This window comes from Numenius arquata, chromosome 14 (genome assembly GCF_964106895.1).
Source record: "Numenius arquata chromosome 14, bNumArq3.hap1.1, whole genome shotgun sequence".
Taxonomy (NCBI): Eukaryota; Metazoa; Chordata; class Aves; order Charadriiformes; family Scolopacidae; genus Numenius; species Numenius arquata.
The window spans coordinates 2,341,694-2,411,140 of record NC_133589.1 but is presented as its reverse complement, the minus strand read 5'-3'; the positions used below and the strand labels follow the sequence as shown (position 1 = coordinate 2,411,140).

General features: G+C 51.7%; 3 protein-coding genes across 4 annotated transcripts; 2 read left to right on the top strand and 1 right to left on the bottom strand.

Moving 5' to 3' along the window:
- Window positions 1-42,489: 42,489 nt before the first annotated feature.
- On the top strand, window positions 42,490-45,842 carry PSMG3 (proteasome assembly chaperone 3). Its single transcript, XM_074158666.1, has 3 exons — window positions 42,490-42,556; window positions 43,042-43,259; window positions 45,292-45,842. Exons 2-3 carry the CDS (start codon window positions 43,044-43,046, stop codon window positions 45,442-45,444), a joined length of 369 nt encoding a protein of 122 aa, XP_074014767.1. The 5' UTR covers window positions 42,490-42,556; window positions 43,042-43,043; the 3' UTR covers window positions 45,445-45,842.
- Window positions 45,843-50,715: 4,873 nt separating this feature from the next.
- TMEM184A (transmembrane protein 184A) lies at window positions 50,716-56,384 on the top strand. The gene is made up of 8 exons (XM_074158501.1): window positions 50,716-50,949; window positions 51,400-51,565; window positions 52,456-52,546; window positions 52,638-52,713; window positions 53,312-53,403; window positions 53,795-53,964; window positions 54,064-54,261; window positions 54,704-56,384. Exons 1-8 carry the CDS (start codon window positions 50,725-50,727, stop codon window positions 54,952-54,954), a joined length of 1,269 nt encoding a protein of 422 aa, XP_074014602.1. The 5' UTR covers window positions 50,716-50,724; the 3' UTR covers window positions 54,955-56,384.
- A 6,285-nt stretch (window positions 56,385-62,669) lies between these two features.
- MAFK (MAF bZIP transcription factor K) lies at window positions 62,670-68,800 on the bottom strand. Of its 2 annotated transcripts, none has more exons than XM_074158351.1 (3): window positions 68,467-68,800; window positions 66,278-66,357; window positions 62,670-64,766 (listed from the first exon to the last, which is right to left on the bottom strand). In XM_074158351.1, exons 2-3 carry the CDS (start codon window positions 66,311-66,313, stop codon window positions 64,332-64,334), a joined length of 471 nt encoding a protein of 156 aa, XP_074014452.1. In that variant the 5' UTR covers window positions 66,314-66,357; window positions 68,467-68,800; the 3' UTR covers window positions 62,670-64,331. The 2 variants fall into 2 exon arrangements, with proteins under 2 accessions (XP_074014452.1, XP_074014453.1); XM_074158352.1 differs by lacking the exon at window positions 68,467-68,800 and adding an exon at window positions 67,324-67,543.
- Between the last annotated feature and the right edge of the window lie 647 nt (window positions 68,801-69,447).

The window sequence follows — 69,447 nt, the reverse complement described above, 5'->3', positions numbered from 1 at the left end:
CGGCTCCGCCGACGGGCGAGCGCCCCGGTCCTCCGGGCTCAGCCCCAATTCGGGACTTTACAGCAACATCTGCCGTTATAATTAAAACTGCAACGCACCCACCCGGCAGGAGCGCGCTCCCCTCCGGCCCCCCCCCCCCCCCCCCCCACCTTGTTTGTTTGTTTGTTTGTTTTCTTTTTTTAAATAACAAACGAAAGCGGCTCAAACTCATAGACGGGCACTTGTCGTCCCGTCCGTCCGTCCGTCCGTCCCCCCCCCCCTCGCCTCCCCCGGCCATCAGCGCGACGGCAGCCCCCCGCCCGCCCGCCCGGCCCCGCCGCCGCACCGGGGGGGGGGGGGGGATGCGGGGCCGGCGCCGTCCCGGGGACCGGCCCCCGGCTGGATGCGGTGTGTTCCCCCACCACCACCACCACCGGAGCACGGGCAACCCCCCCGCCCCAGCCACCGCTGCCCTCCTCCACTAATTTGCTTTAATTAAAGCTCTGTGTGCGGCGCGTTTCGCGAGGACAGAAATAGCGGCGGCAGGAGCGCATGTGGGGAGGCAGGTCCAAACCGCCGGCGTGGGAATGCCGGAGGGACCGGGAGGGGGGGGGGAGCGGGGGGAGCAAAGCCGGGGGGGCGGCTCTACCACAGCCCCCACCCCAAGGCCCGGGGCCACCGGGGTTATTTGAGGTGGTGGGTGAGAGCCTCCCCCTACCCTCCCCCCCGCTCCGAGCGCTGCGTGCAGCGGGGGGGGGATGCGGGTGGAAGCCCCCCGCCCCCGGGGGGGACGCTGCTGCCCGCGGCACCGGCTCTTCCCTCGGAGCGCGGGGGGCTTCCCGCAGGCAACAGCTGGAGCGGCGGCACCCCCAGGGATGCTCCGGCTCGGGCGCACCCCGCAAGCGGTGGGGAGACCCCGAAATGGGGATCCCCCATGGCCGGGGGGGGGGGACGACGGGACACCGGCGGGGCTCCCTCGGCTCCGCGCCCCCCATCCGGCTCAGGGCCCGACCCCCCCTCGCACCCGGGGGAAGAGGGGAGCGGGAGCGGCTCCGGCCGAGCCTGGGGACCCCACGCCCGCGGAGGGGAGGGCACCCCGCGGTGTCGTGTCGTCCCCCCCCCCCCGCCTCCATCCTCCGAAGTCCCAACCTGCGTTGCGGCCGCGAAAAGTTTGGCGACACGGCGCGGCCGCCGGGGGCTGCGCGGGGGCTCGCCGGGTACCGGGGGCTCCCCGGGCAGCGCCGCGGCGGGGAGACACGGGGCGGGGGCCGGGGTGAACTGCCACCGGGCGGGGGGGGCTCAGCCTGGGGCCGGGGGAGGGGGGAGGAGGGTCGGTGGGGGGGGGCTGCGGCGGGGGCTGCGGGCGCACTTACCTGCTCCGGCGGCGTCTCCCGGCGCTCGGCGGCGCGCCCGGCCCCGAGGCGCGGTGATGGGCGGCGGGCGCACCCCGCGGCTGCGGCTCCCCGCGCCCCTCCAGGCGGGCGGGCCGGGGGCAGGAGGCGGGCAGGGGAAACGCAGCCCGGCAGCCGAGCAAATCCCAGCGCTGGAGCCGGCCTCCGAGAAGAGAAGGGCTGCAGCTCCTCACTGCGTCAGGCGGAGAGCCCTGCCCGTGCGGGCGGCGCCGGGCAGCGCTGCCAGGCCCGGGGGGCTCCCATCCGCCCGGCGGGGCGGGGGGTGCGGGGCGGCTGGGCCGAGCGGGGTCCGGGTGGGCTCGGTACGGCGCGGTCGGGGTCGGTGCGGCTGGGCTGAGCCGGGCTCGGTGCGACCCGGCTGGGTCCGGCCCCGCTGCCACGGCTCGGAGGGATAAGCGGCTTGGCCGGGAGAGCCGGGCTGGCACCGGGGGGAGCGGGGGGGGATGTGTGTGACAACGTGTGTGTGTGTGTGTGACACTGCATATGTGTGCGTGTGACACTGGGTGTGTGGCACCATGTGTCTGTGACACTGTGTCTGTGACACTGTGTGTGTGACACTGTATATGTGTGCGTGACACTGCGTGTGTGTGTGACACTGCGTGTGTGTATGTGGCACCGTGTGTCTGTGACACTGTGTGTGTGGCACTGCGTGTGTGTTACACTGCATGTGTGTGTGTGACACTGTGTCTGTGACAGTGTGGCACCATGTGTATGTGAAACTGTGTCTATGACACTGTGTGTGTTGCACTGTGTGTGACACAGTGTATGTGCGTGTGACACTGTGACACTGTATGTGTGCATGACAGCGTGTGTGACACTGCATGTGTGCGTGGCACCGTGTGTCTGTGACACTGTGTGTGTGGCACTGCGTGTGTGTGACACTGCATGTGTGTGTGTGACACTGTGTCTGTGACAGTGTGGCACCATGTGTATGTGAAACTGTGTGTCTATGACACTGTGTGTGTCGCACTGTGTGTGTGACACAGTGTATGTGTGTGTGACACTGTGACACTGTATGTGCGCGTGACAGTGTGTGTGACACTGCATGTGTGTGTGGCACTGTGTGTCTGTGACACTGTGTATGTGTGCGTGACACCGTGTGCGTGACAGTGTGTGTGTGACACCGCATGTGCATGTGGCACCGTGTGTGTGTGACACCGCGTGTGTGATACTGTGTGTGCGACACCACATGTGACACTGTGCATGTGAGACACTGTGACAGTGTGTGTGTGACACTGTGTGTGTGGCACCTGGTGAGAGTGGTGTGGGGAGAGGATCAGTGTTTGTGAAGGTGTCTGTGCATGTCGGGGGTACCTGCCTACGTGTGTGTGTGACACTGTGCAGGGGGGATGAACACCTTGGGGGGTACAAGGGGCTGATGCGGTGAGTGCATTGGGGGGCGCGTGTGTGTGTTGGGGGTACCTGTGTGTGTGACAGGCTGGGGGGGGTGCAGGACCCTGGGTGTGTCTGTATTTACACACGTGTCTGTATCTCTGTGAGCCCAGGGGAACCTCTCTGTGTGTCCCCATGTGTGCGTGACAGCCCCCCACCCCAAACCTCCGTGGGCCAAACTGGGCCCAGCTGGGCAGCTCCAGGTGACACTGGGACATGGGGGATGGAGTGAGCCGGCTGTGAGAGCGGGGACAGCGATGGAGCCGGGGCCAGGACCCCTGCCCACAGCCCCCCGGCATCCCCAGCCCCTGTGCTCAGCCCTTCCCAGGCACCCTCCTGCCCCAGACCACCCCTCGCCCCCCCCCCCCCGAGACTGCCATCCCCCCTCCCCATTTTTGGGTGTTTTTTTTAATGCTGTGTTAGCACCACAACGCACAGCTCCAGGATGATTAAAGCGAGGCTGGCACTGAGCCGGCCCTCGGAATAAAAGTGCTCTTTCTCTCTCCCCAGGCGCTGTCACTCGAGGTAAGGACCGGCCAGGGCGGTTTTTGTGCTGGCCCAAGGTGTCTCAAGCCACCTCCAAAACCATCTCCGAGCACGCGAGTCCCCTTCGCAGCCCCGCGAGGAGGTGGGAGGGGAGACAGAGAAGGTGGGGTGCGGGAGAGAAATTTCACTCCTTTCGGTTTAATAGCAACACCACCATGTAGCCAAAAAAAAAAACCTGGAGCGTGGAGTAATCGAGCTGGGAGACAGCCTGGGAAGAGCCAAGCCGTGGCCCCTCTCCGAACGGCAGCTGGCAACCTGGCGCGGGGCTCGGTGGCGTTAGACACACAGCCCCGGGGAAGTGCAGGAGACACCCCTGCATGATGGGGAGGACGGGGCAGGGAGAAGGACTCCGGCATCCCACGGTCTGAAGCCCTGGCCTGGACCCCGGCCCGCTGGGGAGGCTGTGGGGCTCAGGCTCTGTGTCTGCTGGTTGCTCTGGTGTTCCTCCCTTCCCCTTCCCCTTCCCCTTCCCTTTCTCCTTCCCCTTCTCCTTCCCCTTCTCCTTCTCCTTCTCCTTCTCCTTCTCCTTCTCCTTCTCCTTCTCCTTCTCCTTCTCCTTCTCCTTCTCCTTCTCCTTCTCCTTCTCTTCTCCTTCTCCTTCTCCTTCTCCTTCTCCTTCTCCTTCTCCTTCTCCTTCTCTTCTCCTTCTCCTTCTCCTTCTCCTTCTCCTCCTTCTCCTTCCCCTTCCCCTTCCCCTTCCCCTTCCCCTTCCCCTTCCCCTTCCCCTTCCCCTTCCCCTTCCCCTTCTTCTTCCCCTTCCCTTTCTCCTTCTCCTTCTTTCTCCTTCTCCTTCTTTCTCCTTCTCCTTCTTTCTCCTTCTCCTTCTCCTTCTCCTTCTCCTTCTCCTTCTCCTTCTCCTTCTCCTTCTCCTTCTCCTTCTCCTTCTCCTTCTCCTTCTTTCTCCTTCTCCTTCTCCTTCTCCTTCTCCTTCTCCTTCTCCTTCTCCTTCTCCTTCTCCTTCTCCTTCTCCTTCTCCTTCCCCTTCCCCTTCCCCTTCCCCTTCCCCTTCCCCTTCCCCTTCCCCTTCTCCACCACCACCTGAAGCATGGGAGACCCCTCCATCCCTGGAGGAGGGACATCCCATTTCTCCCACGTCCCATGGGATGCCCTGAAGTCGAGGAGTTCCCGCTGAAGTTGCTTGGGACCCATAAATGTGCAGGTGGCGATGTGAGATAGGCAGGAGGCCACCACGAGGGTGGCTCTGGGGTCAATGTCTTCCTGGGGAGGAGGCTGGAGATGAGCAGCATCGTTCCTACCAGCTGCCAGGCCAACGGAGGAGGGGGGAGGAGGGGGGCATGGAAAGACTTGGCGCAATCAAACAACTTTGCAAACCGGGATAAATGAATAAAAGAAGTAAGTGCTTCTGAGCGAGCTGTTCCAGTTCGTCTGGGAGGAAGTGACGCCAGCCCGGCCTCTGGGCCTATATTTAGTAAAAATCTAAACCAGACATTGATAATATTATTAAAGAGAGGAAGGAGTAAAAGAAGACGTCGCCCTCGCTGGGATGACTGATCTATTTACGCGAGACGGCGGGAGGAGGGCTGTGAGAAAGGTGTCTCGGGTCAGGAGAGCCTCTGTGGGCCCTTCCCCTCGACCAGCAGCAGAAGACGCCTGACACAGCAGGTTCCAGCAGCCCTAACCCAGTTTAACGAGCCGTACGGGAGGGAGAGGTGGTTAATAAAACATCGGCTGCTTCTCCCAGCGATGTGGAGGTGGGATGGGAACGAGAGCTCTTCTGCTGCCTTTTGTAGCATCACCTGGAAGGGAAATGCCGGCCAAGGGACAGAGCGTTGGCCGGGCAGCACTCCATTCGTCCATGCAGAACGGGGAGGTGCTAAATTAGATAAAGGACATCGGTGGCTCTGAAATGTGGTGTGACCTTGGCTGAGCGACGTTCCTCCTGGCCTTGCTCGGGACCCGAGTTGTCCCCCGTGCGGTGCCCACAGCAGCAGGGCTCGACTCTGGGTTCTCGTCACAGTGACCGTGACAACCGGGTGTCCCCCAAGAGGTGAAAGTGCTCCCCAAAATATGGGAGTGACGGAGGGAAAGGTGACAATGTGACAGCCTGGGGGAGAGTCGGATGTTCCCACCCTACCTTCATGGGGGGCTCGGGATGGAGGTCTGGGGTCTTTTGCTCAGTTACACCATTCCTCCCCCCTCAAAAGCAATAGCTTTAAGTGTCTTAAAAATCACAAGTGCCTGAACCCCCCCAGCGTGACCCGTAACAACGACCCACCATGCAGAGAGGGCGAAACTCCAACCAGCCTCACTCCACCAGGGTCCCACAAGGGATGCGCCCTCAAGTACCACCAAAACGCACCGTGACAGGGAGCCCTGGCCAGCAAAAAGGGAGAACGACCCTCACGGGGAGAGCATGATCCCCCCCCTTCACGTCCCTACGTGACCTGCTGGTGTCCCCCAGCCCGGAGGGTGGGTGGACCTGCCCCACCACCGAGTCACCCTCTAGCAACGTGAGGGGACGTGGTGCCACCGGAACCATCATCCACTCGCCATCCAAGGGATAATTTTTTGCAGCCTGAGATGCTCCGTAGCCGTTGTTGTCAAATCCTCTCTAAAAATCATCAGACTAATTAGAAAACAAAAAAATGACATTTTACGGGCTGTTAGTGCTGCAAGTGGACTAAGGCCTTATGGTATTTAAAGAATGCTCGGAAAACAACGGCGATATTTACATCTGGGAAAGTTCCCGGGCTCGGGCAGAAGCTGCATTTCAGGATGTTTCTGTTTAACACACTCAGCCTGGGTGACGACAGCCAGTACTGCACATCACTACCCCAATTTTTCAGGGCGCTAATGCCTCATCCATTGCAAATCAGATCTGCCGTAGACTTGGCAGCTTGGACACATTTTTATAGACTCCCATTGGTTCTGATTTTTGGGTTTTGTCTTTGAAACTCCGAAGAAGTCAATTTTGTGTCAGTGGTGGGGACAGGGGACTTGTGCCAGCCCACAGCCCAGGTGCAGACTGGTTGTGCATTATGAATTGCTCTCCGCAGGGCTGGTGGAGACATCCAGGACTGCTTTGGTCTCTAGATCTACCTCTACTTGCTGGGCCTGGCAGCTAAGGTGGTCTCCATGAGGATGGTGGAGCTGCCATGCAGATCCTCAACCACTTCTCACAGCAGAGACCCTTCCCAACATGAGGTGCTGCTTGCATTGGCCCCCAAAATCTGAAAACGGGCTTGATTTGGTCCTATTCCTCCTCCTTGATGCTGATTACTACCTCCCTACCCCGTTTACATCCCTGTTGAGTATAAGGGATCTTATGGCTATGACTTTGGATTCAGTGCAGCAAAGGTTGAGTGTCCTTCACGATGGCCCCAGGGGACTCATCCCACTGTTGATGGTTTCTTTTGGCCCCCGCAATACCCTGACGCGCTATTGTAGTGCAGATTACACCGCGCCTCCCACCTGAGGCCCTCCAAGTGAGTAAACAGAGTGAATAATTCACAATGAGTTATTTCTTTAAAGATTTTTGTCTTTTTTTTTTTTTTCCTCCCTCTCATTGTCCATGAAAAGCATGAGAAATTCTCCAGTGCACTTACTCGGTGTTATTCCCAAGTCTCTTTGGTGAATAACTCTTCGCTGGAGGGTGCTTTCAAACCACAACTCTGGAGTCTCTCATCAAATCTTCAAGTTGCAATTTGGGTCATGGCCCAACAAAACACACATTTCAAACCATGTGTCCCAGGTCAAGGTCCAAAATCCACCCTGCTTGTTTAGTCACCTCCAGACATTTAGTCCTCTCCAGTGAATGGAGAGAAAAGACTTCTCCCTGCCCTTCTTGGTGCTGCCGAGACCCAAACATAGACATTATGACCCCTGTTTTCACAAATGGTCACTGATTTGGGAGCCTCATCTAAGACAATAAAGGCACGTTGCTAGTACCCAAGGTTTAGTCGCCTTTGGGGTGGTGACGGAGGCAAGTCAGCCTGGGTCTGAAGGTCTTCAGAGCAAAACCTTTCCTTTGGTGCTGTGCCTTCTGTTCTTCTCCACTCCTGGTGTCCATCTGAGGACATCTCCAGTGACCCTTTGCTCAAGGAGTCTTACCTTGTCACACATGAGGGACCTCATCTGTCCCTCAGAAGGCAGAATCACACAGAGTCACAGAATGCTATGGGGTTGGAAGGGACCTCTGGAGATCATCTAGTTCAACCCCCCTGCCTGAGCAGGTCCACCCAGAGCAGGTCGCACAGGAACGTGTCCAGGCAGGTTTTGAACGTCTCCGGAGAAGGACACTCCACCACCTCTCTGGGCAGCCTGTTCCAGGGCTCTGCCACCCTCACAGGAAAGAAGTTCCTCCTCATGTTGAGATGGAGCTTCTTATGTTCTAGTTTGTGCTCGTTACCTCTTATCCTGTCACTGGGCACCACTGAGAAAAGACTGGCCCCATCCTCTTGACACCCACCTTTTAAGTATCTATAAGCATTGATCAGGTCCCCCCTCAGTCTTCTCTTCTCCAGACTAAAAAGACCCAAGCCCCTCAGCCTTTCCTCATAAGTCCCCTAATCACCTTTGTAGCCCTCTGCTGTACCCTCTCCAGCAGTTCCCTGTCCTTCTTGAACTGGGGAGCCCAGATGCACCAGTGCTCCAGATGTGGCCTCACCAGGGCAGAGCAGAGGGGCAGGATGACCTCTCTCAACCTGCTACCCACACTCTTCTTGATGCACCCCAGGATGCCATTGGCCTTCTTGGCCACAAGGGCACATTGCTGGCTCGTGGTCATCCTGTTGTCCACCAGCTGGTTCAAGGCTTGTTGGTGGCAGTGGCCAAACCAAGAGATGCAGTTCCAGGGCTGTCACTGAGATGAAGCTACTCGGCCTTGCCAGAGCCATCCCTGAAGCCAACCCCAGCAAGAAAGGTTGTGAGGGAGCACACACCTGCCTGGGAGACATGGAGATGCAGGATGGCTTTCTTTTTATTTACAGAGCATCAGATTGCACATTCCCTCAGAGCTCTGATTCATCCCTCCCAAACCCTAGAACAAATACTCCAAAATCAGCCTACAGCATGGGGACAGGCTTTGTTCAGCGCTATGAAAGAGAGCAGGTAAAGTCATTACCCTCACTTTGCATAGCAAAAATGATATGCATAAAAGCTGCATAGAACAACCCTGCAAAGCTCAAAGGAAACAAATGGGCGACTTGCACCATGAATTTCAATGGGACTTTGTGCCGCCAGGATAATAGCCAGCCAGACAGTGAAATATGGCAGAGAGAGACACTGGGCAGTAAAAACCAGTTTGACTTGCTAATGCGGTGGAATATCCCGCAATATCGCACAGGGTGGGGGGGGGGGGGGAGATTGCAGAGCAATTGAGCCGGGGCACGGGTGAGCAGGCTGAGAGATAATGGAGCACGCTCAGGCACAGGACAGGAATAATTCAGGATGGTGGCCAGGGGAGGTGTTTTAAACACAGGGAATTACCCTGCAGCTTCTCACTGGAGCTGCCCCCCCCAAACCCTGGCTCAAAGAGCTATTTATCCAGCTTGTCTTGCAGGCAGCATCTGGTTTGCAGGGAGGTCTCCAGCCAATTTTTCACATGGGTTAGCTCCAGCCCTTGGAGCACCCAACCTGCTGGAGGCCAGCAGTGGCTGTGGGATGGAGATCTGTAACCAAGTTTCTTATTATTATTCCCAGCAACTGCTTTCACACCGATCCCTGGCTGCCAAACACAGCCCCACCTCGGGTTCCCGGACCCAGGGAACCCCTTGGCCAGGGTGGCACCATCCCTGGCAGCATCCCGACTCCGTGGGGACGGTGCCCCAAAGCTTCTCTGCCTCCTGTGGGCTCCCTGCTCCCCTCGCCAGCCTCAGCAAGATGCCCTGCAGGCCACGGGCTCAGCAAAGTCTCTAAATATTGACCGAGAAAAACCATCCTCCCATTTGACACCCGGAGACAAGGAGGCTTCCACATAGCTGGATAACTCACCCGAGGCTGGAGCTGAGTGAATTAGCATGCTTTAAATTAAAGAGCTTTAAACAGCGTCTTCTCCCCAAACTGCCACTATATCCATTCCAGTAGTTACAGCAAACACTTTGCAAGTAGCCCCAGAGGAAGAGGAAGGAGGAGGGAGAAAGCCAAGATGGGCGATGCTCCGCCGCAGCCAGGAGACGCCCGCTCGCACCAGGAGCGGCCGCTCAGATACCGAGGCAAAGACGTTAAAGCGAGCGATTCCCTAAGGCCACCTAAGCTTTTATAGATTGCTGATGGTGGAAGCAGTAAATGAAAGGACACCTTTTGAGCGAGCGCTCGTGTATTAAACAGTCTCGGAGCTTGTCCCCATGCAAAACAGAGAGCGTCTTTCAAGGCTGTGTGACTCCACAGCAGATGCAACACATGAGGTGCTAAATCTAGACAGGGAGAGCTCAACAGGACCTCCAAGCTGCATATTCAAGGTGTCCAAAACAAGGGGAAATGGCAGTCCAACAGTCTGACTGACACCACGGAGATTGGCTACTGGTTCCTGCATGTGGCCACCTGGCTACTTAAGCGTCAATTGTGTTTTGGGCCAAAGGGAGATGGGAAGAAAGGAGAGAACAGCCGGGATGTGCAGGTGAAGCTACACCACAGGGTTAGGTCACAGCTGTGACCACTTAAATTCTGAAAAGCAGAGAAAAACTAAGCTGGGTGAAAGCAGTGGGCAAGCTAGAAATTCAGATGGGAATCCAGGTATCCAATACGCCAAGTCTGGGATTGGTGCCACCGGATCAGCTTCCTCTCTTATTTTAAGGCTGTCCGAAGATCCACGCAAACACGAGCGTCTTCTGGCAGAGATTTGGGAGCGGGTTCAGAATGAGTCGGGCGGTGCTTCTTCCCTTCCCCACGATCCCAGAAGCGGAGACCTCCGAGTCCTTCATCTCCTTTTCTGCCTGGAAATCCAAATGTGGGGAGCAGCTCTCCTCCATCCACACCAATCCCAGGGCTCCAAAGGCAGCGCTTGGGTAATTTCCCTTTTATTGACACGGCGTTCAAAATAGCACAGCACCGCGGGGCCGCTGACTCAGAGGTTCCCAGGTAAAGGACGGAGCCGCCGGGGAGGCTGCAAAACCGCAAGCAGATCCCACAAGGAGACCCGGCCTCGGTGACTACAGCCATCCGAAATAGCATTTGTCTCCGCTGAGACTCACAAACCCCTCGGGAAGGGAAGGACCTGCTATTCAGCAATGCCGTCAGCTCCCGGGGGAAATGTTTTGCGCGGAGAATGGGAGTTTGGAGGATTTCTGCGGTTTCTCCTCCCAATCTCAATTTACCTCACCGAATTAAAAGCAGTGTGGGCTGGAAACGACGTTAAAAGGAAAAAGGAGACAGAAAAATCACGCTGAGCGCATTGTTCTGGATAAATAAGACATAGGCGTGTTGCGGAAGGTAGTTAAACCCATCCCACAAACGGTCTTCTCCTGCCAGGAAGATGTGACAAAAATAATTACTTGGGCTATACATAATTATTGTGCTGCTTTGAGCAGCCGCTTGCCCTTGGCACAGTTAAGGGAGCCTTCGCCTAATACTGGTTAATGACATTAACCATTGGCCTGTTAATGTCCTGACCCACTAAACGGGCTTGGATGTGGCCAGTGATGTGGCCGGACACCCATCTCTGTGTCTGGTCCCCCCAAGGGGGGAGCACCATGGGCCTGTTGCAGGAGAAATGCTCCCAGTTGCCCTTCCCAGTTGCACCAGTGCCTGGAGATGGATGGACCCCAGCACAATCCTGCATCAAGATCTCCACTCCGGAGATTCTCGTTGCCACTGGCAGGGCCAGGTTGGCCCCACTGATGCCAGCGGTGGTTTGTGGTCCTCAGGGGAGATAGGACCAATGCTGGAAAACACAGAATTGGTTTGATGATGAAAAAAGAAAGGGAAGAAGTAATGAAATCACATTTTTTTTCTCCCCCATGTGGAGAAAGCTCCAAATTCGTCCAGTTTTGGTCCAGCTACCACAAAGGGACCTGTTCCACGGGTCACTTGGGGAAACCTCCGTGGGATAAATTAAATGTTCTTCATTTAATTCTTTTAAAGGAGGAAATAAAAGCTTTACAACCAGCTGTCAAATGCTCTGCAGCTAAAATATCAACAAAGTATGACAGACGCAAGATGGAAAAAGCCTCTGAGGTTTCCTTTTATTGACTGGGAAGTCTCTGTTTCTTATCTTATCATCTTTCAAGCTAAACCGATAGGAGCTGAACAATCAGGAAATTGAGTAGCATCATTGGTAAAGCCCATCCTCTCCCCAAATAGCTGACAGTGATGAATACCTGAGAAGACCCATCGCTTCAGCACGGTGGGCTCTAACAAAACAGAGCGCTTGGTCTCATCCCATACAAGCCATTCGGACGGAGGTGACGTAGATCCAAATGTCCTGCATCTCCTATAGGTTTATCTGGCAATAATCTAACGTTTTGGTCACATGGAGCCGGGTCGCAGATTGATAATCGCATACTTGAAGATCACAGGCTATGAAAATTATTGCTGTGCTGGCTGGAATAAATTATGCAAAGCAATGCGTTATCTGGAAGCCTGCAACACACACACACACACACACACACACTTCGGTGATCTATCGTTCTCCATGCAGATGTTCTGCTGCAAAGACATTTTAATTAATACATTGAAAATATGTTTCCTGCCTTGTCTGAGCCGGAGATGAGCAGGGAAATGACGCCGAGTGGGGGAAAAGCCCCCACTGCAAAAGAAATGCTGAAGGGAAATGCAGTGACTTAAAACCAGTCGGAGCTAAGGGGTGTCTGAACTGGGACCCAGTTGTGCATTGTGCTGGCAGTGGTGGGAGGGCGAGCGGCGGGGAGGGAAGGTGCTCTCTTGAAGGAACTACAGGGCTATAGCTACAACTCCTCAATGCTCCCTACACCTATTCCTCCTGCTGAGGACATCCCTGCACTCACCCTCCATCCCTGGCATCCCCACTGCCTCCATGGGGAGGACCCAGTGAAGGTTCAATGAATCCCTGTTCAAAGCAGAAACCAAATCCTCTCACATGGGAATGTGGCTCTTTCAGAAGGGCCACCAACATGAAAAGCCCAGCTGTCACACCTGGATATCAACGCCTCCCTTCCAGCCAAGAAAAACGATTTGAGAAAGCCATTTCCATCCCTCAATGCAAACTCAAAGGGTGGGACACCTGGCTTAAGTAGGAAAAGTATTTGCCTTTTATGCTTTTCTCCTTTTCTATTTTGTTTTTACTGACCTTCCTGTCTCGCCCATGAGACTGTCCCTCCCCTGTGTCGCTGTGGACCTTAGTGGTGGTCTCACCCATCACAAAAATGCACCTTAAAATGTCCCCACCAGAAAGTGGGTGAAGAGACCCACAAAAGGATGGGAGAGGAGATGGGGATGGAATGGGGTTGTCACAACCATCCAATGCATCCTCCTTGTACCCATCCTGGGTGGAAAAGTGGGAACCCGGAGCTGTTTTCCCCTGGGCAGGGGGACATGGCCGCAAAGGTACCTCGTGCCAGCAGCTGAGCAGGGTCCGATGAAAGGAGACAAGTTCTCACCCCAGGGTCTGTCCTCACCGAGGGGATGCGCAGGCGGGTCGGCAGGTGGGATGCAGCCCAGCTGGACACCCCCGTCACGCTCCCTCAGGACTCAGGGAGAACGATAACGAAAACTCCCAGCGGAATCTAATCAGCACGGAGGGCTCCGGCCTCAAGCAGAGAGAAACCCAGATATATTCCCTGGAGAAAACGAGATGTGAAATTAGCCTTGCCAGGCTGGGGAGTGCTTTTAAATTGCAGCAGAAGTGTTTGAGAGATAGCTCTGCTCTCCACAGGAGCTTCTCCCCATCCTTGGGATTTAAGCCTGTTAATAGTGGAGTATGATGATATTATCTGTTTGTATTGCACTTTTTATCACAAACGGTTCCCAAAGTGATTTGCTATCATGTCCTCTGAGAGCTGCTGAAACACAGGCCCTGTCGGGAAGCAGCAGCAGAGCAGCCACCACCCCACTTACAGGCCGGGGGAAAGGGGGAATTTGGACCAAGAGAACCACGTCCTTGGTTCCTCAGACCCTCACAAACCAGCAAGGATGTGGAATTTATGCTTTTTCCCAAAAGATCCATCTACAAGGAAGTCTGTACACAGAAAGCTTGGTGGGAGGACAGAGCAAACTCTGACCTTGGCCAGGTTTGGACCAGAGGTTCCCGGGAAAAGCAGCAGCTCCAGCCTTGAGCCCAACCCATCACCAAACCCACATTCCCCTCAAACACAGCCCATGTTCACCCTGGCCACTGGGGTTGAGCTACCATCCCTGGTCATCCCTCAAGAAGACATGGAAATGCATTTCTCCAGCCCTCCCTGTGGAAAGATACTCACACAGGAAAACCTGGGGGTGTTTCTATAACCTCTGCTCAAAAAACTGCTTGACCCAGCAATATGAGAACACAGATGTGGGGCAGGGGGTGTTAGAGGGGAAAGGAGACAAAAGGTGGGGGGATAGGAGAGGAGGAGTGAGACTGGGAGAGGAAAAGCAAAGGGAAGATTTACCCTCAGTAAGCAACGGCCAGGGAGGGTGGGAGAGGGAGAGACTCGTTGCATCCATGCAGTCCCTGCTGCCGTGTAGCCCCAGAGGACGCACACGATGTCTCTCCCAAAGGATTACTCTTCCTGCGAAAGCTGCAGACAAGATCCCAGCAGCCAACAGCAGTGGCAGCAGGAGAAAATGAAGCGAAAGCCCTTTGCCAGGTGGGGAAATGCCTGTGTTTCTCACCCTCCCATTAACAAGGAGAGGCTCAGGTGTTTGCATCTCCAGTTCCTGGCCCAAAACATGGAGATTGATGGGGGCACAGATTTGTGATGGAAAGTAGAAGCTCACTACTGTGTTTAGGCAAAAAATTGAGCAGCTTTCTCCCAAAATGACCAACGGAGGAGCTCAAACCCTGCGGACCTCCAGTCCAAAACCCAAATAATCCACCCAACCCAGGCCCAGAGACCCTGACTCTGCAGAATTAATCCAGGCTGCCCTGACCTCCCTGCTGGTCCTCGCATGGGGATGCCAGGAGCCTTCAGGGAGCTTCAGGGCGCCTTCAGGCTGCCCAATTCTCCTCCCTACAGCCGCTTTTTAATCAGACGTACTGGGCACGGGTACACAGACCTCACGAAGCATCGTGGAGAGGCGAGAGCCTGCAGCTCCGTGCTGGGAATATCAGTGGAGACACAAAGCGATTCCACTCGCAGCTACATCGTCGTCTGATTGACACCCTGTAATAAAGAGATTCGCCACATAATTACTGTGCATTTGGGATGCAGCACCAGTATTTTTTTTTAACCCAGTGACAGTTTTAAACAGTAGTTAAAGTATATGTTTATATTAATGTCATTAGTTATTTTTGTGTATTTTACAGAAAAGGCTTTTCCTTGAAACAGCGATAGAGTAAACAGCTCGGGTGTCTTCCGGAGACATCTCTACTGCCACTTTCAGATGAACAGTTGAAGCAAATGGGAGGGGAAGGATCCGCACTGAGATTAAACAAGCAGCAGCTTGACTGGATGACAACAAGGGGGACAGGATCAGGGGCTGCTATTGGGAGCCTCTCACCACCACAGGGTAAATGAGGGAGCCTAAAAAAAGCTCCTCCACACTTAGTGTCCTGCCGTGGCAGCAAGGACTTGCCACATCTTCACATGTGACACACTGTTGGTGGCTGAGACCTGACTCTGTTCGCACACCTACAGCTGGGCACGGCCAGGATGGGGGTACGAGCACCGTCGTATGCAGGTATCTCTCCCGGCCTTGCCGGAAAAGACGTTAAACTGAGCTTCTAACAAATGAGAGAAGGAGCTTGGCATTTACCGGTAGAGAGAAACAATAATAAATTATGTTTTTTATTAAGAAATATTACCTTGAAAGTTTATTTCTGTTCCAAGGGCCTCCAACATCCAGCAATGTAATAAAGCGGAATAAGAAGACGGGAAGGGGAAAATTAGAATAATGAAGATGATCAAATAAAAACACACGCATATAAATGCCTTAAGTCAATAACACCTTGATGTGGCGGTTGGGTTTGTGCTTCTCTGCAATGAAAGAAAGGCCACATTTCATAAACTGATACAAATTATCCTGGAATCAAAATGAAAATGGGTACAAAAGAGGTGGTGAAATATTATCAGTCAGGAATGGGAACGTGGGTCCTTCCATCACTGTCACCAGGAAGCTACGGCTCCAGCAGATGCTCAGAGCTCAGCCCCGGGCTCTGCTGCTCCACCGCGAGGGTTTGGGCTGGTACTGGGAGCTCTGAAAGATGCTGTGGTCTCCCCTCCAGCCTCCACATCTCTCCAAACCCCTCTGGGTACCATCTATGGCTGGGCACAGCAGCATGGGGCAGAGGTGGGCTGCCCTCTGCTCCCACTGGGCATGGGGACACATCCCTGTCCTTCACAATGATGCATTTTAAAGATTGATTTGGGGGAAATCCGGCTTTCACGAGGCTCCTTGGCCCTGCTCCTCAACCCCCCACCATCCCCAGCAAGCCTTTGTAAATCAGACACAACATTTCTTTTCTTCCAGAGGCGTGATCAAGCCTAAGAGCTCCTCCTCCCACAGACATGAGTAGCACGGATGCAGCCGGAGCTATCAGAGGTGCTTTGTACCAACTCTGCTCTTTCCACGGGGGAACGCCAAAGAACCAAATCCATAGAGAGCCCTTCAAGGTAACACCATCACAGCTGTGCTGGGACTTCACTAACAGAGCATCCGATAGAGCATTTCTCTGAGTATTTCCAGCAGCCAGCCACTGCCCCATTACACCACGCTCTTGGAGGTACCGATGCAGTGGCTTCAGCCCTCTTAGCAAGGTCCTTTTAGTGGCCCTATGTGCCATGGGCATAACACACCAACCTGGGAATACTCCTCTGCTCCTACTTCGACTTACAGCCACTTCTTGCTGTGATGGACATGACAGACCTGTCCTGGGGCTGGGCTGCATCTCCGCAGTGGTCGTCACCCTTCATTAACCAGGTGACTCAAGCATTTTTCCGGAGCTGCAGCTCAGTTCCCAGCTGGTGGCAGAAGTTCTCGTCATCTGCCCATATGTGTGCGACCTTGCACTCTTAGATTTAATCACTTCTCTTCTACTCATGTCAAGATCAGCCAGGTCTTCTGGTATGACATTACATGCCTCTGTACTGAGGATACTTCCCAGCGTTGTGTCTCCAGAGCATTTCATTAGCATAAGACTAATTTCTATACCAAGGTCGTTAATTAAAACATTATCCAATGAAAACATTCCCATCCCTGAAACCTGTCCTGGAGAAACTTGGTAAACTGGCAGCCCTTTGCTCAGTGCTTCCCTGCTTCACACAGCCCCACCTTTTATCCCACTAATTCCCACCTCCTTGGGTTTAATTAACCGGCTGAGGCACCCAGGCTGTGAAGCTGCCCAAGAAGTAGATTTTGGGGTTATAATGGAAAAAAAGATGAGATGGCTTAGGGAAGAGGCTGGTCTGCATACACACATCTTGCAAAGGTGACCCAACTCTGAAGTGTGCATCTTGGCAGCCTTGTCTCCTTGGGGAGGAGGGGACCTGTCGCTCTCAGGAAGCCATCTGTGGTCCCAGCGATGGCCTGGCACAGTGTGACTCTCCGTTCCCACCTCCTGCTGGTCACTGCCTTCTCAGGAGGTGGAAGCGATGCCTGGATTTAAAGGTCTGAATCTGAATTTGCTTAGGAAACACCCTGAAACCTTCTGCTTTGCACCCACCCTTCCAAGAATGGTGCCTGAACTCCACAGCAGGATCCCCAGCCCACTCCTGGAGCACCACAAACCTGTCCCACCAGATTTTACCAGGGAAAGGAGCAGCATTACAGCGTTTTCACATACCAGAGGGATGTCACTATTAGTACTCACTGGATGTGGATCACCAAAGTTAATATCCATGCCTGCAGAGAGGATACTGAAGTGCAAGGGACAAGGAAGAGAAGGTCCCCAATGGACGGAGGAAGCCACGGTGTCCACAAGGAGCCGTTCTGGAGCTCAGCCGATGGGAAGGGCAGCACATACGTCCTGGTGGCCCAAAGTCTCCTTAACTCTTCCCTCCAGCTGAGTGGCAAGGAAAAAGTAACCTCAGTGATTGCATTTCTTTGTATGACCCCATCTAAAACTTTCGGCATCAGATAAACAACTCCCAAGGGTCAATTAACATGTCTTGAGATGATTAGAGTCTGACACTGATGAAACCCAGCAGTAATTAGCAAATTAAAAAAAAAAAAAAACCTTTTGATTAGTACTCAGCATAATTCCCTCCAATTATTCAAAGTTCATGACTACAGGGGGTGGAATATCTCCAGGAATATTTATTTATATCCCTATTTTTTTCCAATCAACTTTGTGAATCTAGTTAATCATCAGCACTTGAACTTGTTAACTTGGAGAGTTTCAGAGCTGTCACTCTGTCTGATTGCTGGAGACAGCCCGGGGAAGAGTTTGGGGAGCACAGAGAATCCAAATACCTGTCTCAGGCAAAGAAAAAGCAACATAAAAAACAAGAAGAAAGGAAAAAAAAAATCCCAACTCACTGCAGCAGCAGAGAAAATAAAAACACAGTGTTTTCCCTCTCTTTGTTTAGAGTCACAGCTTGGTGCTGGCATGTTTTGCATCAGGCTGTCAGCCGGTGCTTTGCAAAGGCAGGCAATACAGACACCTCCTTCTGCACACGGACAAAATCCTCTCCGAAGATACACTCGTGCCTGCAAAGCCCAAATATCTGGGCAGGAGCAGCCGAGGCAGCCAAGCTTCCCCTGGAAATAACGTTCCGTAGTAATGCAAGCAAAGAATGGCCTTAAGCTATGAAGTTCCTTGGCTGCGGGTGCAGTAAGTCAGTCCCCCAGGCAGCCCCCGGCCAGGGCTGGGGCAGGGCTGATCTGCCCACCAGCCATGGGAGGCAAGGGCAAGCCGCAAAAAAAAGCTGGAATTGCTCTGGAAGTCGTCGTTGCCTGCAGCGAAGCTTTGCTAAAGCATTTCATGCCTGTCTTCAGATGGTATGAGAACAGCTTTCCTGCCCTAAATCTTCCCACATCCTTTCCAGCAGGAGGAAAGGGACCAGGAACCATGAAGCCTCTCCTCCTCTATCTGTCCCCAAAGCTGTCCCTGAGACCAGCACTCATGGCTGCCTGAAGGTGGAGATGGGGTGGGGACCAGCATCCCCCTGCTACCATCAGTGAAGGGTGGATGTGTGACCCCATCCCACAGCCCCATCTGCCCCAGAACTACCACTGTCTCCTTGCTCTCACAGATGCTTCCAGACCTATGGGAGAGGCAGATGAACGGGGAGCCAGAGATGCCACCACCTCAAAGGATACAGGTGGTCAGAGGACCACAGAGCTTTATCAGGAGAACCCTGTGAGGGAGTCGATCAAAGCTACACTTTGCAGAGAGGACAGGCACCCTCTCGTCTACTGACACAAGGTATCAGCAGCCCCATCTCCACTGGCTCTTGCCTGCTACAAGCCATGTCGCTTGGGCAGAGACACTCTCCATCCTGGTGGCATGAAGGGCCTGCCTTTGCTGACCAACATGGGCTGGGGACATGGAGATGTGACCACCTAGAGAGTGGGCTTTCTAGGCTCTGAGCTGCCACATCTTCCACCCTCTGCTTCATTAAAACCTTCTTCCCTGTCTGAGCGAGCCCTGAGGGATGGAGAAATCTAGTCCCAGATAGGAAGACATACACTTAAACCTTTCAAAAGCCATTTTTCATTGGACTTTTCTACATTCATCACTGCAGACTAACAGAGATTTTCTTTCTAGTTTAGATGATTTTTTTTTTAATTTAATCCTATCCAGAGAGAGCCCTCTAGGGAGCTCCTAACCCTGCTTTAATAACGTGCTCATTAGCGAGGTTATTCAGGGAGTGGTTTCTATTTGACACTCCAGCATCTTTCCAATTAATGTTGCTTTAAAACAAGCAAACCTTAAAAAAGAGAGAATATCAAACAGCTCAGAGTCAGCACTGTGGGAAGCCAGCAATCTCCTCTGGATTTTCACCTCCCTTCTCTCCAAAATTTGGTTCTTAGTATGTCAGCCATTTGCTGAGACAGGACTAAATTAAAAGACTACAAGGTCCTGCCATCCCGGTAGCTCGGGGACGTCAAACCATCACCACGTGGGACACCAAGGGTGTTTTTGTTGAGCTGGATTAGGTCCTGCATGATGGATCATGCATGTACAAGGTTTTACCAATGCACAGAGGCACTCCCAAGGGCCAAGGGCCAACAGAGTGACATTTCTTGCCATCTCTGCAACTGGAAATCCGTCCATCAGCTCAACACATCCCAGCACAGGAGATGTTTCCCTTGTTCCCTCACTTGAGTGTGGCAGCACGGGCTGGGGTAGAGAGGCTATACGAGCAAAGGGATGTTGCCACAGTTGCTGGAGCAGGGAGACAAAACTCCTCCGATACCTCTCTAGGTGACCTGCCTTACCCACATATTTACAGATTGACTCTTCCCTTTGGCTTAATTATTCCATAACGGGAAGGTGCAAGGGCTCGGAACTGAGCTCTGAGCTCAACTCCATCCAGTGACCTCTCATGTGGTACTTACCAGGCGCGTGCCTCAGTTTCCCTTCCCTGGAGGAGAGCTCTGGACACACATCCCACAGCCAGGCGCTGATGCCTCCTGGCAACCAAGAAGAGGGAGAGCCTTGCCCAGCAGGCGCTGCAGAAGGTGAAGCACTGCAACATCAGGACACGACTTACCAAAAATGGTTTCAAAACATGCTCAAATTTGCCCATGAAAAGCAGGACTGAAGCATTTCCTTCACTGCCCACCACTTCCCCTGCTGCAGTACCAGGATCTATTAATTTCATTTTAGAGGGAGAAAATTGAAATCTGGGTCGGGAGCGGGGAAAGCAGAGGCACGCACAGTACGCAGCCCACTGCGAAGAAATACCACCCTCGGCAAGTCAGCAGCTGCAAAGGGAGCACGACAGGGACAAATTCTGCACTGTGGGAGGGCCAGCAGCACTCTAGCCACCAAAGGGAGCTGCAGCCCTTTATACCCCGGCTGAGCTTGGCCCCGGAGGGCTGAGAGCAAGTGCTGCTTGGGCCAGGAACGAAATCAAAGCGGGAAAACGGCAAGAGAAGAGATAAGAGGGTTAAGAGCCTGTGAATTCCTAGAGCTGGTAACAATACCAAGAAGAGATTTGCGCAGGGCTTCCCTCTGTGTTGTCCTCAAGTCATTCCCCACAATTTGGACTGAAATAAGTGGATAATTGTGTTGCCTCTCACAGCTTGCCGAGCACATGTCTCTGCCTGTGACACAGGGAATAATGTCGGCGTTACCCAGTTGTGTGAACAGCTAAACTCTGAGTAAGTCTGCTGGCATCCTCCGCACTCCATTATCACAAGTTCCCCCTTAGGCTCTTCTCTTTGCCTTCCCCAGTCTTATGAGGAATTTTGGCTCTTCCCTTGTTAATTAAACGACAACCGTCTGCAGCCAGAGCTTGAATTACACCTGCCTAAAGCGATCGACAGTGATTGGAATTGTCGTATCATTTTGATTGCAAAGATTCCCACGCAAGTCAAAACAAGCAGGGAGCACAGGCATATGCTGAGAGCTATTACCAGGGCTGCGAGACGGCTTCCCTTCTGCCGAGAGGTGCCCAAGGCCTATCCCGAGCTCTTCTTTGCAAGAGCTTAAGAGCAAGGCTGAGCAGAATGATTTTTCTTTCTTTTTATTTCCCCCCTTGGGCTGTGGCTCCTTGCAATGGTTTGCAGCAGGAGCAGAAGATGCTGACGCTGGCCAGAGCTGTCTGTGGGACCCGAGGTAGTGCTAGAGATGAGGCACATCCCGCACGCATCCGGCTCCGCCGTTTCAGGATTATTTCTTTCCATCGGGCTGGCAGCAGCTGGTGTTTCCCCAGCCTGTTTTATGGCTGTGGTGGAAGAAGAAAAGCCAATGAGAGGGATATAACTGAAATAGGGCAAGTCAGAAGCAGGCACATAAAGATGAAACAGTGCAGATCAGCGAGGCTCTATGGAAGCTCTCCCCAGCAAGCATCAGGCCAGGATTTCCCCGGGGATTGTCCGCTGCTCTCCACGCTGCAGTGCGGTGCTAACGCCCATCCTCCCCCGCAGTCGCTCTCCACTCCCCCGTAAAGTCTTGATCATACACGCAGCAAATGGGATGCCCAACACTTCCCAGTAGGATGGAAAAAGTCTGTCCCTGTTTTATACAGGCAGAGCTCCTGTGAGGCCATGATAGCGCAGCTACGTCGGGAGTGCTGGGAGAGGACCCGAGCAGGGTCAGGCATCAGCTGAACCCCTGCTCCCCTAATTCCATCAGCTCTCCCATCGAACTGGGCACAATGGTTTCAGTAAATATCAGGCCAGCCAGTCAACAGACAATTCAAGAAGCAAAATCATTGGTGAAATCTGGCTGAATTTGGGAAAATTGCAATGAAAATCCCTGGGGGAGGGAGGCAGAAGGAAGATGCTGCCCTTTTGTAAATGAGACTTTCCACTGTGGTTTCAAAGGGCAGTTTTCTTTAAGACCAAACCTCATTTTTAAAGCGAAGCAGGGAGAAGGCAGAAAAAGTTTTTGACAGGTCGAATAACCTAAAGCAAAACATTTCCATTCAGGTGCAGTGAGACAGCTGGGGTCCCCAGCTGAAAGAAGAAGGGAGAGGAGAGGGAGGGGGGAACTGAACCAATTTTTTTCCCTCTGATTTATTGGATCAGATTCCAGCCAAAAGCCCTCTGACTCGACAGCTCTGCTCTCCGGCCCAGGGCCATGCCAGGGGCAGCCACGGGACGCTGCTGGGGGAACGTCTCCCTCCTGCTCCGGTGTCATCGCTCAGTAATTGCAGTGCCCCTTTGTGTCGCTGCAGAAACAGCCATGATGTCATCCCCGCCGATGAGGAGGTAGCGCAGGAGCTCCCGGGAAGGGCAGAGAGGTCACACGGAACAGTGTCCTCCTTGTGCCAAACCCCGGCCACCCTGTCCCCGGGCAGGCAGAGGTGTGCCAGGGAAGGCAAGAGCCGCAGGGGGAGAGGTAAACGGCTTTGTGTCCTCAGGAAGCATGTTTTAAGCTTTCCGTAATGAAAAGTCACATTTTTTTGGAGGTCTGGAATAGCTTCTTGGATGTATTTGTTTGGAGCAATAATGACATCCAGTGGCTGGTTAGCTTAGTCCTCAAGGGGAATCGTGCATGAGCATCCCCAGTCCTGTCCCTGTTTGAGGGGGTTAAAGTGGGACAGGCTGGAGCAGACAGAGCTGTTTGCAGGGCACTCCAGGCTTCTCCTGCACCTGGAAGGAACGGCACCAGGATGAGCCCTACGGCTCCTCCAGCAGCTACAGAACCTGCTCCCAGGTTGTGCTCCTGCTCAATCCTCCCCAGCAAGCCCCAAGCCTGCTTCTTTTGAAGTTAAAAGTCTCTTGGTTTCAGGGAGGGAGAGGAATGAGAGCCAAGAGCTCTGCTTCTTCTGGCCGCCCCGGGCAAACCCCGGACTTGCTGGAGGAGCACACATGGTGAACACCAACCTACAGAAGCAAGTCAGACAGTGCGGGCACTATATGCTGACACAGTTTGTGGCATTGAGTGACAAGAGCCGAGACATTTGTGGCCAGGCTGAGCTCTTTCTGTGCCCAGGGAACCCCGAAACACTGGGACACCACAACAGGGTGCCAACACAGGCCAACTCGGTGGGGTGTTGCGGTGCACATGCCAAGGGTGACACTGACTGCTCTGACCCAAAGCCTTCTCAGCAACTGCCCTGGAAGAGTTCCCCAGGCACATACACCATGGGGAAGGGGACAATCCCTGGGGCACATCTCAACTCCAGCAACCTCAGCACAGGAGAAGCACCTTTGTCTGCATGGTGAGCAGGAGCACATCTCCTTGGTGTTATGGTGATGGTCTGGATTCAGTATCTCCTCCCAGCCATGCTGTCCCTCCATCAGTCCCGGCCAAGCTGTGTGTGTGGCATTTGCAGAAGCAGCGGCTGGAGATCCTCTTGGCAGCCCTCCTCTTGCAAGGTCAGGCTCAAAGCCAACCCAGAAAAACCCAAGCAGCATCTCTTTGGCAAGACACAGACAGTTGCTTGTCCCTTTTGCCCAAACCAGGGGCTGGGACAACACTGTTTGGGGATCTGAGACAGAGCATTTCAGCAGGATATACATGGGATGAAACGAGACTCAGCGTCTGGGGCTCAGCCACCACAGCAGCTTCATCACATCCCCTGATGATGATGACAGCAAAGGCAGAAGAATGATTTATTTGAAGCCAGAGCCCAGCTGTTGGGTCTTTAAGGTCTCTGAATGCGTCCCTTGCAGAAAGCTGGGTTGGCAAAGCCTGTCAGGAGCGGTTTCTCCACTCACCCCTGCCAGTGATTACTGGGTCAGGCGGAGGTTTCACTCCGGAGCTGATGGCTTTACATGCATGGATGTCCCCGGTTCCCCTCCAGGCTCCAGCAGCAAAGGCAGCTCGGCTCACGTGCGCCTGCCCAGACCCTGAGCAAGTCACTGAGACGTGAAGAATACAGTTACGCAAGTGGAGCGGCGAGCACTAGTGCCTCTGCCCCGGCTGAGCTGGCAGAGGGGACGGCAGAGACCTGGCTGCCAGTGCTGCGGGCTGCGGCCGAGCATCCCACGGGGGCTGCATCCACCACGAGGGCTCTGGCACCCTGCATCACTGCCGGAGGGGACTGGATGATTGGGGTCGATGTGGGTGCAGGCCGTGGCCATGGCACGGTCTCAGGTGCCTCTCACCCCTTGGCAGCAGACACGAAGCTCTCCCTCACATGTGCAGTGATACCTGGGTGAGGTTTGCCCCACATCTGCTTCTCATCTCGGCTGTAACAGCATCTCAGGAAGAGCCGCCTCTGCCCTGGATTAGCAGATGGAGCCATTCATCTCAAAGGAGCCTGGGAGAATGCTAAAGTCGATTAAGCCGGGAGTACTAATTGCAGAGGGTCAACAAGCATCTCTTGCTGCCCTGGAAGATGTGCAAAGACCCATGAATGGTCAGGGACCCAGAAGATTAGTTGATTTAAGGAATCTCCTCTTTAAAAAGCCACCTTCACAGTAAGGTCACTACCTTATTGCATGATCTGTGCTCTCCACAGTGGCTTACATTTCCCCAGCACTGACTGCAGCAGTTTCTGACACAGCCTACAAGCGCTCAAACACCTTCATTTCAGCAAGACGGTTGCTGTGATGGTTCTTGCTCACGGTCCTCACTCCTTGGAGAGGATCGTTGCGGATGCCCAGCATCCAAGCACGACTGCAAGGGGAAAGTGCCTCCTGCCATTGCTGTTATCAAGGCAAGTCCATGGTTTAACAGTTGTACCAGCCTCAAAACTGCCTCTCTCCAGCTCACAGGGGAAAGGGACTCTGCCAACATGGTGCTTCTCCACTGGGTGTTTCACCCAGGTGATGAATGAACAGGCTTCTTGTTCTTTTCTGCTCTGAAAATTAATAGCAAGTGCTCAGAGTCACATCAGCATGGGAGATGCACTGTAGAGTCCAACGCGTCTCTCTCCGGCTGTTTCTGACATGTCGCCAGTGCTTTGGTGATGCCAGGAGAAGAGAAGTCCTGAGGCTCTCCCCTTGAAGTGCCACGTGCTGGTGTGACAAGGAAACCTCTGCTGAAGGGAGGGAGAGATCAACCACAGCTGGTCCAGGCATTACCTTGGCCAATGCACCAACTGGATGGGATGCCTTCGTCTTTGCAGAACCTTGGTCATACACTGCCTGGGCCCAGGAGCCTGGTGGTCTCATCCAGCTCTTCTTGGCCAGCTGCTGATGGGTGGAGAGAAGGCAATCCAGGACCAGCCCTGCTGCAGAGGTTTCTCCAGCGAGGAGCAGCAGAAAAGAGATTGTTGCACAAGTGCAGGAAAAACTCCTCAAACGGTTGGTTGGGTTTTTTTCTGGGGGAGACGTGAGGGACAGCCAGCTTTTGTGAGTGTGGAGCACGGTGCGAGAGCAGGGAGGCAGGACGCAGGTCTGACCCCAGCAGTGAGAGGGTGAACGGCCGCAGGCAACGCCGCCAGCTGGTTTGCAATCTCATTTCATACAGATGCTGTCTTCCCTGCCTTCAGTTCACTGCTGTTGCTCATTTCTGGTCTGTGGGGAAGGGAAAGAAGGGGGAAGAAAAGGAAAGGAAGGAGTGAAAAGAAAAAAAAAGAAAAAAAGGAAAGAAAAATGAAAGGGAAAAGGAAAAGAAAAAAGAGAAAAGCTATTGCAGACCCAAAGGACCCTTCCAGCACAACATTTAATAGGCTTTCTCCTGTTATATTAGCACTAGACAATCAAACTGTTCAGCACAAGGTTATTTCCCTCTAGGATAGAGCGGTGACTTGGCAAATGCTTAAGGAGATCTAACAGACATGTTATTGCATTCCTGAAGGCTGAGGGATCACCAACGACCCATGCTGGTCTCTAATTGCCTCTGTGCTGCTGGGCACGCTGGGTTTGGAGAAGACAAACCGGAGGTCTCAGCTGAGGGAAGTCACCCCAAGCCCTGCCTTTTCCCCAGGGAGGAAGGGACCCCGTTCCCTGGCCAGCCTCGGATATTTGGCATTCCCTCCCAGCTCACCTGCGGACACGCAGCTCCGCTGGGCTTCCCAACACGCTGTTGCCAGCTGCCACTGAACAGATGCCATTTTGCCCCCCTGAGAGGTCTTTTTCCTAATGCCGACATCAAATCCTCCACCACTTCATGCAGTGCTGCGGGAACGAACACAAAAGTTACTGACAGCATCCACTGATTACCTGCAGCAACCCCCCCTGCCTGCGCTGGAGACCCCCTGAGCACACCGAGTGCTGGGTACCGAGCGATCTGCTGCCCACTCCCACTGCGGGTCCCAAATCCCAGCCACTCTCACTCCTAAAAAGTGGGTTTCAATTATGTAAATTATTTTTTTTCTCTTCCAGCTCATGCCCACAAGGTACAGTTTTGTTAGTCACTAATTAAGGCAAATCATTTCCTTCCTTTAGGCAAGGCTCCTTACACCCTTCTATCTTAGCCTGAACCTCCTCTGCTTTCCTCCACAGACTTAATTTCCTTAATCTTTCGTCCTGTAACTCCTCACTCCAACTTCCCACTCTGGTGCCTTATTGCCATGCCCCAAGCTGGTGGGATTCCCCTGGGATCTCCCCACTGCAAAACAGCTCCTGGATCTTACATGCAGAACCTCCAAGTGGGATGTCACCTGCCACAGGATCTTTTCTCACTCTTTCTTCTCCTTCCTTCCTTCCTTCCTTCCTTCCTTCCTTCCTTCCTCCCTTCCTTTTTTTCTCTTTGTCTCTTTTTTCTCTCTTTCTTTCTCTCTTCCTTCTTTCCTTCCCCTTTCCTTTTCCGTTTCTTTTTTCTCTTCTCTTCTCTTCTCTTCTCTTCTCTTCTCTTCTCTTCTCTTCTCTTCTCTTCTCTTCTCTTCTCTTCTCTTCTCTTCTCTTCTCTATTTCTCTTTCTTCTTCTCTCATACCTCATTTCCTTTGAATGCTCTGGTTTCAACCCACTGTCATCATTTCTGTCCTATTGCCCCCCTCTTACTACATTTCATTTTAGGCTTCTAATTTACCCGGATCAAGTTATATTATCAAGAATTAAAATGTCCATGTAGTTAAAGCTCTGGGTCTGAGAGATACGGGTTTAACTCCCAGCCCTGCCACACTCTGGTTGTACAGTAAGGTGCTTAGATACAACAGCAGTGAGTCCTACAGAAAATCCCTCCTAGGATTATTCATGGAGGATGCTACAGTGCATTGAACGTCCTACAGGTGCAGAGTTGCCCAATCCCACATTTTCCTAGTCCGTGCAGCTCTTCTGTGGAGTTTAGAAACCTCATTACCCCCCCAGGCTGGCACTGCTATGTTGCTATCATAAATCCTAGCTCCCCACGCTGCAGCCTGCCATTTACGGCACCTTTAATTGACATTACCTTTTCCTTGTATTTTGATCCAAAGGACAGGAGAAAGCTAACAGAGGGAAATCAGCATTTTAACTTGGTGATGTGGCAGTTCATAAGCAAGTCGGCTTACACGTGGGTTTGGATGATAAAGAAATTGGCTAGTGGGAAGAATATTTACAGGAGTCTTTCCCCAGCTTTGGAATTAGAGAAAATAATCCTACTAAATTAAACAAAAGTGATAATAATGTAAGAGAGTGCTTCTTAAACATAACAGCTTCCTTCCTTGCCAGCAACATAGAACTCAATGTTTTCAACACATGTATAATGCATTTTTAATGTAAACAGCGGGAGGCATAATTCCAGCATAGGATGTGAAATAGAAAGAGAAATTGTTCAGGAAGGGAGCTGGGGAAATTGCTAACGCTGCACACAGAATGAAACTTTCTCTAAATCCCAAGCTCTGTCTGTGGGGCATTACAGCATCAATGCCATTATCACCACACACCACGGACAGCTTATTGCTATTAATTATGTTAGCAAAATAAAGGATCCTTTCTGGCTGGACTGGATGGACAATGTTAAGCCATGCTGGAAAAGCTGGATAAACCTCATTAAGGAGAATTTGGCAACAGGAGAGATAAGGCTGGGCGCTCACCGAGTTCAGGATACTTCAAAGGGAAAAATGGCTTGTGATAATGGATTTTTCAGGAGTCAGGACATGAGTGGGCACCTTATCCTGAAGCCAGATGCTGACAGAGGAGGGGAGGTCTTCCTGGGAAAGGGCCCTCCACTTGCCCTGCCATCTTCTCAGCCACATGCTGTAATGGTGCTGCATTGTAGCTGGAACTTTGGGGTCACAAGCCTCTTCCCCTTTGTTTCGGGGCTCCTTGGTTAAAGAGCATGTGGTAAAAGGGCTGTGGCCCCAGGCACACACACAAGGGGACGGCAGATCCCCAGGGAGCTGCTGTTTCCAACGGTTCTGTCTCTGTATGGATGGCTGGGCTGCACGTTCTCCTGGCTCCCGCTCCATCCTGTGTTTGCACTGAAGACGTGGGTGAGGGATGAAGGAGGAGGTTTATTATGCATGCAGACAAAAGCGATCAGGCAGGGATGGCAAGGACACTTTGTGGACAAGGCTAGAATTCAAAATGATTTAGACGAGTCGGATGAAATGGCCCCTAATACTGAGGTGAAACACAAACTGGGGACAACAGAAAAGCTCATCACTTCAGCAGGAGGTACGGACGGCTCACATCCAGGGAATGGATGGAGGCATGGCCTTTCTTCCAGAAAGGAGCTGGGATAACGGCAGACACAGGGCAAGGGTCTGTTGTGAGAAGGCACAGAGTTCTACAGCTCTCTAACATAAGAGGAATGGTCCCTCTCCTTACTAAGAAGAAGCCAAGGAGGGATGTTAGCCTTGTCTCTCCCCCAGCTTAACTGTTAAGTCCTTAAGGCCTTTAAAAGATAACCTTCAGGAGGAAGGGAACAGGCTGTTCCCCACAGCTGCAGCAGACACAACAAGATGTCATGGGTTTAAACTGCAGTAACAGCAAATCGGGTTGGACACGGAGGACTAACAGGGGCTCCGGAGCAAAAAACCTCAGGGTGCTGGGGAGTCTCCATGTCGAGGGACTTAACAGCATGAGAGCTGTGAAGTTTTCTCTCCTCTTAGTGTACGGGTCTTTTTCTCCCTTCTGTGGTGCCAAAAATGCCATCTGTGTGGCAAGAGGAATTTGGGAATTTTACCCATCCTGGAGGAGAGGAGCTGGTCTGGATCCCTCTGAAGCCTTTTCCCCAGCACAGAGGAGGCAAGGCCAGCTCATTGTCCTGTGTGCTAATACTGCTCTGAATATTGGGAGAAGATAGAAGTGGTGCTATTTTTGAAGGCAATATTGAACATAAATAGACATGGCAAGGTGCCAGCTTCAAAACACAACTGTTTCCAATAGAGCTGGGCGAGGCATTCAAAGAGTCTTCTGAAAAACCCATTAAGGCTCCATCAAAACAAGGAGCTTTTCAGGATGACAGACACTCCTTCAGCTCATTCGTCGAAAACAGAAAAATCAGGCACGTTTTCTCCTCATTTTCTTTCACTCAGATTCACCCCACTCAGGGGGAAACAAGTTGTGGGGAAGAAGGCAGCACCATTTCAAGTTTTAACAGATCTTCTATTGATCAGGCGTAAATCCACTGCGCTGCTGCCGCCGTGGAAGGGACTCCGCAAGCGGAGAGCTCACCAGGCTGCAGCTCTCATCCGGCGTTCAAAGCTTCAATAAGCAGAAGCCTTTCAAGGCTGAAAATCCCAGGCTTTTGCCTTTCCACCAGCAGGTCTTTGAACACCTCTGGGTCTTCGTAAGAGCAGCGCCTGCTTCATCATTTCGACTTCTGCATGAGTCACAGTTCCCCTCGTGGACTACTCTTCCCTTCCCGCTCTGCCTCAGAGACAAGATTTCAGTGTCCCGGAGCAGAGATTTGAGAAACCTCACGCAATGGATTCATGTCCAGAAAAAAAAAAAAAGAATCTTATCTATGACAAAAAGGGAAAAGGAAAGGGAGGAAAAACATGTTTGTAGTAAAATTGTTGAGAGACCAAATTGGTGCTTCCTTAGGAAGTCCCTGGGATGTAAAGCACCAATTAACGTGCACATGATGTGAAATACGAATAGGCCAGGGTTTTGACTCATCCCCCAACACAAACCAAGTAAAGAGCCTGAGTCGGCAACACAAGTAGCAATTTGAAGAGGGAAAAGGAAAGCCTTTCACTTCTATCTGGATGTGCCTCCAGCCATAGCAGAGGGACAGAGGAAGAAATACAAGTTAGGAAATGCCAAGATGTGGAAACACGACCGAAGGGTGCCTGTGGTCTGCCTTGGACACGGGCCAGATGAAAGCCCTGAGTCCCCACAATCAATTCTTTTCTAATCCTGAATACCACAACTGTTGCCAACTTGGGCGTGTGAGCAAGGACCTCAGCCTGAAAAGGAACAATACACACGCTTCAGCGGTGGATCCCCAGGCACCAAGCCATGCTTATCAACCACCCCACTCAGTGCCCCTGGCAGCAAGGTATTTTTAAAAGACTATTTTAGGAGACAGGACAAGGACCAAATTGTTGAGAAAGTCACCAGAATTGGTCATTTGATTCTTTAGAAGATGCTTGTTCTACATGTTGGTAAGGGAGCTGAATGCTGGGGAGATTAGGTGCTCTTCTATGAAAGTCCTGAGGTCCAAGTCCTTGGCTGTGCCCTCCAACTGTCCCAGGCCAGACAGTCGGTGGCCGTGTCCTGCCTGGCTGACTGATGCTCTGGGTTGGTGCTCGGGCGCTGAAGACAAAGCAAAGCCATTTTTGGTGCATTCTCTATTTACAGCTGCAGCAGAATCAAATCCATCAAAACGGGAAGAGGAGTTCAGTTGTCCCTGTCACATCCCGGAGGAAGGCTGGGCTGACTCAATTAGAAGACATACAGGAGTATTGATTATTGCCAAGTACAAGTTCTCTCTCGCTCAACTACGTGACGCACTGTTAGTTTATTTACCCCCTCCAGGTTATTCTTAATTTCAAAACAATGTGATTGCTGTTGTTCCAAATGTACAATACAAATTGACATTATAATATAGCTTGTATTACCTCAGTCCCTACTGGCCTCTAATGAGTTAGTAATTCAGCCATCTGATTTCCTCATTTTTTTTCCTTTTTGCTTGTGGATTCCACACTCTCCGGAAATGTATTTCTTGTTTGTGTTCAAAGCAAAGCCACCTCATAGCAGCAGGCTGCCTGAAAGATTTTTCTTGCCCTTCAACGCCACCACAGAGGAGGCCAGATCTGTTCCGAAGAACTCCTCCTGTAATAGCAGCCATCAGTCACTTATCTTCTTCCCAGGGAAACTTGTCCCTGAGGCATCAGTGTGTGGTGAGGGCATGTTCCTGGGAGCAACCCCTCTCTGTATGTTAGGACTACTCTTTCGGAGGGCACAGTAGAGCCTGGGAGCCCCCTACCTCAGTTTACACACAGAAACCATAGGCTGGCCCTACGCAAGGAATGGATGTAGCAAGCAAAGGTCTTCCAGGAAAAATAAAGTGTTAGATCCTCCCGAATGCATCTGCCTACAGAACTGATTCTTCAAGTGGGAATTCATCACCTCTGTCTCTGGAAATAAAGCCATTACAATACCTTGCTATAAACTTATGAGCCCAAAGAGGGTCTCCTGCAGCTGAAAACTGAGATCTCAAGGTCCTGCAGCTCAGTCAGACCAACCAGAAAGATCCAACTTTCTACACAGGCATCATCGCTCTCCTGTCCTTGCAGTGCAATCTGGGAGCCCAACTTCTCTCGCACCTTGCATGGAACTGGCAAAATGCACGGACGGCATTGAACAAGGCTGGGGACTCAGAGGTCCCATGATCTCACCAGAAGATATTAAAATTCTCCATCTTCCTCTTGCCTGATGAAGGAGGGATGAACTGTGCTTGGGCCAGTTGGAAATTAAACTATTTCAAGCGTATAACATCTATTGCTCTCCTTGGGGATGACTCAGGATGTGAGCTACACATTTCTGGTGGAATGGTACTGGAGAGGACAGCAGGGCCAGCACTTCAGCTCTGTATTTATGGTTATCATCAGAAAAGCTTTATTGGATACATATTTTGCATCCCTCTCTCTGGAGGATCCAGCTGACTTCCACAGTATTTTTGTTCTTTTGCTTTCAGTAACTGATTTTATACAGGTATGTATATACGTATATAGATACGTGTTATACAGAGGAGATTTTGGTAAGAATTCCTCAAAGTATGGAGAAACAGTAGGTGTTTCCTACTTGATATAGGGAGAGAAGATGGAAATCCAACTTTGAGCGCAAGGCCAAAGGGGCTGGAGTGGGTCTGACCCTTCTACCTCTTACAGCATCGTGCTTCCCTCCTCTAAAGGAGAACTGCAAAAACCAGCATGTCCAAGGGGTAGTTTGGGTCAATCAAATGTTTTCTTTTTGTTCTCTTTTCCCGTGTAAGATAAAATGTGGATGAAAAATTGACATGAAGTGAAATGACTGCAACTTCGTTTGAAAAATCATCAAAGCAGAACACTGTAACCTAAAAGTTCCTTTTGAAAAGGGAGTGATCAAAACAATATGGCCTGATGTGTCAAAATAACATTTCCAACAAAAATTGCTTTGACAACATTTTTTCTCAAAAGCTTTTCATTGCACCATTCCCAAAAGGACCACTCCTGGTGATAGAACGAAGAGATCATCCAGGAATTTTCTCCTCTTACACTTCCTTTTCAGGCAGTGGAAACGTGCGTTGGCCTCCCCTTCTCCCTTCCTGTACTGTCTCTGAGACATTTAGTCTTTTGTACAAAGGTCTCATTATTGTTGGCAGTGGGGACCACGCGTGTGAAGATACACAACATTATAACCCTTGCAGACTTAACAGCTGTATCATATTTGCCTGCAATAACAGGGGATTGGCCTGAACTGACACAGATGTCCCCAAGACAGCGGGGATTTATCATCAGAAGCGCAGGCACGTGAAGGAAAGCGATCCTGACGTGAAGGTCGCGCTACACGTTTTGCGCCATTCATATTCATAAGCCCAATGCGCATCTTTTAGCTGATGCACACGTATAGAGCCGATATTTAGATAGGATGGTGTGTGCTTACGCACTCGTCAGCAGAGCATTGAGATGTCCGGTACGTAGTAGAAATATATATAGGAAATGATAGTTGGAGCACGATTGTGTGATCCCTCAGCTGGAGATAGTACATGCTGAACTCCAGTCCACACCAGCAGGATGGTACAGACCTGAACAGAGCATAATGAATGCCCTTCTTCATCACGCAGGTGTCACTTCTCCTGACTCAGATTCAATTACACTCAGGGAGCTGATTGCAGATTTCAGCCTGCTCTTGCATATCAAGAGCATATTCAACGTTCCAGGGACTCGATGAAACCAAATGTCAGCACGTGGTCTTCCTTCCAGCCCCTGGGTCTTGTTCGTCCCTGGTGGAGCTACAGAAAGAACGAGTTTGGCCTATTTTGTCAGATGCAGGGATATCTGTGGAATAGTATGTTCAATCCTTTATGTCAGGCCATCTATCTCTTCTCAGCAAAATGCAGCTGTGATTACTCCTCTGTTTGCTGGGTTTTTTTGAAATAGAGTTATACAGTAACCCTCAAACAGAAGGAAAGGGGGGAATGAAAATGTTTAATTTAAAAGTTTATCTTGTCAAAGTAAAGTTAGGGAAAGCACTGAGCATCTCAGGTGCTGGTTAACCTATAAATGAAAAATAATGAAGACAGGGAAGAGAAATATTAAATGAAGTGAATTCTTAGGGGAATCGTATCTTGGCTCATATACAAGTCTGAGCTGCTGCAGGAGAGGAATGGGAAGGCTGGGCTGGGGGAGAGGGGACAACCAGTGTCCTCCCATGGAAAACAAGGGGAAACCTCAATGGGGGTCGCATAGGAGGGAAAATAGCTCCACTTGCAAAATGGTCTCGGTCAGATTCACCCCACATAACAGCAGGGATGCGTTTTGCCCTAAAACACCAATAGCAAAGCAAGTCCCACGCTCACATACAGCTTAACCACACATGCAGCTGACATACAGCCCGGTAAGGGTCGTTTCCTTTGAATGGACCTCCTGCCGACTATAAAGAAGGGGCTGCAGTATCAGGGCACCACCCACAGAGATGCTCTTTCTCCTCCCGAGAGGGCTCCCATCTCTTGAGAACACACACTTGCTTTTCCAGATCCTGCCCTCTTCATGATTTGTGGCAGGCTGCCTCGCCATGGTCCCTGGATGCCTTCCTTTCACCCAAGCAGGCATGCGAGACCCAGGACCAGGGCAAGAAACATCAAACCCTGCAGCAGGTCACTCGTCTGGTGGCAAACATGGGTACTGACACCTTTTTCTCTTAGTCCTGCTCTCTCCAGCTTCTCTGTGGGAGCCGATGCTGTGGGACCCAGGTTGCAGTGTTGTGTAGACAAGTAAAAACTCCTCTCAAGAGCTTTAACTTGGCTCCCAAGTCAACAGCAAATAAACTTCTGCAAAGAATGCAGAGTTGTAATGTGGGTCCCAGCTGGTTTTGGGAACATTGTTCTGTTGGAAACCATATTTCACGGTGTGTAACTGTGACAGGGCTTTCTGAAGAAGGCCAAACGTGGGAACATTTCTCACTCCCTGGAAGTTAATGGTTGCTCCTCAGCACAGAGTTACAATTTAATTGAAAAGTTGAGAGCGAGAAAAGAAATTTTGATTAACACTGCTCTTAATCATCCAAGCTTTCACTGGGCACCACCTGGTTCCACCAGCATAAGCCATAACATGTATTAGAGGATTGACAGTAGAAACATTCAGAGAGGAGAATGAAAAAAAAAGGAGCCAAATGCTGCTCTTGCTTCCTCAGGAGTAACTCCATGACATCAGTAGCTATTCCACATTTATGTGGCCGCAGAAGCTCATCCCAGTGCCTTCTCGATACTGAACATTTTTCCTGCCTTCTAATCTTTAGGACCTTTCCCCAACAAGCATCCCTTTGGGCTCCTATTTGTAATGTTTGCATGATATATCAGAAAACATCTCTAAAAAGAGACATCAGTCTATGGCATGGAATCCTCTCCGGGAAATTATCTGCTGTGCTGTAGGCTGTGAAGGGGAGATCTGTTACCATTCAAGAGCTGCCCCATTCAAAAACTGCTGAAGCAAATAGCAAAAATTCTCTGAGTCAACCCCGAACCAAAGTCCCAGCCAATATCAAGGAGCCCTATTCTGTCAGAAGAGCCTCTTTTCAGATAAGACTTTCATCCAAGGTTATCCGAACACTTGCAATCAAGTGGCATTTTGTGCTAACATTAATCCTGGTGTCCTGGCCACATTCCAGTTCAAGTAACAACGTTCTGCCAACCTAAATTCCTCCAGCGGTTTCAGCAGGATGCAATTTTCTTCTTCCTTTTTGTCTTCCATTTCTGGCTAGTTAATTCCGGACAGCGTAAAAGACTGACCAAATTCCACCCCAGTGCTGGCTGCATTTCACCGACGGGGAAAGTGGAACTTGAAGTGAGCAGAACCAAAATACTGTGAGAAAAAAACATTACTAGCAATAAATGGCTTTTAAAACACATTTGTACTTTTCTTTTAAATTCCAGTCTTAATTTAAAATGTAGAGCTGGAATACTACTGAGATCCTTGAGAAAGATTATTGGCAGTCCCAGCAATCGGAGCGGAGGAGTGCATTTTAAGTTGTAATCAATACACTTATGACACAAATAAAAGGAAGATGTTATATAAAGATTTTTTCCCACCGGAGAGAGCCCTGACAGCCAGTTATTGCAGTGAGGAAAGGAAGTCATCCAGATGGACTCTCCGTCACACTAATGAAGCCGTCTCATAACTGTAACAGAGACCTCATGTATCTGCTGTGACACTTAGCAAATCCGGGCATGAATAAATAACCAAAGTCCAATTGAATTAACCTCCAGCTGATCAGCACTACTAAACAAATTATCCTAAACTCCGAACAAGATTAGAAGGACTGGCACAGGCCAGAATCATGTGGCAGGAGTGTTAATTCAGTTTAACAAGTTTAAAACTAATCCCCCAGTGTTCTCTGATCTCAGGGTTTCAGGGCAAACTGGTTCCAAAACGCTCTTGGAAGAGATAGGGAAGGAGGCTCACATGAAGTTAAGAGCAAAAACACGAGCTCGGCCTGGAGCTGCCTAGAAGAAGAATTCTAAGTACAGAGGAGAGAAAGGCATGGGCAGAGCATTTCTTACAGAGACAGAAGAGAGAGTAGGAAAATGACATTGATTTCCTTATGGAATATTCCAACCTCATTTCCAGGATGAAACTTAAAAAGTTGATAGTGCATCTGCTTTTCTTGATTATCATGTCTCTTGGACAGAAACAGGAGATGAGCACCTGTGAAATAAGGGACAATATTTTATTTTAATGCGATTTTCCTTAGTTTATAATTGTATTTTTCTCCTAAGAGTACATTTGTACCCTCCATCGAATGCACAATTCAATTATCACAAACTCCAGTTCATTACTTAAAACGGCACTTACAAACAATTTCGATACTTATTTCTTTTTATGTTGATTCATAAAATTCTTTATGTGGTCAGTTAAAATTAACTTCATACTTCAGCTTTAACGGACAACATTTTGCAGGTTTCTGAAATGTCAAATCTGCTTCCCAGAGAAAATATTTATTCTATCACTCTCCAGAGACAGGAACGGATGTAGTAAACTCTACAAGTTTTCTGAAATGGAGATAACTAGGATTCGAAGCACTTCTAAATACCAATTCCTGCAGCATATGCACGTGCCTCACAAAATCTTTCAAATCACAATATTCCTCATAAATGTATTTCCAATCTTCTGTCATAGATAAGTACTTCAATATGGCTTCTAATTTCCTAAAATCTCACTTTTTTTCAGAGACAGCCAGTGAATCAGGTTAGTGTTGGTAGATGAAGGCTGAGATCTCAGAGCCTCTACATCCCACTGAAGGCATCTGCCGACATTCTTTTGCCTTGTCATGGTATATCTTTGTGAAGGGCTGGCTTTGATTCTTTATTGTGACTTACAGCATAAAATGTTTTATGTGTTAAACCTCAGCACCAGAGAGCATTTTAATTTTGACTAGATGGCAAAAAAATTTAAGGTACTATGAAAGAGGAAGCATTCAGACACCAGGCGTTTCCACCAGCCCCATCTTCAACATCTATAAAGAACTTAAAAACCAGATGGGGCCAATTTTCACCCAATATTCAAGAGTAATTTAAAATAACCAGAAGTGATTTTGTTATTGTTTCACTGGCAAGGCACAGAGTTGCCCACTTGGTCGGGAAATGCCTTGATGTTTCCACATATTTAAGTTTTGCAAAATTAATATCTCCTGCAATTCTGAAAGTTGTGTTACACAACCCTCAAAATTGAATCATGACTTATCTACTGCGTACCTTGCTGTTATTTATGCAGGATATAAACAAAAAGTAAATATTTATTCTCATTTTCCACTGCGTGCACCGACTGATATCTCCCAAAGTTAACAGCAGCATTATGAGCTGCAAATGATGATACATTGTCAAAGTTGATACCATTTGGTTATATGCCTCTTACACTTTCAGATATTCCCAATGCAATTTCATAACTGTCTTGAACATAATGAGACAGTGGATTTTTCCTCTTTCAACTATGTAATAATGAACAACTATTAGAAACACTTTATTATTTCCAGAGTTTGAGGGATCAGTGGCCACAGAGAAAATATGCCCTTTTCAACCAAGTTTTCAATTGTTTTCTCACTTGAAAGAGGAGCTAATTTATTACTGGCAGCACACAAGGCATTTGTCTCATCAACATATATCATTTTAACTATGGGTGAATTCTAGACAACACCACTATTTAATTTGCTGTCACAATTAAGTGATTCATACAACTGACTATACTATTAGTATCATACTAATGCTCTGACATTCTCTTGCTGCTCCTGCAAGAGCCACATAGTTATTTCCTGTGCTTTCACACTTCTTTGGAACAGAGTGGTACGAGTTTTTGTTCTTAGAGGCTATGCTACAATTATTTTTATGATCCACTCCATTTGCATGCTGTCTCTCATCTGACAGACCACCACGAGCAGCTGAAAAACTCCTGCATAAACTATGGCGAGCTTTATGGCAATTACTGCTGTCCTTACTGATCCATGGAAATAATTTCTTCAGCCATTCCAGTAACGCGAAGCTTCTGCTGTCCCCAGGGTGGATCCGTTGATGGATGACACCATCCACAGGCGCTGTCATCGTCATGATCTATGTAAGGCTGTTATTTGACAAATGAAAATTATGTAAACAGTACTCAAACTCAATCTTGCCTCATGATGACTCGGTCTGCTCCATACCCCCTGGCTGCAGTGTCCAGTACAGCCAGCTGTTCTCTCATGGAAAATACTGAGGATAAAATTATCATTAGGATAATACCGAGGATAAAATTATCAGGTTGACTGCATGATGTAATCCTGACTCTTTTAGGTGGCTGGAGCTCTTTTAGCCCTCTTAGGTAGTCTGGAGATATTCTGGAGACGTATTTCACACATTTCAAGAACGTAGTTTTCATTTCAGTCATTGAAATAATTTCTGGATATTTTTTTGCAAAGAAATGTAGGATCTGCTGGTTTTAAAGGTACTGAATATATGAAAACTACTGCTGTTCGAGATCAAGCACCCAAGAAACTGTTTTCAGCAACAGCCTTCTGTAGCTGTGACTTGTACTTTCACCAGGCTCTGCGATCGCAGCAGTTGCCCCCTGCCTCTGAAACTCTCCCCCAGCACCAAGGGAGCTCCTTTCTCATCCCAGCCCCAGGGATCTGAAGTTCTCCTTCTCCAGCCTGCACAGCAGCTCAGAAAACACAAATGACACAGCATAACAAAGTCCTACAAGGGCTGGAGTACTCCTCTATTTATAGGTTGCTAAATCTGACAAAAAAAAAAATTCCGAAGAGCTCCAGTCAAATTGCTACCTAGATGTTTCCAGGCCCAGCCAGAGCATGCTGGCTTCCTGCCATGTTTTTAAATCCTACCCTGCACGCTGAGCTTTCGTAGGAAAATATGCCAGTGCTCATACGTGGGCAGTTACTATTTACACAAACACTGATGAACATTCCCATATTGTTTCCTGACTAAGTTGCAAATGCAAGAAAACAAAACAATAGCACGACCCGACAGTCTCAGGCATGCAAAGACAGCCAGCTTTTCCATTTCAGATGTGCAGCTGAGTGCAGCTCACACAGAAAGAGAGCTTTATGTTTATTTTTTCTTAAAAGTCTGTGTTTTTTTCCAGCTGAATTGTACAATGGAAAAAAAAAAAAACAAATGAGGTTTAATCAACAACTAAACAGCTTAGAGTGGTTCTGCAATGTCTGATTGATTGCCTAACTTTCCTCTTACTCATGCAAAGAATGAAATAAGAGATGGCCCTTACAGTAAGAGCCATGTGGAGAACTTAAGAACAAAGCAAACCTCTTAGACTTGTCTCTCAGAATAAGAAATTATACTACTCGTTATTCCAGGGAACATAGTAAAAGGATCAATGCACAGAAGAGCCAGAATCCCCTCACCTTCCTTCAAAATATGAGCCCGTAAAGTGAGAGCCCCAGAGCTTTAACTCTGAGAGTGCTGTTCAGCTATCACCTAATCCTGGGCACGTCTGAACTCCTCAGCTGCTCATGCTCCAACCTCGGGCTTCCCTGCCAACCTGAGGTCCTGGTTCTGTCCATGTACAGAAGCAGTTGGGTTTGGGTCAAGTTTATCAGGCCCATACCCACGTCAGGCTGAGATCTAGAAACTAGGAGATAAAAAGAACCAGCGTCAGCCACAGGAGGCTTCACTCCTGACTGCAGAGAGCCAGAGTCAAAGCTCTGTTCCCACTTTGCACCAAGCAGTGACAAAGCCCCTCTCCACTAACTGCAGGGAGAGCCCAGCCAGGGAGACCAGACTTCTATAGCTTGGAGACCAGCCCCAGATGTGCTCCTTTACCTGCTTCTCCAAGGGCCTCAGCTCAGTAGCGTTTTTCTGAACACTGCCTCTGCCAGACCCCATTTAAATGCAGTGGGAACCACTGGAAAGCACCAGGAGGTGGATTTCTGCCATCCCTCCCACCCACAACATCCCCACAAAGAGAGCGCTCACACAACCCCACACCACCCACATCCTCCCGACCTCGCTGTGACGGGAAAAAGGGGAAGAGGAGCACTCAGGTACTGTCTGGCCAGAGGAACACACTTAAAAGGCAGCTCTGCTTCACGTACCTGATTTATAACAAGGGTCAGAATAATTCCCAAGCAGGGAATTGCCGGATCGGGGAGCAAACTAATTCCTTTCCTCTCTCCTCGGCTGTGCAGCTCAGAGCCCAGCTGCACCTGAGGTTCCAGCTCACAGTCTATATTCTGCATCATAAAAGATACAAGAGAGAAATCTAAACGAGAGAAGTAATAACCTGTAAACTAATAAACCAACCCAGCACTTTGATAGCGAGGCGCTCCCAAGAGCAGGGATTATTAATGGATGTCCTGAAACGCTGTGTGTCTAGTTTCTGAGAGAAGTGGGAAACATTTCTGATGCTCTGTGGATCTTACGCGTTCGCTCTATAAAATCACTTCAGATAAATGCAAAGATTATTATAAAAAGCAGCCTCCTTCCAGTCTACACACACAGAGGCACTTAAGCAGTTTAAAAAGGAGAGTAGTAAGAAACTGCTCAAATAAATAATAATAAAGGTATAAAGCCGCAATATTATGGGTAGTTTTTCTTGTCGAAGCACGGGGCTGCACAGCCATTGATTTTCTCTGGTAATTGAGACAGTGACATGCACGACTTATGTTTCTTCAGCAGCAAGTGCATGGGAGTGGAAGGAGGGATCCTGAAATCCTGCAGAATCTCCAGCCGAGGATTTGATGGCTCTGAACTGCTGTCTGTCTCCATTCTTTATTTCCCTCGGACTGTAAAATGGGGTATATTAATAATCTCTTATGTCAAAAGAGAGTTTATGAAGCTAAATGGAATAATGTTGGCAATGTGATTAGGGATCTTTGGAGGAAAATTGCTACAGATAACAGGAGTGTAAGTACAGATACTTGTCCTTCTCAGCCAGAAAAAGCTGGGAAGCAGGTGGGAGGCAGACAGACCCCTCGGGAAAGGTCCCATTATCTGCCACCGTGTGTATTCTCAAATCTCCATCCCCTGCCTCAGCCACACAGACAATAGAAGCCGCCTTCTTAGTTCACTTTTAAATGTACTTTCAACTACGTCCTGCCATCTGCTTCTCGAGTTTGCTGTATCCCACCTCAGCTCCATGCCAAAATGAGATACCCTACTGGTTGAAACTGTTAAAGATAACTCTTCCGTCCCAAACTAATGCAAAACTGTGAAGTACAGTGTTTCCATGTAAATCTGAACTAGAGTGGACTCTCTCTGTCCTCCTGTTGTGTAAAAAATAACATGGAGGCCAGCAAGGATGGAAAGAAGAATCCGGTCCTTTGTGTTTCCTCAAGTAAAATTATTCTCCGGAGAAGGCAGAGCAGGAATAAACTTCTTTATGAGTCAGGAGGCTTTACTGACAAGAGCTGCCATTATCTCCCTCAAACAGGCAAAGCCTCCAGTGATTGTGGTGAGCAAGAAAGAGGGATGTTGGTTTTTTCGCAGTGCTGGAAAACAGACCATTTGCCAGATGGCAAGGAGGGCCAGAAAGGTATCAGGCCTCTGGGTTTGAATTAACCACAAGAACAACCTGCTGAATTTAAAGCTTTTCCGTGGATCTCTGCTGCTCTCTAATGGTGCCTTAAAGGATTCTCAGCACAAGGTTTACACGCTCTTCCCCTAATCAAGTTTTGTTAATACTTTTAATTTTAAAAATAAAAAATAGGAGGTTCTTAAGAGAGGTTACCTGAACAGATAACCCAAGTTGCTATTGCTGCAGCCACAGCGACATTTTTGTGGAAATGCCACTGAAGGAGAGCTAACAGCTAGAAACCAAGGTTTGGAGTGTATTTTAGATGCAGCAATTGCAGAACTCCGGGAAGTTGCAAACCTCTGAGAAAGCCCGATTTTCAGATCTTTGTAGAACTTTGTAACAGTTATTCATGTGTACCAGTATTTCAAAGATGAACAAGAATTAGCACTCAATTAACTGTATGCAATTAACAGAAAGTAACGTTTGCACATAGTGCTCAGGGGACCACGCTCACAGCGTGTCAGCCCCCAACATGGCAGCCAGGCCCCTGTCGCACAGCTCACTCCCATGGCACCAAAAACAGCCTTTTTTTTTGATGGGACAGCTCAACTGTAGCCTGACATCACCCAATGGGTGTGAGCCGTCGCATCCCATGTGGAAATGCGGTAAAAAAGGGGAAAAAAAATATCAAAATTCGCAGCCCCCCTGCAGCCCGCAGCTTGGCCGCGTCACCTCAGGGACCTGAGAAGGGGCACACGCTGCTCCCTCACGGCCATGGGTGGGCTCCTGACGTGGGACATCCCACACGAGGGGAACCGGTGTAAAACGGGCAGAAATCGGCCGAGGAGGCCGGGCCGGGGGAACGCGACCAGCCGTGGGGCCGGTGGCGTCCCTGACGAGAGCGGGCGGGGGGGTCTGGACATGGCGGGCGGGCAGGCGGCGGCGGGTAATGGCGGCGCGCCGCTGAGGGGAGGGGAGGGGAGGGGAGGGGAGGGCAGGGCGGCAGCCGGGCCTGCGCCATCTCCCCGCGCCGCCGGCCGGTGGAGGGAGCGGAAAGGCGCCGCTTCCGCCGCGGGGGGGCGGGCCCGGGCGGAGAGCGGCGGGGCCCGGTACGGGTAGGGGCGGTCGAGGCCTCTCCTCAAGCCTCGGCCCGGCTTGAGGGCGGGCGTCTCCCCGGGAAAGCGGCCGGGGCCTGCGGGGAGGAAAGCGGGGCTCGGGGGCCACCCCCCCCACCTCGGTTGCCGGCCACCGGGAGGGGATGGCACGGCGGGTCGGGCTCCGGGATGGCCTGCTCCATGGGTGCCATCGCTGTGGAAGCGTGGTTAGCACGGAACCCTACACATGGCAGCTCGGCCGTGCGGGGGAAGCGCAGGCCATGGCTGCCAGGCGGTTAAATGTCCCCTCCCAGTCAGGGATGCGGGATGTTGACCGCTGTTCCTGTCACAGACACGCACCTCTGGATGCGTTTGTGCTCTGAAATCAACTTAACCTGGGTATTTCAAATGAAGGGAAGGATGTGGGCTTTATATAGCCCGTGGGCTGTGTTTTTAATCTAATGTTATTTTATTGTTGCTGTTGCTTTATTGTTCTTCTTCCACAGCGATGGAAGCAGGTCCCATCGTGACGTCCAAGCAGCGGGAGGAGGTGGTACACGGGGTCCCGACGGAGGTGGTCTGCACAGCGTTCTCCAACTCCGTCCTCGTGGTCGTCACGCAGTATGGCAAGATGGGGACCATTGTCTATGTGGACCCCAACACCATCGGGGACAATGTGGGCCGGCCATCGCTCACCACAAAGGTGCTGCTGGGCAAGGATGAGGTGAGAGCAGGTGCACAGGCAGTGAGGATAAATAGAATAAATGGATATTAGGAAAAATTTCTACACCAAAAGGTTTGTCAGCCCTTGGAACAGGCTGCCCAGGGCAGTGGTGGAGTTGCCATCCCTGGAGGTATTTAAAAGCCGGGCAGACGTGGTGCTGAGGGAAATGGGTTAGTGATGGTTTTTGTCAGTGCTGGGTTGATGGTTGGATTCGATGATCTGAAAGGTCCCTTCCAACCCAGACAATTCTGTGATTCTATGGTAAAGGGAAAATGTAGGGAGTGGGGCTCTGCGAGTTGCTAGGGAGTTAGTGAATCACAGCAATTCAGCAGTGTTTGCAGAGCAGTAAGATTAATTTTTGAATCTCTTCTGAGGGAAGAGGAGTTCATCAGAAAAGTATGAGTGCTCCTCTGCTCTTTGACATAACAAAAGTTTAACTACTTGTCAGTGGTTTGGAGATCTGCTCCAGTGTGTCCTGCAGGATATGGATTGCTTCGCCGTGTTTATGGAAGGTTTGATAAAGGTCCTGTTGATTTAAGAGTTGCGAGACCAAACATGCAGCCTTTGATTACCTTTTTTGGGTTTCTGTTCCAGTGAGTTTGTTTTCCTTCTGAAGTCCCTTTTCTCACCCCCACCCCATCCCAATCTATGCCAGCCCCGTAATGGACTTTAGTTGCCCTCTTCCAAGTGTGCCTGCCAGCACCTACCCTTGATAAAGTTTAATTTGTTTTGCTTCAACAAAATGAGTTTTTATCGACCATTTCACAGAGCTGGAGAGAAAGCAGAAGAAAATGTATTTCGCAAAGCGTCAACTAGTCAAGCATTAAAACAGAAAGTTACAGAGCTACGAGATTACACGGCTTTCCATCAGGGTTGGAGCTATCAAATATTACTTGCTAACCTTAACTAGAAAAGCTCTAGCAACAGAAGTTCCTGATTCTATCCGTGTCTTCCCCTTACGGAGTTCTTGTTCTCCAGCAATAGCCTTCCTTCTCTGGATGGGAGATAGTTTGCTTTCCCTGGTGTGACGTCTGCTAATTCTGACCACCTCCACCCCCACGCTGGTTATGTGTTTTATTTGGAAATGGGATGTGCCTTTGTTTACTTTGTTACATAGTATTTTTAAACCATTTTATCAACTTAATCGGTCTAAAGTTTAAGAAAAGGTTTTCACTAGTTTGCTGCCTTCCCGCTTGTACCCATTAACATCCCCATTTGGGATGGTGCACACTTCCAAACCACACTGGTAGCTAAAATGAAGCAAACTCATCCTTCTGATAAATACGTAACTGTGGGTGTAAATAAAATCTATGCAAGCTGGGTGTTCTTGTTAAAGAAACCTCATTAAAAAGATTATATCCCTTTTTTTCCCCTTCTTCAGCCTCACTACTTATTTCTGGGTTTCATTCTGTTAAAATCAAAACCAACATGTTCTTTTTACACACGGCATGCAAAGATTGTATATAACGCTATTTTGGGGACTCTAGGAATTGTGAAAAATAACAGGTTTTTTTCCAGAGCTTGTCAGCGGAACGTACCTTCTTCAGCAACAAGTTTTTAAAAGACAAGTGTACTTGGAGACTTCTTCAGAAAGCTGGCTGTGATGGAAATAGAGGCATTTTGATCCATGGCTTTTCATACAGTTTGATATTTGGTGACGTGGTTTGGGTGGGAGGATTAGCAGAAGGAAGGATTCTCCGATGCAAAACTCGATTTCAAGTGCAGCTCCAGTTAAGTCGTTTCAGGGTGGTTTGTGTGGTTGTCACTCACAGGTCCAAACTCTTCCCTTTTGATTTGGTTGAGAAAGTGCTTTCTAAAGTTCCTGGTGCCGTGGCTCAGCTTTTGCTGAACTTGTGTCTGTTCCCAGTCGTGCTGGAACCGCTCCGCAAACTGCACACAGGGTCCGAGTCCAGTATTGAGAGGTTCTCCACGCGCTCCGTGTCGTTGCAGGGCTCTTCCTCTCCTAACTCACGTGGGAGAGCTCTGCCAGCTGTGAGAGCTGCATCTGCATCTGTATACTTTGCTTTTTCAGCCTCTCGTCCATGTTTGTGCCAAAAACTTGGTGGCGTTTGTGTCTCAGGAAGCCGGGAACAAACCTGTTCTTCTGGCCATGGCTTTAAAGGACAAGACAGTGGAAGGAATACAAGCTCTACGGGAAGTGATCCGAAGTTGCCAAGTGTGGTGAAGTTGTGCCATCTGGATTCAAGGAAATGATCTTGAGTCCATGACTCATCGCCACTTATTTAAAAGGACGAGAAATGAAAATGATGGAATGTCTTTGTGCTGGTTTTGGACATACTGAGGAAATTTAATGAATTTTTCTCTACTGTGTAGAATGCTTTTTGGGTTTTGTTACTGTGACAGGTTTGCAGTCCGTATAGTCAGCGACGAGACGAGAAACGATTGTCTCGACGTACAAGAGAAGGATTATTTTTATCACGTTGGGTGGGCTGTGTGTTTGGGAAACAGCAGGGCTCTGCGCTGCTGTCCTCGGGAGCGACAGATGCCAAGCTCTGTAGCTACGCCGTACCGCAAAGGGGCAACACCCAGCGCAGGGTGAATAAAAGAAACATTGACAAATCTAATTTTACCTGTTTTCTTTTTTCGCTCAGTGAAAATCACTTCAATTGAAATAGGAGCCTCGGTGACAAATCGGCAGCGATTGCATAATAGGAAAGATTTTCTTGCCTGTTTTTTAAGGAAATGAGTCCTATATGAGTGCTTTTGTCCTTGTGTCAGTCCCTTTCCTGGTGTAGTCTGGATCCGTTTTTCCACTTTCACTCCTGATTTTAAAGAAAGGCAGATAATTATGCTCTGCAAGTTTCATGAAAGCTGACGTCGGGGTGGAAGACAGGAACCCGAATTAGCGGTGAGAAAAAGACACAGTAACAGCTGCTTATGGATTACACGGTGCCAGCACGTCAAGGCAGCAAATATTTGGGCCACCTGCAGAGCAGAGCTGTCCCTTTCCCCAGGACTTGTCACAGGGGACAGAAGGGTCTTGGGGGGGGGGGGGGTGTTACACAAGGATGTTTCTCCCAAATACATTGAAAAAGAGCCTTAGATGAACTCATTGAGTCGATGCAATGCTTAATAGCCAAACTTTTGCCACTTGCTTGGAAAGCGCGTTTGGTTTTACCTCTTCTTGTAGCGAATAACACCACGTAGTAAATTTGTAAGTGAGTTGTTCCACGCTTCTGTCACTTAGGAACTCGAGCAAGTGGACGGAGGCCGGGTCTCGCGTTTGGATTCTGGGCAGGGGTGACCCACGCTGCGCTAAGACCCGTCGGTATCGGCAGAATCAGCTCAGAATCTGCGCTGGCCCCACGTAGATCCAGTTGCTGGGTCATTTCTGATGCTCGAAAAAATCCCCTGTGAGTAGAAAAGCAAAAAACGCATTTCGAAAGGACTCTTCTCTGAAGTAAGGGTTATTTACGGTTTTTAGGGGATTATGAGAAATGAAACTTTTTTTTAAAAGTACATTGAAATGCTGCGGGCTCGCAGCTGCCCTTGACAAGAAATTTCGTCTAAAAATAATTTCCAAACTGTGCTTCCAAGAATCAAAGATTTGCATCTGTCAGAACTCCAGATTTTCCCTCTTTTACACTTTTAATGTTTTTTTTGTCTGGGAGGGCTGAGAGAGGCATGTGGAGTTTGTTAACGTCGATCCTGGTTTGTGAGTAGGGATTCTTCCCCGACACAAAATTCAATGTATTTCCCAAATCCTGGTGCTCTCACGGTGTCCGTAGCTCCACCAACTTGTGGGAACCAGGCATTAATTAGCAGATGGAATGTAAATCACATCTTCCCCCGTGGTGATAGGGTTTCATACCACCGCTACGCCCTGAAGAGCCGAGTGTTACTCCCTAAAAGCCCCACCGCAGCTTAACCACCTTCATTTCCAGGCTCTGGGTGCCCCCAGCTCTGCGTGGGGCGGCGGATAAAGGAAGGACGCGGAGATCTCTCCCGTTTGATACCCAGAGCCAGGACAGGATCTTCTTGCCTTTCCACGGGCGATAAATTAGACCACGAGCAATTGGTCATTCGACTTTGCTCCACCATAAACCAGGGGGAAGCCAGCCCTGCCCCAAAAACCCATCCACCGGCACCGCCAGCTTTTTGTAACCGCCGTTCTCCAGGTCAGGATTAATTCCCGATTGCCAGAAAAACCCACCTTTGTCACCCAGGGGCTGGGGACAGCGGCGTGGGGTTTCACGGTGGCATTTCCATCCCTGTTTGCTTTCCGGGGCGTGGGTGCAGAGCGCGGTGAGACTGGAAAGGTAAGTTGGGCAGCTTTTTTTTTTTTTTTTTTTTTTTTTTCCGCGGGAGGCGAAGCCCGACCTGCTGCTCCAGCTCTCCCGGGGTGCAGCCCGGGTGGCAGCGGGCGGGCAGGGTGCCCGGAGGAGGAGTCTTCACCCCTGGGTGCAGGTGGAGGTGGGCGCAGGGGATGCCGAGCAGCCCCAGAGGAGCCCCGCAGGGTGAGTGGGAGCCCCGGGGGTGTGTGTGTGTGTGTGTGTGTGTGTGTGAGGGAGGGTGTGCACCCATCCACAGAGCAGAGGTTGCCCCAGCCATCGGTCACGAGCACCCATGGGAGCTGCTGGGGGGGCGGGCAGAGCCCTCTGTGTGTCACCCACTCCTCGGATGGGCTTTAAGGAGGGCTTAGTGCTGCCCTGCCTTAATTTATAGCCGGGTGCTATAGGTCCTTTCTCCTGGGTGCTGCGGGGGTCGGTGTTATTTACCTGATCACCCTCTCTGTGCCACCCCTGCCCCCATGACCCTGCTTTATCCCGCAGCAATCGGGAGGAAACGCATGTCTCCTGTGCTGCTGGGGCAGAGCCTGGATGCTCCGCTCCCTGGAATGGGGGGGGATTCCTCCCCCTTTACCACAGAGGCACTAGTGGGGGAGGCTGCAGGGACTTGCCTTTCCTTTCCCACCACCCCAGGTTTCTCCCAGGTGCTTGGGGACAGGGGGAGGGACATCTGGGAATCCGGGCTGTGGCATCCCGCGTGCGGAATCCCTGTCGAGGTGAAAAGCCCCGTTTGCAGGTGGCCTGAACACAGGTGTCACCACCCAGTTTATTTTCTGCTGGTTGCTCGCTCCCTGTCTCTAATATCCCCGGGAGCGAGTGTAACAGGTACACCCCTGCGTGGGGCAAGGTGTCTGAACACAGCCAGACTGGACGTGGCACCAGTACAGCCCCATTGAGGAGCTGGTTTACAGCCGGTATTATTCTCTCCGTCTTCTCACCGCCTTTGTTTTGGAAGCAAATGGCTCTCTGGCTGCATTGAATTGCCCAGCTACCTCGCACAGCCGGGATCTAATTACCTCTGGAGCTGGGAGCCCTGGCTCCGAGCGGCACCGTGGCTTTTGTTTTTAATGACCTGCTCCGCCGCGTTCAGAGTGTGACAATGTCGGGGAGCCTGCCAGGACCGGCCGCTGGTGCCACCGTGCTCGCACCGCCATGGCCGCAGCCGGGCTGGGAGAGCTGATAGGAATCGGGATGTCTTGGGCCAAGCATCCGTGGTACGGCGCCGGGTCCAAAACAGAATAAATGGGTCTGGCCATGAGCGCAGCTCTCCACCGTGTCCCAGGGAGCGAGCTGGATCGCCTCCTTCCCTACCGGGATGCTGTGGCAGAGGGAAATTGTGGCCCAATCTGGCTGTATGGCCCCAGCCTGTGGCAGGGCACCCCCCCAGAAAGAGCGAGGAGCTGCGGGGAACGGGGCACAGCCGGGTTCTCGCCTCCCTCCTCGCTCCCTGAGCTATCTCTGGCCTCCTGTTAATGTTTACAAGGCAGGTCCGGCAGCATCGCCGTCTGTCCAAAGACCAGATCCCTTCCCGGCTCTCCCCGGGATCCTGCTTCCTGCTGGCTGGGGCAGGGCGGCCGGAGGGTGACAGGGAGGAAAAACCCGGTTCCCCGCTGCCTCCGTAACACTATCGGCCCCGCCAGCCCTCGCCGGCTCCGCTTCCCCGCTCCGGGCGCAGGTACAACGGGGTGAGCTCCTGGGACCTCGCCAGCATCTCCGCTTACAGGCGGCTCCTGCCAGGCGGAACGGGGAGGGGTGGGGGGGGGGGGAAAGGTATTTTTAGGGTTGTTGATGTGATACCGGCTGAGTTTCCTCTCCTGCGAGGTTGGGGTTCGGGAGAGGGCAGGAGAGGAAGCCGCAGGGCGAGCTTCTGCTTTGGTTTGTTTTCCGTGTTTAATTGGGCCGAGGTCGTTCCCTACCACTCTTATCTGTGATAGATATTTTCTTGCCTCTCACCAGTTCGTGCTTACGGTTCTACCCCCAGGCGATAGTTACCTGGCAGCTAAAATCTTTGTTTACAATGTGCAGAGAAGCATCTATATTGTTAGAGCTCTGCTCACAGGTGGTTGTTTGGGTTTTTTGTTGCCTTTTTTTTTTTTTTTTAATTGCTGTTGTCATACTTGGGGGGGGGGGGGGGGGGGAAAGCAGCTTTCCATAGATTAGCAGCAAGAGAGGCCGAACATGGCAGTTTAAGCATCTGTTGGCCTTGAGATATGAAGCCGCTCTATAAATAAGAGCGTATTATTAGGTTGGTCCTTGCTGTCTGGAGCCGCAGGGTACATGGTGCCCATACTCCCCAGCCGCCCTCTGCGCTGGGAACGAAGCTGGGCGACCAGCTTGGAGGAAGACAGACCTGGGGGGGAGATACTGGTGAGCTTCAGGGTCCCCAAAGGGCAGCAGCTCTACCTGCAGCGTGGCAGGATTGCTCCCTTGGGCTTAATTTGGGGAACCACTGGTTGCCCTTTGGGTCTCGGGACGGGCTTTGCCGGCACAGAGACCCTCGTGATCCTGAAATGGCCAAGGTTGGCCAAACGCCCTGGGTGATGCCAAACCTTCTTGGGCAGCCCTGGGGTTTGCCCTCAGCAGGCCATCCACGAGGAAAGGAAGCAAATTTCCAGGGGGGGGAACTGCAGGGATCCCAGTGTTTTCTGGGCTCCCAAGGAGGATATGGGTGTCCTAGTGACTCTTGGTAAGGGGCTCGTTATTATCATGGGTGAAGGATGAGTTTGACCCTTAAGTCTGGTTCCTGGTGGAAAAGGGTCCTGAGCCACAAGCGTGATCTCACAGGGGCACAAGCGCAGGCAGGTCTTTCCCTTCCAAGCGGGATAGTGACCCCTGAGAAGACAAGAAGGAGCAAGGCTGGGAAGGAGAATCCTGTATTTTGGGGCACACAAGGTCCTTGTGCACCTCCTTGAAGGAAAGAGGGTCTGCTCTTGAATGACATTTGCATTTTCCCACTGGGAGAAGCAGCCCCAGTCATGGTGAACGGGGTGGTTTGGGTGAGGGACACCCTGCAAAAAGACCTGGGGAGAAGATAAACCTGACAGGAGGTTTGTCCACACTGTGTGGGCTGGGAAATCTTCTAGGACCTTCCCCTTCACCAGTTTACCTGGGTCCTGCCTTGCTGCACCACTCCCATTGCCTCTCCCTCCCTGCAGATGAGTAATGTCACACGTGCCTTGCCTTCTCCCGTGGCACCCGGAACCCCGGGGCCTGGCATGGTGGCCAGGCTGGCCTCAGCCCCGCCATCCCCAGCCCTAGTCCTGCTCACAGCCACCCACAATGACTCTGAGGATGGCCAGCAGCTTTTCCTGACCACGACAGCGGCGCAGGTCATCTCCGGCATCTTCGTGTGGTCGGCACTCATCGTCACCTTCCACCAGGTACAGGATGGAGCAGAGAAGGGGACTCAGTGCTGGGACTGATGCAAGGGCAAACCTATTGATTGCCCCCAAGTTCATTGCAAGTCACTCATCCCTGGATAAATATTTCCTCCTGTTGCTGCCTGGAGGGGATATCTCCACCGTCGGGAGCCTGGTGCTGGCAGCTGGGGAGGGTGGACTTTGCCCACGCGTTCCCTGGGTGGCTGCTGGAGCCGGGAGAGGCTGCAGGGCATGGTCACTGCCCAGAGGTGACACCCCGTGGGGTTTCTCGCCTGGGTCTGTGCCTTGGGGGTGTGTGCTGCTGGGTGCCTCAAAATGTGCTGCCGGTGGCCATGGTTTTGGGTGCTGCCTGGATCCCTGCTGCTGAAGGCAGCCCTGGGGCAAGCTGGTGTCTCTGGTTGCCCTCCTGTCCAGTGGTAGCCACAGCTCTGCACGCTGGGCACTTTGCAGATCTACACACACCTGAGGAATTACACCATCCCTAAGGAGCAGCGCTACATCATCCGCATCCTCTTCATCGTGCCTGTCTATGCCTTCGACTCCTGGCTCAGCCTCCTCCTCCTCGGCAGCCACCAGTACTACGTCTACTTCGACTCGGTGCGCGACTGCTATGAAGGTGAGCACGGCCTCTCCTCGGCAGGGAGGCTGATGGCAAAGCAGGGCTCTCTTCTCACCTGTGTCTCTGGGGTGTCCTAGATTGCACAAAGTGGCAAATCTCTCTCACTTCCCGCTCTTCCTCCATGCAGAGGTTTTCCCCTTCCTTCTCCATCAGCAGCAGGGATGGAGATAGATCGTCATCCCTGCAGGCTCAGCGGGACCCCAGCATCATGCTCCTGGGGAAAGAGGTTTTCTGGCTGCCTTTGGAGTTGAAATGCAGCTTCTTTAAAGGGGAAGGTGGACATACCTAAGAAAATGGGGAGTTGAGATGTTTTGAGGTGCAGGGGAAGCTCGTCAGGGTTGAGTTTGAGGTTGCTCTTCCACCTTGTTGCTCTCCCCCTGGGGAACAGAGGGGTGTGGGCATGTGTATTACTTTGGGTTTGGAGTATATGGAAAATAAGTGATGGGGATGTCCAAGAAAACTGTTCAGGACCTGTTCCTTGCTGGCCATCAGCCGCTTGGGCTGCCCCTTAGCGATTTTGAGGTCCTTCCCATGCAGATGGTCCCTGACCATTGCACTCCTGCCTGGGTGTGCATGGAGGCTGGCTCCACGGGCACTGCTGGGACGTCCAACTGCTGCCACGGGCACGCAGGGGCTGTGTGTGCGCGGAGGAGCTGCTGCCTCTGCAACAAACCCTGTCCACATGGTGCTGTGTGTCCGACTCTGCTTGGAAGTCAGATGGATTTGACCTGCTGCTCCTCTCGCTGGGCTCCCACCCACCAGTGTCCCAAATCCCGATGCGGTGCCGGGGTGGATAAGACACCTGAGCAGGAAGGAATGTGAAAAGGAGCAAACCCTCCCTGCGTCTCCATCAGCCCCGCTGACCCTGTCTGCCCTTGCCTTGCCAGCTTTCGTGATTTACAGCTTCCTGAGCCTGTGCTTCGAGTACCTCGGAGGGGAGAGCACCATCATGACAGAGATCCGAGGGAAGCCCATTGCGTAAGTCCCAGCGCACTGTGATTTCCTTGACCCTCCACCTGCTTTCCCCATCCGGCAGCCCCGACGCCATCTCCTCGGCTTCTGCTTCCAGGTCCAGCTGCTTTTACGGGACCTGCTGCCTTCAGGGCATGTCCTACTCCATCGGGTTCCTGCGCTTCTGCAAGCAGGTGGGTACCCAATGGGGCACATCGGCTCTGCTCTGAGGGCTCTCCGGCCAGCAGGTCCCTTCCCCACAGCCCTGCTGAGAGGGTTCTGCTTCCCCGCTCTCCTGAGATGCTCTTTTTGGTTTATTTTCCCTCCGAGGGAGGCAGCTCCCCCAGCTCGCTGGCACCTGGCCAGCAGCAGGGCTCTGAGCTCGCTGTCCTTGCCTCTGACTCACTGCTGAGTCAGGCTCTCCTCCCACTGCAGAGCTGAGATTGCCATCTCTGTCCAGTCCCAGGTTGGCCTGGACGGCTCTCTGACTCTCCAGGGCTGTGCTGCGGGCTGAATCCTGGCACCAGTCTGTCCCCAAGCCACCCGGTTCCCCCCCCCCCCTCCTCGGAGTGGCCACGCTGTCTTTCAGGAGCTGGCTTTTAGGAGCCCTGCTCCCTCCCTTCTGCAGACCTCCAGCTGGTTCATGTTTCACCCCGCCGTTGGTCACTCCTGTGATGGAGAATCTCTGCTCTATGTCACTGTCCCAGGAGGGGCCAGAGGTGGCAGGAACTGCAGGGAGGGCGGTGAGATGTCCCTGCTGCCCAGGGTGCACTGTGTCTCTCCCCTGTGCAGGCCACGCTGCAGTTCTGCATCGTGAAACCTCTCATGGCCATCGTCACCATCATCCTGCAGGCGTTTGGGAAGTACCACGACGGGGACTTCAAGTGAGGATGCTGGGTCGGGCTGGGGAGGGTGAAGGGGACAGGATGGGTGCCTGCTCCATCACAAGGGATGGGGTGCCCTGCCAGCCCCCCTGGGGAGCTGCTGCAGAGGTAGTGAGAGCACAGGGAGCCCAAAGGGAATGGAGACTCACTGCCCCCAGATAAAAAAGGGACAAAACTCCTGTGAGCCGTAACAAAAGAGGTCCAACCAGCTGAGTGTGGCCCCTCACTCCCCACTTTCTCCCTGCCTCTCCTTCCCCTCTTGGGCTGTGCTCTCCCCCCATGGCAAAGCCACACACTTCTCCCCCCGATTTCTTTCTCCCTTGCCTCCAGTTGCCCTCTCTTTGCTTCCCGCAGCCCAGGGCAGCAGCTCTCTCTCTCTCTCTCCCCGCAGCGTCCACAGCGGGTACCTCTACATCACCATCATCTACAACTTCTCCGTCAGCCTGGCCCTTTACGCCCTCTTCCTATTCTACTTTGCCACCATGGACCTGTTGCGCCCGTTTGAGCCGGTCCTCAAGTTCGTCACCATCAAGGCAGTCATCTTCCTCTCCTTCTGGCAAGGTGGGTCCCACCATGGATGCTCAGCGCATCTTCTCCCAAAGCCCCACCTGACCTGGGGACGCAGGACCAGAGCTGACCCCTCTCCCTTCCCCTGCACAGGGACCCTGCTTGCCATCCTGGAGAAATGTGGGGTAATCCCTGAAGTTCAGATCATTGATGGGAAGGAGGTGGGAGCTGGAACGGTGGCTGCTGGCTACCAGAACTTCATCATCTGCATTGAGATGTTCTTTGCTTCCATCGCCCTGCGCTATGCGTTCACCTGCCAGGTGTACAGAGAAAAGAAAGAAAACTCAACAGGTAGCTCTTTCTCTCTTCTTCCTTCCTTCCTTCATCAGTGAATAAGGAAAGAGGAGTATTATCAATAATATCAATACCTTATAACATTATCAATGGGATACTAAAAGCCACCAGAGGAGTTTCCTTCTCCTGTGCTCCATGAGCTCCGTCTCCCTCTTCCCTCGTGATGCCCACGAGCCACAGGGAGTGGAAAGGAAAAGAGACCTCGGTGTGGATGGGCAGAATTAGGGGATTGCGGTATTGTGGCACATGCTGCTGGGGAGGTTCCATCCTCTGAAACATGGAGCTGGGGTTGCCTTTCTCCTTGGTGCTCGCCACTGCGAGCCAACGTGGCTCACGATGAGGCCCTGATAATGAATTTGTAAGGAAAAGCATCACTCCAGCCTCGGAGCGCTTGGGCTCACGGACTGTCTGATGCCTCATCATCCTCCCTGTTTTTCAGCAAACCTCGCCCCGATGCAGAGCATCTCGAGCGGGCTGAAGGAGACCATAAGCCCCCAGGACATCGTGCAGGATGCGATCCACAACTTCTCGCCCGCGTACCAGCAGTACACCCAGCAGTCCATGCAGGAGGCAGAGCGCAAAGCGCCGGGGGAGAACGGGCACGTGGCCTCCAAGGTGGAGGGACCCAGCGGCAGAAAGAGCAAAAACATTGAGAAGAGAGTGCTGATCCCGTCGGACGAGGAGCTGTAGGAGACGTCGGAGGGGGGTCAGTGACACTGGAGAAGTTTAAACCCATGCAAATGGGAGCTGCCTCAAGACTGAGGCAACCTGGGCTCATCGGAGTATCAAAAAGCCAGGAACTCTACCCAAAAAGCCAGTCTCTGGAAGGGAAGATGCAATAACCCAGGGAAAGGTTAAATCAAATAGTGCCAGCTTCTGCTGTCCCATCTCTACTGGTGTCAGGGACTGGGCTGACTTTGTTCCTGTGACTGAGCAGCCCTGGGCTTTGCTGTCCCGCTGCCGGTGTCTCGATGCTGGTGTCCCACTGTGGTGCCCACACCAGGGGACACCAGGGCGGGAGGGGAGCTGGGCTGCAGGATGGACCAGCCACCCTCACCCTCCTCTTACCTCCAAGCAGCGCTGAGGCCTGAGAGAAATGCTTTTCTCAGCACAGTTCTGCTCTAGTTTCTCCCAATTTGAGTGAAAAAAAGTGATCTTGGAGGGCCCCGTGGAGAAAACCAGCCCAGGAAGGTGACTTCGCTTCACCTCAAAACCTGGTAATGGTTGAAAGACGTCATTCCTTATTTTTACTTCTTCTCCCCTCTCCTCCTCTCAGAGAAGCCTACGGAGTTGTGCAGAAGACCTTTACCGGGGAGGAAGAGTAAGTCATCCTCTTCTCCCTCCAGATGGGGATGCAGCTGGCTGAGAACCTCCCCGGGGAGCAGCAGTGAGGTCCCACTCGGGGCGAACGCGGGGTCTCGCAGCTGCGTTTCTGAGAGCTGCCGGTGACAGAAGCACTTGTTTATGTCTAAACCGACTTATCTCTGAACGGATCAGAAGTTAAAAGGGATTCCAGCTTCCTTATCGGGGTCCTTATTAGGGAACCAGACCGTGACTGGTGGTGGTAGGAATGCGCTTATTGGGAACTGTCTGTTCCTCCCAACCCCTCACTATTTACCAGCCCTGGACTTTGTCCGACCTGGGGGAAGACAGGCGGAAGCTGAGCCACCCCCTGATGACGGTGGTGGGGATGGAGAGGCTCTGGGGGCTCCGGGAAGGACCGCTGCCGGGGGAGGATTCCGCACGGAGGGATTTTTCCCGTATCAGTGATGGAGAGCGTGCATCCTGCTGTTAATCTTCCTCTGGTTTGTTTTTTTTTTCCCTCCAATTTTTAGTCCAATTTCTATTCCCCCGTTCCTTGGGAACTTACTTAGGCACCGGCCGGGCTGGTTTTTGGGGGTGGGAGCTGGGTAGTGAAAGGACGAGGGCAAGTCTACAGCCTCAGATTTGCAGTCGCGTGGCAAACAAACCGATGGGAAAGGCTTAGAGCCATTTCACACACACCTCCTAGCGGTTTTTGGTATTATTTTTTTTCCCTGCTCTTAAGCTGCAAAATGTAAATCACAAGATGAAATTATTTTATTTATGAATTTTTTTTCTAATAAACAGCAATTTCTACCAGGGAGTGAGCAAGCGTTTTCACTTAGCTCAGCAAGCGAAGCCCACGATCTGCCTGTTCCTGCTCAAATGCTGATGCTCTTAAGCTCAACGTCCTCCCTGCCCCTCGATGCTGGCCCAGCAGAAATACCTGCACACGCAGCAGCCTGCACAGCTTGGCATTCCCACGGGATTTGCGCTCATCTTTTTCACTCCACAAAGAGTGAGTGAGAGTGTGTGTGTGTGTGTGTGTGTCCCGTCCCCTCTCCTTGCACCGCACCTCTTCCAACCCTCACCTCTGCCGTGGATGCAGCAGTTCAGAGCTGCTGGAACCACGTTAGCCGAGCTGAGCTGGTTGTGGCTGGGATAGAGACTCCAATGGCAACAAGACAACCCCTATTTATTATTATTGGAGAAACCTTATCATGCTGGAAGCCTGGACTCCACACGAGGTGCCTATAGCTAAGCCAGTCTTACAAGTCATAGAATGACAGAGGTGGAAGGGACCTTAAAGACCATCTAGTTGAAACCCCCCCTGCCATGGGCAGGGATAAGTCCCTCTGCTCCGAAGCGCCGCTGCTCATACCTGCTGAGCTGCCACTTTTCCTGCAATGAGGTCCATAAACAGGAGCCACATGCTCTGCGCATCCTGGCATCCACCCAGGAGCCTCGGGGCTCAGGGAGGAGGACGGTTGGCTTCGTAACGCGGCCAGGACATCTCTCAGCTGAACATCTTGGTCTTCTCCATCCCTCCGAGATAGAGCCGGCCACAGCTGCGGGAACAGAGGCTGCTCGGGCTCCCGGGGTGAGGACAGACGGCAAAGGTGACGGTGGCACATCTGCTGGCGCGCTGATGGCTGCTGAGCTAAAGACTCGCACAAGAACGCAGCGAGAAACGTAGTTGTACTTCGTTGCACAAACAATCGACTCCGGTGCGTTAACGGGCTGCGTCCATTGCTCTTACCAGCAGGTGCAATTCCCACCGCAGACAGCAACGCTTCCCTATTTATGTCAAGCCCCCATTACTGTATTATATGTAAAATGGGTCTTTCTTGCAAACAAAACAAGGGAGGGGGGGGACAGGAAAAAAAAAAAAAAAATCAGCTGTGAGTCATCCCAGCCAGCAGTGTGACACCAGCCCCGAGGAGCCGTGCTGGGCTGGACACCAGCTGGCAGCAGCGGGACCCCCTCGGCCTCCCGGTCCTCCTTTTTTCTTGGAGATGGGGAATAGAGGCAGGAGCTCGTAGCTCCGGCTGGGCACCGGCCGTCACGGACCTCAGGGCTGTCAAAGGGAGAACAGAAATACCAGCGGTGGCGGAGGCCGAGCGTGTTTTCCCTCTGGACGCGGTGCCGTGCTCCTCGGTTAATGCCTCTCCCTCCACCTTCTCCACCAAGGACGCCGGGAAAGCTGGCAGCCAGCACAGGGGTGACCTCCACGGGAGCCCGGCTGTGCCTGGAGCCACGCCAGCAGGCAGCTCGGGAGGAACAGGCTTTTCTCCCTGCCAGCAGCAGGCTCTGGTGGTCGGCAGATTTGTTTTCCAGTTGTCGGTCGTCCTCGGGCTTTCCCCCCCAGGGACAAGGGCTGGGGCTATGGAGTCTCCCAGTGCTTTTGGGGCTTGGAGCGGGCAGGTTTGCCACCCGCTGGTGCCGGGGACACATCCTTGCAGGACTCTTGATCAGGGAGTAGAGCCACAGGACAAGGGGGAACAGTTTTAAACTGAAAGAGGGGAGATTGAGATGAGATATTGGGAAGAAGTTCTTTGCTGTGAGGGCGGTGAGACCCTGGCCCAGGTTGCCCAGAGAAGCTGTGGCTGCCCCATCCCTGGAGGGGTTCAAGGCCAGGTTGGAGGGGGCTTGGAGCAACCTGGTCTGGTGGGAGGTGTCCCTGCCCAGGGCAGGGGGTGGCACTGGATGGTCTTTAAGGTCCCTTCCAACCCAAACCATTCTGTGATCGTGCCATCGCACCCCCAAGAGCTGGAGATGACCACAGTCCCTATGAGCAGAGGGGAAGGATGGTGGCCACGAGCACTGCAGCAGAACCACACGTCTGCTCCCTCGCAGCATCCAGAGAGACTTGTTTTTAGGGTGTCAGCACCCACGGGCGAGTCCCTGGGGCAAGACTTTCTGCAGCCCTCTTCACTGAAACCCTTCTCCCCCCAGCTCCAGACTTTCTCCTCCCCTAAGCATGGGGAAGGTCGAGTTTCCTTTCATTGCTGGACCATTCCTGATGCCCTTTTCCTCCTGAACCAATGCTCCTCCATCCCTCCGATGGACACGACTGGCCCACCTCCCTCTCCATCACCACCAGCTCCTCCCTGCCGTCTCTCCAGGCAGGAGCTGAAGCAGACGAGGGTGATTTTTCTCACTCAGCCCAGCACCTGCAACCGCCCCCCAGGGCTTCACCCACGTCCCTGCTCCACCAAGCCTGCCTGGCCCCACCTCTGGCACCTAATGACCATCCATTACCTGCTGACACACAAAGCCTTTTCAGCCCTGCTTCGCTCTGCTTTGACCGTATATAATCCTACCTCTAATTCCAACGTGGGCCAACGCACCCAGCCGCCTCCACCCTATTGCCTCAGCCCAGCTCAAGCCAAGCGTTCTCCTCCTTCAGAAAATGGACCACCTGGAATAGGGGATTCAAGCCAACGTGGCCCCTAGGAGCTCACGGGCATAAGGTCCCACCTCTTCAAAGCCCAAACGGGGGAAAACCAGAAAGATGAAATATTGAGGTAAGGGGTAAAAGCAGTTTATTCACAAGCTGTCACATAGGGAAAGTGGTGAAGGGGATACTTCCCAGCCCAAAGGAGAGGGGAGCGGGTGTCCCCAGCACCGTGACCCCAGCACGGGGGCTCCAAGCCCAGGGTGGCATCTGTGCTACCAGAAACACCCACCGATGACACACAAAGGCACATCCTGGGGTGGGAGAAGAGATAGACATGGTCCAAGCATGGAATCTACCCGACAAACAGCTTGGATTAGAGCTATTTATCCCTTGCGCGTGTTCCAAACAGAGCGTGGAAGCACCACAGCAAGGCTGGGAGATGGCTCAGATGCTCGTGAAAGCCCAAGAAGGCTCCACGCTTCGCCCTCACCCAGCCTTGTCCCCCAAAAACCCCATGGCTCACCGGCACGGCACCGCCGACGGGCACCACAACCCCGGAAAAGGCTCCACTGGAGATCAATTCAAGCTCCAAAATGCTGACCATAGACCAGGGCAAGTCTGAAACCAGAAAATGCTTTATTGGAAAGGTACAAAAAAACCAGTCACTGCAGCTAAATTTACAGCAATAAATTACGTTGTGGCTGTCAAGAGAAAGTAATGGACACATACACAGGGCTATTCGCCTTACAAACAGGAATCCACATCGCTTGGTATATCAATAATTTATTTTATAATAAAAAAGCAGCACAAAAATAAATATTGAAATGAAATTACTGAGTAACCACAGAGGATAGAATGAGCTGGTGATAAAAAAAAAAAAACAAACAACTTAAAACAGAAGACTTCTATCATTAAAAAAAATGAAAGCAAGTATCCACCATCTACGGAAACACCCCAGCAGACTGAAATACAGACGAAGGAAAACAAATCCACATTACAAAAGTTTTTCATTTTTGTTTTGTTTCTTTTTTTTTTTTTTTTTTAAATAAAAACAATCATGACAATGAAGTTTAAATGATTCGAGAGAGAAAAAAAAAAAAAAAATAAAAATTAAAAATGCCACCTTCTCCTCCTCCTCCCCGGGTCTGAGCCGTCCGGTGGCCTGACTCCTGTGGCATCGCGCCCGGCCCTGCCACAGCTCGTCCCCTCCCCGGGGCCGCGGTGTCACCCCGGTCTCCTCCGGCAGCCGTGGAGCTGGGCAAGAGCAGAGACGCTGGCTTCAAAGGGGTCTGGAGCTGCCCTGGAGGGAAAGGTTCCCCACTCCCAACAGAGAGCACAGCAAACGGGTCTACAACAACAGAGATGTCCCCCCGCCATGTCCCTACCCTGATGCTTTTCCCCCTTTTTCTCCTGCCTCCTGTCCAGCCCCGCGGTTCCCACCTCACACGCTGCGGATGGGGAGCGACCAAAGCAAGGCCAGACCCCGGGGAGAGGATCCTGGCACTCAAATCCAGAGCCCCCCCCCCAGCTCCTCAGCGGGGCTGGGATGGGGGGGTGACATACAAATTAAGAGGGGGAGAGAAGGGGGAGAGAAGGGGGAGCCCCAGCATCCGAACTACAGCAGCGGCGAGAGGAGGGAGAGGAACGGCCGCGGGGATGCTGTGGGCAGCAGCCGGCTCCCCGCGCGGTGCTCGCCCCCCGGGTGTCAGGCTGGCAAGGGCAGGACGGAAAAAAAAAACAAAAAAAAAGTAAAAAAAAAAAAAAATCAAAAAAATAAACAAAACAAAACAAAAAAACCCAACAGAACCGAACCCCAGAGGAATGCAATGCGACAACCCCAAGCTGGAGGGCCCTCCAGGGTGGAGGAGCTGGGTCTCCAACGCGGTTCAACAGCTTTCGGGTCATTCCTCCCTCCACGTTACCTTGCGATTCTGATCCCTCTGTGGAAGTTTAGCCAGGACATTTCATTCCCCTCCAGGTCACCACCCAGGGAGCCCTGGACTGGCAATTTCTTTTAATAAAGATTTACAGTATCAAACTTGGAAAAAAAATTATTATTTTTTTTTTTTTTTTTACGAAAAATCTGTACGATAAAATGTATATAATTATATATTTATATATATATTTCTCTCTCTTTAAATATTTCCACGTGGTCCTTATGGATATCCAATATGGATTACCTACCATGGCTATGGTATCAACAGCTTTAACAACACCCAGGCCTCTTGTTCTTTTATCGAGTGACCAGAAATTTAAGTGCCTACCAGCACTAAACTAAGCAATCACTTGGACAAGCCTTTGGCACCCTTCCAAGAACTGGAAAAAAAAAAAATAAAAATAAAAATATATATATATATATAGAAATACTTGGCCGCAAGGGAAGTGCCACGTAAAGATATGTTTCTCAACTCATTCCAACAGCAAGAAGACCCCACGGAACAAAGTTCGACCTCCGTCCCCCTCGGTGCAACCGGTCTGGTTTTTTTCCCCGGCGGGGCTGGGGGGGGTCAAGGGCAGCCAGAGGGTGTCCCTGTCTAGCCAGGAATGTTATGGAGCTCTGGAGCTGTTTTAAAGACTGGAAGCATTTGGGCATTTTCAAGTCAACTGGCCTTTTTCGTTAAAAGTTTTCATTTAAAGCCCCAACAGTGCCAGGAGTCTCCATTTTGCCTGTTTTCGGAGGCACCTGTAAGGTCTGGGAAAGTTTCCAATGTTTGTGAGCTGGAGAACATGAGAGGACCGGGAAATGACAGTAACATCTTTCTCTTCCTCAGCTTCTGCTGTGGGAGTCAATAACTGGTACTGATACACAGGACATCGATCTGCCCCTTGGAGATGGGGAAGGAGTGGAGGAGAAATGAGGTAACGCTAAGTGTCATCCCAACTCTACGGGTTGGGAATGAAAAAAAAAAAAAAAAAAAAAAAAAAAGAGAAAAATCACTTGAAGGAAACTCCCTGCTCCCCTCCGTAAGGTGCGGGATCCGGCAGGGGGGGAACGAGCCTCCGGGAAGCGTTTCACTTACACCCTTTCTGGCTCAGTAAGGTCACGGATGTCGATGTCGAGGACTGAACGAGAACCAAGTCTGAGGTTTCTCTTTTCATTAACCTATTTCACAAAGGAACCCTCCTGGGAAATCCAGAGACTCCGATGACAAGGTGAAAAAAAAAAAAAAAAAAAAAAAAAGGAAAAAAAAAAAGAAAAAGGCAAGCTAACGACTTCTTCCAAAGACAAGTAGGGCTTCGCTAAATTTCTACAAACTCACTGCCCCTCACGGCAAGACAAAACCTCAAACAACAACTGATACTGGGTGTCAGATGCCAGTTCACTGTCCCCTTCGCAACAACGGTGGCACTTGATCAATTCTCTTTCAGTTCAAAACACTCGTGAATTCTCCGCGATCTCTGCCTTCTGTTCTGGAGCCCAAACAGCCTCTAAGCTCTTCCCCTCATCTTAAACCTCAGCAATCTCACGCTCTTCTCACCTGCGTGACAGCAGGCACCGGCCATTCCACAAGTCTCTGACCTGCCCTGCAAAACTCACAGTCCCTTTTCTTTCCTACTTCAAAAAGAGAACAACAAAAAAAAAAAAAAAAAAACCAACAACAAAACACACAAACACCAACATAGCTATTTTTTTTTCTTTTTTTTTTTTTTGTTTTGGTTTTTTTGGGGTTTTTTTTGAGTTTTTTGTGGTTTTTTTTTTTTTACAGTGACCTGGAACCATTCGTCTTTTCAGCGCTGCTGCGCGACAGCAGGATCCCTCTCCTTTCGGCTTCCCACCTCCTGCCCATCGCCAGAAATCCCTCTCTCAAACCCTTGCTCAGAGCCATAAGAACGACTTCGCTATCCCAATTTTTTTTCCGTCCCCTATACACACCCCCGCACCCCAATTTTCCATCCTGCCCATTGGGATTGTTCACCCATCCCCAAGAGAAAGCATCCAAGGTTCGGGGTGACATTCACACAGGTTGCCTGAACGCCGAGGGTTGTTCACTGCACTCTTTGGATCCCAACTTCAGCGCCTGACGGGCGATGGGGAGGAAAAGCCTCCTCCAGCTCCCATCCGACCTCCCCGTAGCCCTTCTCTGGTCATCAAAGACTGGTGAGCCCAGCTCTCCAGCTGGGATGGTTCACTGCTAACCCTACCCATGCTTTTGTCAAAGGGGAGGCTCTGTAGCTTCTCCCCTCCCGTCGGAACGCTCTCGCCCTCTCGTTACTCTTCAGTGCTTCAAAAACATCTTTCCCCAAATAACTCTGCACAAACCCCTTTCTCGTAGCGCTGATCCCAGCAGAACCGTCCCACCTTCTCGCGGCCAGTTCTGCCTCCACCTGGTAACACTCGCAGCATTTTCCCTCCTCCTCATCCTCATCCTCATCTCCCCTCCAACACACAGCTCTTCACAGCGTTTACTGCACCTCCTTCCCTTAAGCTTCAGGGAATCCACCAAAAAAAAAATAAAATAATTAAAAAAAAAATAAAAATAAAGCCGCTACTTCAAGACCACGGATCATTTGGAAGAAATAAAACTGCATAAATATACCCAATTCACAGGCACACCTTAGGGAAGGAGCTATCGGGAAACTTGGGCTTGGAATAAAGGAGGCTGCAATGTAGTTTTTATAGGCCACACAGGTAATGGGGCATATTAAAATATGTAAAATATATATTTTTCCATATTTTAACAGCATGGATTGAAAACAAAAGGTTATTCCTAACGGGTGTGGTCAGACCCAAGCATTAAGTCTCCATCGTCCTCCCGCTCCCATCCACTCACAGCAGGATGAAATCTAATCCAAAAAGCCTGTATCCCTGCCCTCGGAATATCAGATGGAAGCGGGGAAGGCAGGGAAGACCCTTCTTCCAGGGAGTAGGATGCCACTAAGGAAACTCTTTTCTGTTTTTTTTTCCCCATACATTCATCTCACATGATGACTTCTACGGTCCATCTGTTTCCCGGCTCTTGAGCATCATTCACGAAGACTCCGGAGGCTCCTCAGGTTGTCTTCTCCCAGCGGGAAAGCTGCCCACGGCTGGGAGGGGTTCGGGGAGGCAGGGGGGAAGGAGGAAGCAGATCTTGCGATTGGTACTGCGTACAGAGCTCAAATCCCGGGCACGAGAGGTCGATGGAGCCCCCGAGTCCAGACAGAAGCAGCCAGTTAAGTTCCCTTTGTAGGTTTGGGGTTTGGTTGGTTTTTTATCTTTTCTTTTCTTTTCTTTTTTTTTTTCCCCCTATTTTTTGCACTTTTGGAAGAGAATCGTTAAAATGCCAATTCTTGACGTGACCAAGGACTCCGGAACAACGCATAAAGAGCCTTATCCCCCTCCCCTCCGAAAGGCTGCTAGTTCCCCCCACGCACACCGAGGGCACTAGGAGGCTGCTGAGAATGGCACAGAACTGGACGAGATTTCGGCCGATTTCACGATGGTGATGACACTGGTGGTGGCAACTTTGGTGGGGGTGATGGGCCCTCGCGCCACAGTACGAGCAAAGGTCTGGAGTGCTTCGTACTTGGAGCGCAAGGCGTCCAGCTCTAGCTTCATGCTGCTGTTTTCTCTGGCCAGCTTCTCCACCTCCTGCTGCAGCTCGACCCGCTGCCTCTCCAGCTCCTCTTTCTGAGTCACCCGCTTGATGCGGCAGCTGGCAGCGTAGCCCCGGTTCTTCAGCGTGCGCCTCCGCTGCTTCAGACGGATGACCTCCTCTTTGGTGAGACCCCTCAGGTGCTGGTTCAGCTCCCGTACGGACATTGACACGAGTTCATCATCACTCAGCACTGGGGCATTCTCTCCCGACTCCTCCTTTACCTGCAAACACCAACAGCACAGGGGTAGCAGTAACCCTTACGTGGAGGGACGGCGGGGACAGAGCAGAGATGGGCCACCCCTCAGCACCGTGACGCTGGAAAACACCCCAAAAGCAGTGCGGAGGGCACACGCTCCACTAAAACACCAGGGAAAAACATAGCAGAGATCCGAGCACTGCTGTCTTCTGGGTTTGGGTAACCCTCTTAAGTCAGAGAGAGCAGTGAGTCTTCCTCACTGGTAGGTCCCAGTCCAACTGTTGGTCTGGGAGGGGTTGGTTCACCCAGCGTGAACCAAACAATAAGATTTTCTCCCGACTCCTCCTTTACCTGCAAATACCAACAGCACAGGGGTAGCAGCAACCCTTATGCAGAGGGATGGTGGGGACAAAGGAAAGAAAAGGGCCACCCCTCAGCATCACGATGCTGGAAAACACCCCAAAAGCAGTGCAGAGGGCACACGCTCCACTAAAACACCGGGGAAAAATATAGCAGAGATCCGAGCGCTGCTGTCCTCTGGGTTTGGGTAACCCTCTGAAGTCAGAGAGAGCAGAGAGTCTTCCTCACCCAGCATGAACCAAAACGTAAGATTTTTAAGGAGATAAATGTAAAGCAAAGCAGACCGAAGCTCTTTGCATTCCTTCGGCAGGACGCGGAATTCCTACTGCATGCTGAAGGTGACACCTTTTCCCAGCTTTATGCTGGGACACCAGCGCAGCACCTCAAAAGCAGAACAGCCACTTGTACGCAGCGTTTAATTCAGCATTTTGTGGCTTTTCACTGAAGACTGCTCATCCCAGCAGTGAACTAAACCCACCCTGCTTGGCTTCGAGGAGCACAGCCCAATTTTGTTTCCCTGGTGCACAGGCCAGACTCTGAAGTTACACGAGAGAGACACCAAGGCTTTGTGCCTTTTTCTCAGGCAGCTTTGTTCCCACAATTATTTTCAGAACCATACAATCATTCAGGTTGGAAAAGGCCTTCAAGATCCAGGGCAGAACCTTTAAGCCATCATCCTTTCGTCTCTTCAGAGACTGTGGGACACCTGGAATGAAGAGCTAGGACACTGGAAAGGCAATGTGTGCACAACCCATGGGCAGACCATCACCAAGCCGGTGTGTCCGAGGCGTTCACAGTCTCACGGATCTGAGAGGCACCAGCTCAACACCTCCTTTCCCCAGTGCCTCCCAGTCCTGAGAGAAGTACATCATCGACAGGCCTGGGAGAGCTGGTTTCAGGATGCTGCCAATACCTGCTGTCGTCAAAAGTCTCTTAGATAGCAACTGGGACACACCACCCTCCAACCCCATCCCAGAGACTTTAGACTTCTTTTTGGGTATTGCCGGTATTCTTCATCCCTAACCCTTCCTGTAGATAGTGGGAAATCGTATAGATACCCATTTGTACAAGTCTCTGGGAATGAAAAAGAGCAGTCACGTACGACCGACGCCGCACGGGTCTGCGACAGCCTCCCCCTGCCCCCCAGCATCGCCCCGTCCTTCCCTTCTTCCCTACCTTTAATGCCTTGTTCGGTTTGGGATTAGTCGTCATAACCTGAGCACAGTCTTCCGGACAAAACCGCTCAGAAATTGCAACTGGCAAAACAAAACAAGATTTTCAGGTTAGAGCCATCTCAGAGATGAAGGTAAGAAGACGATACCCAACACACGGCCCAAACCCCCAACTCAACCACCATTAAAAGAAATAACCCCAAAAGAAAAAAAACCCCGGGGTGGATTCAGAGACCAGTTTACCCCAATCCAGATACAAGAAAGAGAAACTTGTGTTGACAAGCGCCTTGCGTTTTAACGCTGAAGACCTCATGTTTTGCTATTAACGAACACCGAGATGAAGCCGGGAGGACGGGGGCAGGGAGGGGGGAAAGGCCACCAGCTCCCATCTGTAATTAGCAGTTGGGCTAATCACCATCCACCGCCCTGCAATATGCCGTCCCCTCTCACGGGGAGCGCAGAGCGCGGCCTCCCAGGCCCAGTCGCTCGCTCACCCCCCTCCGGAGGAATCCCAGACGCTCGGAACGACCTATTAAAGACTGAATGAAGAGTTACCTCCGCTCATAAAAGGCACCGGGAAGCCACAAGACAACAACTCCCTTCATTCTTATTTTGCTTATTATTAACCCGGCTCCAAATTGAATCAGCAACCCAGAAAGAAGCCGCCTGGTTCGTAACCTGCTTTCAGAGCCGTCCCCACCCAAAGGAGACGCTACCAGAAAACCCAGAAAACAAGAGAAACAAAAGCCCCCCCCCCCCCCCCCCAATAACAAAGCAAGGCAGGAGTTTGCCTCTCCCAAGGCACCAAGACTCTTGCTGCCCCATCCTCTCGGCCCCGGGGGCTGCCAGAGCTGACCTGCCCCATATTTCTCGTGTCTGACCGACAGAGACCATCCCCTGGCAAGACGCTGCCCTTCACGCTCACCTCCACCGGCGGCTACACCCCTGCAGTCGGGGCCCGGCAGAAAACCCACCTTTGCCCACATCTCCACCCGAAACCCCTTCCTCACCCCGCGGCGATGGCAGCAGGGTGGTCCGTCGGGTACCTACCGCCGGAGAGGCGACAGCAGCCGTGCCACCATCACAGCCTCTGCCTGTCGCTCCCCCAAACGGGGAGGGTGCGAGGTGCTGGTGTGTGTGTGTGTGTGTGTGTGTGTGTGTGTGTCCCCCTCCCCGAAGCAGGGCGGCTTCCAGGGCTGGTCACAGCCAGCGGCACCGCAGAGAGCCCAGCCTGGATGGAGGGAGTCCTCGCCCTCCCTTCTCTCCCCCCACCCTCCAGCCCAGCCCAAACCCTCCCCATTTCCACGTCTGCATCGTGTCACACATCCTAATCATTCATGAAAAATCCAGCCAAAGCATCCCAAGCATGATTCCCTTCTGATAGTTGCCATGGTGACCTTGGGAAAGTAGCCAACCCGGAGACAGTCGCCATGGAAACAGAGAAGCCCAAAAGCAATAATGACTTCAGGTCATGTCTGTGCAAAGACATCACGAGGTCGTCGGAGAGTAAACAAACTCATTCATATCTGCAACCGGGGGGCGGCGGGATGCGGGGGGGTTGGGGAGGGGTGTAAAGGTGGGGTGCGGGGACCAGCGGGGGCCGTGTGGGTGAAGGTGCTGGCTCAGCCCGCGCTGCTGTCACTTGAATTTGATCAGTCGAGACGCCTCATCGTCACACGACTTACGTAAAAATCAAGACGAAGAGCACGGTGGTGGTGGTAGGGGGAGGGGGTGGAAAATAAAATAATCCCGTAAGTGCAAAGCTGTGAGATAGTATCCTAGATATTAGGGAGCGTATTTAGGTGCCTCCTCTATTTTTAAGCCCGAGACAGCACAGCTCTCCATGTCTGGAGGAGGGACAAGGACAGCCACACAGCGCACAAGCCAAGATGCTCCGTGATGAATGGACCACTTACAGCAACTGGTGTGCGCTGCGTTTTCTAGAGCATCACCGCGTCCTTCCCTCCTCCTCCTCCTCCTCCTCCTCCAGCACCCAACCCCACCCCAGGCTGCCTCCTCGCCGGAACAGACTGGGCGGCGGGGGGGGGACGACACATCCCAGTCCCGTGCCGTCCCCTCGGAGGGACGGGGACGAGCCTGACCTCCCGCTGCCCACGCTGCGTGTTTTTGCAGCGGGGCTGACCGCAGGCGGGAGGCTCTCGAGACCCCCCCCCATCCGCCGCCCACCCCTACCTCCAAGCCGGAGGGTGCAGACGTAGGTGCTACCATGGAGGAAGAGGAAGGAAAAAGCTCCTCATCCCGGAGAGCCGAGGAGAGCGGAGACGCTGCCAGTGCGTAAAGGAAAGGGCCGGCAGCCCCCTCCCTGCAGAGAGCGGGCCGCAGGCAGTTGGTGCCATAGTTATGCAGTGAGTCACCAGCTGTTTACAGAGTTTGCGAGCTCACATTCCCACAGCATCAGAAAACTCTTCCTTCCCTTCGGCATCCCCCCTCCCTGCCCCGGCCCTACAAGGGAAGGGGCACGGTGCTGCCGTCCCGTCCCATCCCGTCCCGTCCCGCCGCCGCCACCGGAAAAGGAAAGCCAAAACGGAGGGGGAGGCCGGCGAGCGGCCCCGTCACACCCACCCCTTACACACAGAAAAAAAAAAAAAAAAAAGCAAAAAAAAAAAAAAAAAGCCTTTTGATCCTCACCCAGCGCCTCTTCAAAGCGCCTTTCGACGCCAGCCGATGGAAAAACTGAACAGGGCCGCTTGGCCGCGCCGGAGATGGAAAGAAATGTAAAACATCACGGCAAACAAGAGGCGAGGGGTGAGGTTGCCGCTGACGGGGGTCGGCGTGTGGGCTCGCTCGCCACCCCAGCAATGTTCCACGGGACGAAACCCCTCCCGGTCACCTGCTGCTCTGTGTCACCAAAGCAGCATCTCCTTTCCCCGCATGCCCCTCCGGGGACAGCACAGGAGCCCTGGAGCTCGATACGGGGTCTCGTGCCACACGCCTGGCTCCCCCCGCACCCCAAAGTACCCCGGATGGGCCAGCATCCCTCTGAGATGGGCCGGGACCCCTCCAAGACAGGCTGGGATCCCTCCTATGGAACAAGGAGCGATGTGCCAGAGCCACCGCTGGCACAGAGATGAGCGAGGAGGTTCAGGACACCACCAGGAACGGCTGCGATGCCGGGTCCTCTTCAAAACAAGGGTGGGAGATGGGGGTCCGCCC

Coding starts and splice junctions, on each gene's coding strand:
- MAFK (XM_074158351.1), bottom strand. CDS start 66,313: ATGACGACTAATCCCAAACCGAACAAGGCATTAAAG. Junction 64,767..66,277: donor AACCGAACAAGGCATTAAAG/GTAGGGAAGAAG, acceptor TGGTGTTTGCAG/GTAAAGGAGGAGTCGGGAGA.
- TMEM184A (XM_074158501.1), top strand. CDS start 50,725: ATGAGTAATGTCACACGTGCCTTGCCTTCTCCCGTGGCACCCGGAACC. Junction 52,547..52,637: donor ATCCGAGGGAAGCCCATTGC/GTAAGTCCCAGC, acceptor TTCTGCTTCCAG/GTCCAGCTGCTTTTACGGGA. Junction 54,262..54,703: donor AAAGAAAGAAAACTCAACAG/GTAGCTCTTTCT, acceptor CCTGTTTTTCAG/CAAACCTCGCCCCGATGCAG.
- PSMG3 (XM_074158666.1), top strand. CDS start 43,044: ATGGAAGCAGGTCCCATCGTGACGTCCAAGCAGCGGGAGGAGGTGGTA. Junction 43,260..45,291: donor TGCTGCTGGGCAAGGATGAG/GTGAGAGCAGGT, acceptor TTGCTTTTTCAG/CCTCTCGTCCATGTTTGTGC.